Source organism: Ochotona curzoniae, unplaced genomic scaffold (assembly GCF_017591425.1).
Source record: "Ochotona curzoniae isolate NIBS_2020 unplaced genomic scaffold, NIBS_Ocur_1.0 contig_3819, whole genome shotgun sequence".
NCBI lineage: Eukaryota > Metazoa > Chordata > Mammalia > Lagomorpha > Ochotonidae > Ochotona > Ochotona curzoniae.
Window position 1 is genome coordinate 13,402,493 of NW_024466004.1, and position 72,089 is coordinate 13,474,581.

The 72,089-nt window shown below is 38.0% G+C and overlaps 1 protein-coding gene across 1 annotated transcript; it reads right to left on the reverse strand.

Moving 5' to 3' along the window:
- Positions 1-6,536: 6,536 nt before the first annotated feature.
- Positions 6,537-38,677, reverse strand: LOC121158419 (beta-defensin 110-like). Its single transcript, XM_040983123.1, has 2 exons — positions 38,581-38,677; positions 6,537-6,670 (listed from the first exon to the last, which is right to left on the reverse strand). The coding sequence occupies exons 1-2, from the start codon at positions 38,675-38,677 to the stop codon at positions 6,537-6,539; spliced, it is 231 nt and encodes a 76-aa protein (XP_040839057.1).
- Positions 38,678-72,089: the final 33,412 nt, after the last annotated feature.

Below are 72,089 nucleotides of genomic sequence, written 5' to 3' on the forward strand. Positions count from 1 at the left end.
GGGTAAATTATTATAATGACCATCATTTAAAATTTTAATTTTGTAAATAGTGTATAGTTGAAAATGGAGTACATTTTTATGACACGCATGTCCTTCTTAAATCTGGTTAAATAAAAGTTTTAGAAAATAATGATGTTGACAAGAAAATTTGCATGAAGAAGCAATAAGAAAGAAGACAGAGAAAAAAGGAGAGTGAGACAAGAGGTAGATTGCTTTGGAGAGGGAGCTCTGATGTCTCATTTTTAAAAGAAAAAAAAGAAAAAAAAACTTCCTGAAGTCTGTTGTGAATCAGTCTTTTTTGGAATGTGAATGTTAAAATGTTCAGGTTTTAATATAATATATATGGAATGCATTTGAGGTGATCCGCCTCCTTCAAGTTCCCTGATGATGCACCTGAGCGTGTAAACGTTCCTTGTTTGTGAAGCACACTGCATGCAGAGCCAGCGTTCATTGTCTAAGTAGGCTGTGCTGACAACGTCAAAGGGCATTGTGGCAGTGACTACTGTTGTTTCATCAGTCTTCCCTATCTGCGTTTGCTGTGGTTGAACTTGGGAAAAAATGCAGGGACACATGAAGGGCATTTTACAGAGGAGACAGACTTAGGAGGAGAAAGAGTTCTCTTCAGGTATGTTCCCAGCAAAATGGGAACAAAATGCTGAATAAGAGAATGTAATATAGAAATATTACTGCCTGTATTGATAAAGCTGAGTGACTTTCAGTAAACATTGCACTCGACGTTCATTGATAAAAGATAAAGGTTCAAGGATTAGCTTTGCCCTTAATCTTAAGCCATCAATTATTGTTTAAAATATTGCTTGCTCTTAATGTTCATAATTCCAAGTAAGGTAATATTCTTCTGACTTATTCTCATTTTTCATGATGCCAGTTTTCTGGCTCTTTATTTTCTCGAAAAAGATTTACTTTATTTTTATCAAACACTCAGGCATACGGAGAGGAGGAGAGACAGAGAGGAAGATCTTCCGCCCATTGATTCTATTCCTAAGTGACTACAACATTCAGGACTGCGTTGGTTTGAAGCTGGGAGCCAGGAGCTCGTTCAGGTCTGCCATAGGGGACAGGATCCCAAGGCTTTGGGCTGTCATTGACTGCTTTCCCAGGCCACAAGGAGAGAGCTGGATGGAAAGCAGGATCACTGGAATTAGAAATGGTGTCCATATGGGCTCCCAGCACATTCAAGATGAGGACTTTAGCCACTAGGCTACTACTCCAGATCAGTTCTTTATTTACTTACATCATGCACACTAACCCAAAAGGAACATTTATATTACTTTTTTGTCAGATATTTGTGTTTTTTAAATTTTACTTATTATTATCGTTATCATCATCATAATTTTATGACACAATTTCATAGGCCCTGAGATTTCCCTTATCCCCTTCCAAATTATCCCCCTTCCTTGTCCCCCCCCCCATATAATTACTATAGTATAGTTCTTCATAGACACTCATATGTCCATCATTGTGGGCACGGACAATGGAGAGAGTCTAGCACTGTATTGTCAAGATATAGTAAACAGTTTCATTGTGAGTCCATCTTTGATCTGGAAGTAGAAATGCATACTACATTGTATCTTCACACAGGGATATGCTAGGCTCCACTACACAGTTACTATATTTCCCCTTAAGTGAAAAGCCACAATATAAAATCAACAAGAAGAAGAAAAATAGAAAGTCACAATGCCATGAAGTTAAATAACTTGCTACTAGACATGATAGTCTCTACTACCCAGCTACTATATATCCCCTTATAAGAAAAGACAGAAAAAAAATCAACTACAAAAGAAAAAAGTAATTAACAATACCATTAGGTTAAATAACATTCTACTGAATAACTAATGTGTTGCTGAAGAAATGAAAAAGGAAATCAAAAAGCTTCTTGAAAGAAAATGAATCTACTGCATGATATATGAATCACTAAAGTATGTAATGAGAATGTGTTTAGAAAACATGAAACTAACAAAAAATAAAAATCCATGATATAGCTTCCACTGATTTTGTTAGTGAAATGTGTCTCCTGTAGGCAACATATAGATTGTTTGTTAATCCAGTCTACCAATCTATGACATTTAATTGATGAATTAAATCTGTTTACATTCAGAGTTAATATGAAAGTGTTGTAATGTTGGTACAGGGATTGGGTGATTGGGGGGTTTTTTGGTTGTTGGATGAGGGGGGGTTTGGTAGTGTTGGGGAGGATATGGGGAGGGGGGGGGTGGGTGGGTATGAAGGGATAGGGTTTTTTATGGGGGTTGGGTGTGTTGGGGTTGGTGGGGGTGGGGGGTTTGGATTTGAGGGGTTTGGAGGGTGGGGGGTTGGTTGGGTGGATTGGATTTTATTTTGTTTGGGGGAGGGGTTGGGTTGATGGGAATTTTGGTGGGGAGTTGTGTTGAGGTTGTGTGTGAGAATGGAGGGGAGGGAATGGGTGGGGGGAGGGGTTGAGAAGTGGGGGGTTGGGGGTTGTGTGGTATGTTGGGGGGATGTTGTATGGGTTGGTGATGGGAAGGTGGGGAGTTGTTGTTGTGGTGTTGGTGGTGGAGGGGGTTTGTGGTATGGGGGATTGAATGTGGGGTTGGAGGGAATTAAGTGGTGGTGAATTGTGTGGGATTTGTTGTGGGTTTTGTGGGTGAGGGTGGTGTGATGTTTGGATTAGGGGTGATTAGGGGGGATAAGGATGTTGAAGGGTTAGAGGGGTGGGGGAAGGGTTGTGGGGGGGAGGGATTGGGAGGGGTTGTAGGGGGGTGAGGTAAATAAGGAGGAAGAGGGGGGGGTTGGAAGAAGGGGGTATTTTTTGTGAGTAGTGGGGGTGGGGGTAGGGGTGGGTTAGGAGTGGGGGGTGGTTGTTAGAAGAAGGATTGAGTGGGTGGGGGTGAGAAATAGGGTAGTGGTAGGGGAAATAGGGGGAGGATGGGGGTGTTATAAGTGATGGGGTGGGGGGTCGGAGTTGTAAGGGGGTATTTGGAAGGGTTAGAAATGGGTGGGGAGGGGAGTTGTTGGGGGTGTTGGGGGGGTTGGAGGGTGAAAAATTGAGTGGTTGGAGGTGAGAATGGGTTTAAGGTTGGGGATTTGGGGTGGGGAAAGGGGATGGGGTTGAGGATGGTTATGGATGGGGGGAAGGGGGAAAGAGGGGGGGGGGAGGGGATGGGGGTGAGTATGGGAGGAGTTTATATGAGGGAGATGGTTTGTAGGAAGTGATTGGGAGGAGGATGGGGGGGATGTGGAGTTGAGATGTGGAAAAATAAATATGTGGTTGAGGGGTGTGTGGGGTGGGGGTTACATGGCTCTTTGTTTGCAGTCACTTGTTCTACTCCCGCCAGTGAGTTCCAGCTCTGGGGTCTTATGATAGATTTCCACATTGGTCTTTATTGTTCAACCTCCTGGCTCACCAGTCTCCACCTCCTGTGATACTGTGCTGAGGCTGCACCATTGTCTATACTACCTTTCTTCCACTTCTGGTTGAAGTAGGTCCCAGGATTAGGGAGACACCAGGTGTCCTATATAGCTATGTTGTTGGTGGTGCTGATCTTGCTGGAACCTTTTGGCCATTAGGTCTGAGGGCTACATGGACCTATTTTGACCCGAACAATGCCATAGTAGGTATTGTTTTCCTGTAGGACCAGTGCAATGCACTGAGCTCAGTGGTTTCCTGCTGAGTTCAGTGCATGTGCAGCTCACTGTTATCTGCAGCAGTCTAAAATTCTTTGCCACACTGTACAAAATGGCTCCTGATGTGCCACTGCTACAGTTCTAGATCTGCTGACCATGAGACCTGAGGACTACCAGGGTTGTCTTGGGTGGAACCTGTAAGATGCCACATTGTTTCAGTTCACTGAGCCAGAAATGAGTTTGCTCCCAGCTCAGTACATGCTCAGTAGTATCCATATCCTTTGTCTTCATATACAAAATGGTGCCCCATACGGTTCTAAGGGGGCAGACTGAACTATGAAATCCACCCTGTTCCTACACTGCCCATCTGGAATCTGCCATTCTGTTGCTCCTCCTGATCAAATCAAACAGACCAGTAGGACTGGCAGTTCTTTCTCTGGGTTCACCTCCTGAACCCCAAGAGAACATCCCTTCCCACCTTGGTGCTGAAAGAATTCTAGCTGTTTGCGCAATTCAGATTGCTGCTGCTAGGGAATGTTGCTAGGGTATCAGTCACTGCAATAAATACCATTGTTTTCTCTGCTTTCCTGTGTCTATCATCCTCTGGGTTCCCCCTTTGCTGTTGTTCTGTCTTCTATTTCCTGGAATGTGCCCTCTCTGATTCACACTGACTAATGATTCTTTGTCCATTTAAACGTGTCCATACCCTGTTCTGCCATCTTGATACTCCCCTAGGTAACAGCTAAAATTTTTTCCAATCCATGTATTATAATTACTTGAAGAAATATATATCAAAATAAGACATGTGAGAGAAATACAAATTTCAATGACAGGCGGAATTTCATATAATGAGAAATGATGGAATTGTAAGCATGAAACTGCAGAATTTAGGATATGACATATGTATACATTACCACAACCTAGTTTTCCAAATTTTCATTGGAACTACACTATGCTACTTTAAACAGCAAAGACATGTCGAATACTACTATGCAAGGCTGATTAGTTTTAAACATTAAGATTGTTAATAATTCTCTGGGAAGTACATTCTGAATCTTTAGGCTTCATTTAGCACATGTTAAGTGGTTTTAAAACTCTGTTCCCACAATCCAGATATGCCTGTGGCAATATAGCAAACACAATGTGGGTGAGTGATTGAATCATTTTTCCCTGATCATGGATTTCTACATTTGGACCATCAATCCATGCATCTCCCTTGGCCCATTCACAGTGAGGACTTTAGATACTAGGCCACCGCACGGGGCCCACAGGCCATAGTCATTTTAAAGAATCATTGGAATACCTCTCTTTCCTCTCCTTACTGAGTGTATTTTGTTAATATTGTCAAGATGTCTTTAAAATGTAATCCTAAATTAGAAAAAAAAATTAAGGCACTATGACTATAGTTCAAGCATTCAAACTGTTAAGAGCATTTCTAAGTAACTAATACCTAGCGATTTTGGCTCAATGCAACCAAACAGAAGGCAAGTTAAGTAAAGATTATAGGCCACAATTTTTTTCTTCAGTGATTCTGAGCCCTATCAATTAACATATTTAGCAAATTCTCAAGTAATGCTAAGATTGTTGCTTTAGGGATCTTTTTCTATATTCTTGAAGCCTTGAATGTTTATTTCTATGTTGAGTTTGACAAATGTTCTCTTTTACGGACAGTTTCTCAGGCCTTGCTGTTCAAGATGAAAAATTGAAGATATTCTGTAGATATTTAAGTAACAGAGGATGCGAAGCACACTACAGCACTGTGGGTGAGGTTGCTGCGTTGATTGTGTTTCCCATATCGTAGTATCGTAGTGCCTGGGTTTGAATCCCTCATCTGCTCCTAATTCAACTTCCTCTATGCCCACACTGAGGGGCAGCAGGTGATACGTTACTTACTAGGGTCACTACCATCTCTGTGGAAGCCTACAGTGAGTTTCTTGATCCGTGATCTCAGCCTAGCTCAGCCCCAGCTGTTGGGAGCTTTTGAGGAGTGAACCATGACCAGGGGGCAAAGATCTCTCTCTCGCTCTCTCACCCTCTCTAACTTTATCTTCCTCCCATTCTCTAAAGGCAAAAGTCTGATCTGTTCAGAAGCCAGTTCTCTTATGTTGGTAGGACTAGGATAGCTGCTATTGAGTTTCCTCTGTGGTTTCCTTTAAACCACATATTCCATGTGGCAAACTTCATTTAACCTTTGCTGTGTTGTGAATATGAATAGTTTCTAATTATTTTGCTGGGAAAACATCATTAAAATTATGTCATCTCAATAGGTTCCTGGACTTTTTACTGTTACCATACATTCGAGACCGTGATAAATTCCAGTAGCAGAATGTTGGGCGTGTAACTGTTGCTGAGGCAATATACCATCATAATAATATCAAGGAAAACTATGGGGAAACCATGAAAAATGGAAATTTCCTATATCTATGGAACCTCATCATGAACATTTATTTTAAAAATCTAAAAATTATGTCTTCTGAAAAAGTGTAATTATCTAAGTCTATGCCACAATTCAGCAGTTAAACCAGGTTTTAGAAGAAAAGACATGAGCATTTTCTGTAAAGGAAGGTGATTGGCAGGGAACAGAATAATATCTGTGAGCAATCAAAAGTATGTGAAGATGACTACGATCCTTAAAGTAAAGCTGGCAATAGAATCATATATAAATATTTAGAGAGGGAACAGAGTATCCTAAATAGCCACAGGAGACATTGGGTGACAAAGTGCTCATTCATCTGAAATGCAAAAATGCCCAGTGAACATAATAGACTAAATGTCTTGGTACATAAGTAGACATATTTATGATTTCACATCATATTACCATTAAAGCTTATAAGCACTTTGTTTTTATCTACTCTTGAGTAAGATGCATCTCTGCTCCAGGTTTGATGCTCAATGTGACATCCGTATTCCAGGGTTTATATGCAGCACTGGTTTCTCCATTTAATGCAGTATCCATAATCGTACTCAACATCGTCACAAAATGGTTTGCTTATTCCTTTCACTTTTTGGCATCTTTCAAATCTGTACTTTGGCGACAAATTACTTCCTGCTGTAATCAAGAGTGATACCTTAAGTTATCAGTCTATTATCCATTAGAATGCCATTTTCCTAAGAAGAGACAAAATCTACTCTGAATGTGAGATAACACGTGTGCAAACTGGAGAGTGTAGAACATCTGGTTACATTAAAGCACCGTTTACCGACTAAGAAAGCAACAAAGCTAAAAAGTCTTTTACAAGCACAAAATGTGTGTGAGTTTTTCCTGTAGTTCACACTAAAAGTGCGCCTCAGCACACTCCTGGGTGAGGGCTCTTAACTTGCTCTCCTTTATCAATGCATGCAGGTCAGTCTTATTTTCCCATATCTTATTAAGATAATTACTATATTTCCCTAATAACCTTCAATTTAATTTTTGTTAGTTTTTGATTTTAGACTTAATCTTGCTGCATATTCAAAATATTCTTCACCAAATGCTTTGTTCTCCATTTTAGACTTATTCTTAATTCTTTCTTTCATTCTGTTAGAACCAATAGGCATCTCTTTCACCCAATATGTAACTTTTGACAATTGGTTGGTTTAGTTAGGTTTTTGCATTCAAAATATAAATCTCTGTATATTTACTAGTATATCTTGTAATTCTTAGTGTGTCCTGACTATTGAAACATGGTGCCACAAAAATTGTTACTAATGAAGTTTTATATTCAGAAGGCTAATATGCTTTAGCTGTATACACACACACACACACACTTCTGTTGTATGTTACCTTTCTAGTTAAGTGAAACCCATTATAAATCTTCTAGCTTTTCATGAATAATCAAAGACATTGAAAAGATGTTCTGAGGTTCAAAATAACAATTCTGTATTCATTAATAAATCAAAAGTAACTGATAACAAAGTTTTTATTTTAGAATTTTATTGTGTAATGATTCAAGTGTACTTAAATATACGTTTAGAATAGGAAACAAACATTGAGGTTGCACATTTCTAGCTTCCAAATTGGATCAATACATGTAATCTATCTTGGGGTCATCATTCTACCTATCTGTCTGACATAACACACAAAAAAACCCCCATAATTATCAAAAGCATTTGGAATAGTTAATGCTGTAATTGGGTATGCAGAAAAGCTTCACTGAAATTTTCACAATAGATTACAACAAATATGGCTTAAAATCATAACAGGACTACTGTTACAATTGCACAGAATAGAATTAATTGATATTCATAAAGATTTTTTTCAGCTTACAGTGGCAGGCATTTGTGTACAGAATATTCTCTGAGAGTTAGATTCAAAATTACATAGAAACTAGAGAAATCTGGTGTTTCAAATTTATATTATTTAATGAAATGGATAGTAAAATAAAGTGTCTTTTAAATGCTTAACTATGGGACAGTCATTGTGGCATAGTGGGTAAAACTACTTCCATATTCCACAATTTCATAAGGGAGTCTTGATTCGGTGCAGCAGACTCCTATGAAAATATTGAAAACACATTTATGGAAGTTGAATAATTTTAACAAAGAACAAAATATGCTTACAGAAAAATGGTTTGATCAGTGAACAGTGTGTTCTTGTAGATTGTAGTCTTTGTGGTTATTGAAAGGAGATTGTGTACTCCTCATTTATCTGATTTCAGGAACTCTTACAAGTTGATCTTTCACTGCTCCAAGTGATTCTGTTATGATTTCCTAACACTATAATTACCATGTGTTGATGTTGGGCCCTTGGATTAATTTCAGCACTAACAATATGTAAGTCAGCAGAATTTTTTAAAGCACGTAAGAATAAGAAACAGGTGTCCCTGTCTATAGAGCCAGACCTGTTACTATGTACAATGGAAAAAATAAAACAAACAGAAATCATGTATTCATCTCTTTTTATTTAATTTTTTCCAGAAAAAAACTTGGATGGAATAACAATAAAACCTTTTTTGATCAAACTTCTTCTGACTTTATTGTAGTGGAAAATATTTAATTGATCGCATAGCAGAATTGCTGGGTGCCAGTCAGTTAGTCAATATGTGGTGTTGGCCAATGAGGCCCAGCATGGTAACTCAGTCGCAAAAGTCCTCTCTTTGCATGCACTGGGATCCCATATGGGTATAGGTTCATGTCCCAGACGCCCCGTTTCCCACCATGCTCCCTGTTTGAGACCTCAGAAAGCAGTCCAGGACCACCAAAAGCCTTGGGACCCTGCACCTGCTTAGGAGAACCAGAAGAGGCTCTGGGCTCCTGGCCTGGGATTGGTCAGCTCCAACCATCGTAGCCACTTGCAGAGTTAATGAATGAATGGAAAATATTTCTATTTTTTCCCTCCTTTTTGTAAATCTGACTTTCCAATAAAAATAAATGAATCTTAAAAAAATAAAATATTCATTATATAGTTCTAAAGTTTCAAGAGAATAGTACTGGGCTCCACCAGCTTCTGGAGAAGTCCCCTAGGATGGCATAGCACAGTGAAGTGTATGCAGGGAAGCGAGTGAGCATATGTCTGAGCTCAGAGGTAAAGCACTGAGGGGAGGTTCTGTGTTCATTCAACTCAGTTTACTCAATTCAGTCCTTTGAGAGCAAGTGGTACCTCCCTCAACAAATATTAATTCCTTTTAAGTTTGTATTTTTATTGTTTTATGATACAGTCATATAGACTATGGGATTTCCCTTCTCCCTCTCTAAACATCCACACACAACCACACATTGATTTCCCTATATTTTTATAATAGTCAAGTCCTTCATAAATAGTCATACATACATCACTCCTCTATGTAGGTGTATTCTGACATGGTAGGTTTGGATAATGGCAGAGTCCAGCTTCCTGTTGTCAAACTATATTTAACAGTCTCATTGAGAGTACATCTTTGATTTGAAAATAGGAGATTTATACTGCACTAAATCTTCACATCTAGATATAATAGTCTTTATTACAAAGTTACTATACACTTCCTCAAATGAGAAGCTATAAAACAAAATCTGCAACAGGAAGAAAATATTGAAAAGTAACAAAAACATGATATTAAATAACATGCTACTGAATGACAATGTCTCATTGAACAAATGATAAAATAAGAAACCTTGTTGAAGCAAAAAATGCTGCTTTGTGACCTTGAGTCAGTGAGGAAATTAATAACAGAAAAAATTCTGAATAAATAAAATTAAAAACGAAAATATCAAAATCCCTGAGATATAGCACAACAGTATTCTTGAAAATGCTATTGATCTTGAATTTTGCATGAAGTTGGCCTTATGTCAGAGAGAACATATAACATCTGAACTTATAGGATTGACTTATTTCATTGAGCATAATCATCTCTAGCTGGGAATATTTGGTTGTAAATGGTAGACTTTCACCCTATTTAATGGCACAGTTTTGATGTACCGCCATTTCTTTATCCATTCTCCTTTGATGGGCATCTGGGTTGTCTCCATAACTTTGCTAGTGTAGATTGTGCTGTAAATATAGGATTACAGACCCATTTCTCATATGCAAACTTCATTTCCTTTGAATATGTTCCCACTAGTGGGGTAACTGAATAATTTGGCAGGTCAGTTTTCAGAGCAAAAAAGGAAATATTCCGTAACATAACCAAAGCAATACATTAAAAAAGCCAACGCCAACATCATATTAACTGGGGAAAGACTGGAAGCTTTTCCACAAAGATCTGGGACTGGTCAAGGATGTACACTCTCACCACCGTTGTTCAACATATTAGAATTCCTTGCCGGAACTATTCAGCAAGAACAGTATTTTCAGGAAGTTCTTGGAACTCCAAAATGGGAGGGTAGAGCAGAATCACTTGAAATTGTGTGAGGAAGAGATGGAAAAGAATGTGTGACTCCTTAAACTGTTCACTTTCTATTGACTTTTATGCATACAATTCCAGAGTTGTAATCGTAATTCCCCACAAAACTGTAAGTGGTAAACTATTTTTCTCTCATTCTGTTTACTCAGAATTGCTCCCATTGCTTTGAACTTCATGGAAGAAGAAATGCTTTGTAGGATTCTGCAACCATGCTTATTTGACCTTTTAAATAGGCCAATGTTCAATGCCCCTGGATTCTTTCCTTTATTAACTGAAGCATTAACATCAAATACTAGCTTCATTTGTATTTGGAGTTTGCCAACTATGGCCTTTACCATAATATGAAACTCTTCTCACTTGAAAGATCATGTGGAGGCCCGTGTTTTCTGTTGCAGGAATACGGCCTTGCCCATGTGAGCCACTTAGCCTGAAGCTGTGTTGCCACCTATATCGCATGGGTTATTTCATTTCATCCTTGAAAATCTAGAATTTTTACAACCTTTGTCACTAGAAAACTTGATTTACTCAGTTCAATTTGTGCCACATCACAAATTTACCTATTTTTCTTATTCCAAATGCACACAGAAAATTATGTTTTTAATCTTGATTTGTTTTAAAGTTGATTCTTTACTATTATATCCTAGAAATTCAATAACAAAAAGATTAGTGATATCATTCTGCTACTACTTAATTATGAACTTTCTTTCAGGTCATCTTTAAATAGAGTAAACATAATGTATTAACAACTATGAACAAATAATGTAACTTCAGTAAATGAGTTTTTACACAGTTCGGTGCTTTTGAGAATTCAATTGTGTTGAAATCAACAAATAAGCCCTAACTATAGCTTACATTTAGTTTCAGCTTCAAATGACTTTTTAAGGAACACATGTCTTTCTAGTATTCTCATTTCTTTCTCAGGATGCTAGAGAATTTTCAATTTGTCTTGCTTCCAGGTTTTATCTCCACTTTGATGGCAATTGAACTGTATGACTAAATGTAATAATTTCAAATTGGATTTTATTAAAATAAGACAGATTTTTGAGGTAGTGAATGGAAAATTTTTCTGAAATTTTACTATAATTGTAAGGGAACTTGAAGCAAGAGCCAGTGGATATTTGTCAGAATTCCTTGTTTCTCACTTATCTCTGAATGGGATAATTTCTGTCTCAAGAAGCTAAGTTAATGTGCATGGCTTTTTGCTTTTTGGGAACATGGCTAATTCTTTGGATCTTAATCTTTTTTGCATTGCTGTGCTGTTTAAATTTCACTTTTTCTTCTTTGCTGTGGGTGCATCTCAAAAAATGGTAACTGAATATGCAGGTTGTATCCTATGTAATTCCCCTTGTTTTCTATTTCTCTTGTTTTTATTCTTGGTCACTCATGAGAGGAAGCTTATTTTTTTTTTCCCTGAAAGGGCCAAATTTCTAAAACATACAATCTTTTATATTGTAGTTTATTTTTTTTCCTAAAGCTAATATAAGTGAGTTTATGTACTGAATGCCTGCAGTCAAAAAGGTTCAGTCATGTAAAATTTTTTGAATACTTGTGGCTTACCACGATCTGTTTGGATCTATTAACTCCATGAAAATAATGGCACAGATTATTAGACCTAGGTTGTCAAAGAATTGCCGCTGAGATTGTATATGAAATAGTCCGTGAGATGTTCTATTGCAAATGTATCTACTGCAAATGTATTCCACACAGATGGCTAATTTTGATTTGCTTTGGCTCAACATTAAGTTTTCTTTGTTTTTAGTCATTACTCAAGATGCATGAACAGATGTTCTCACCTCTGTATGATTAATTCAACCCCTTGTTTCCATAAATTTCTTTGTTTCATTCTGTTACCATTGATTACAATAACACAAAGTCCCAACGTGAAAACATTTCTTGTTCATTACAGACACTATGTTTTTTGTGATTTATACTAATGACTGCATTTCTGTGGCAGCTTTTTTCCCCCTAATTTTATGAGATACAAGGAAAGATTATAAGATATTGATATTGCAGCAATGGCTTATGAAGGATGCCGTACATCTTGTGGGTTCAGACTAGGGACTAGGAAATAGATGTACAACAATATCTGATCCACTATGAGGCTTTACATAATGCCCACGGATGCTTCTTTTCATAGCAGAGCTGAGTAATTGCACCAGAAGTATAAGTTTCCTGCAAAACCTAAAATAGTTACCGATGCTTTTTGAAATGCAGCCTCTGGTTTAGGTTTTCACGTTAGATGTACTATAGAGCATTTTAGAGAGAGGAAATTACACCATACCCCAGGATACAGCATTTCTTCTATCCCTTCTGGATTCTTTCCTAAATTCCTCTTAAATACTCCTACACCGTTAATTTAGCAATACTAAGAACCCACAGAATCTAGGCTTCAGGTCAGATGGGAGACAGATGGATTGGAAGACTTGTTTTCACCAGCACTGTCCCCTGTGTGAAATTTCCTAGAATCTTCTCATAAACCTAGTTATCTTCCTTTTGCAACACTAGTTTACTTGTCTGGATTTGATACCATCTACTTGGATTGGAGTTGCAATAAAATAATCCCCCAAATCTTCATTGAAAATAATATTTTAATGTGAAAATTACTGCACCGTTCAATTATTTTGATTAAAAATGCATCTGGTTTTATGCTTACCCCACCCTCCCCGCACACACACACATATACACAGATCTAAATAAGTCATTCATCAACTGGTCTGCCTGCCCAAACTCTCAGGAGCAAGGACTAGTTTTAGGCCAAATCTGGTAACAACAACTTCCAAGTACCTGTCAACGATCCAACACCAGATTCCCCACAGGGTGCACCTTAACTAAAATGAAAATCAAACTTGAAGTAGTCGGACTGAAAGTAGTACTCTGAAACAGGATTTAGACACCTTAATGCTGCATTGAATAGCTGCCCCTAAAATCAATCATTTTTATGTACTGTCATTCGTATTTTGTCTTTCAGGTTTAATAATTATGTTGTCCTTACATGGATGAAAAAGTTCGCACAGTCTTCTCAATCTAATTACATGTTGTCATAATTCAGTTTACCAATGATACATGAAACTGTGATGCATACGTAAGTTCTGTAAAATGACAAGAATAATGAATAAAAGTTCACTTCTAAACAAATTACCTAATACAAATATTTCAATTTTGATCAGCATGTATTTATGAATTACATCTATAAAATATATTGTGCATTTTCCCTCTCGTTTGCTTAATGCCTTTCCAAATTTTCTGGGAGAAATACATAGGTTTACATATTATCTGTGCTGGCTAGCAAGGATTTGACTGAGACAAGAGGCGAGTACGAGCTCTTTGAAACCTTGGAAATGTATTGATAAAAAGGCTAATCTGCTCATTTTCACCAAAATTTAGAGTGCTAGAGGAATTAACTTCAGAAGGAGCAAGATTCTAGAACAACTGATTAAGCTGGTGCAATGTTCATGAGTGATTCAGGCTGAAAAATATTGTTTAATTTTTTTATTCATTATGGACATTCGTGCGCAGAAATATCAGGCTACGAGTGAAGTAATGTGATTATGGGAAGACTTAATTACAATATGTCTGCTTTTTCCATCTAGGTGTTGAATAATATTTTGCTTGGCAAACATTCTCTTAAACAGCAAGGAAATCCAGGTTGTTCACAGAATGAAAATCCAAATTCTTTATGACCACATCTACGTCTGCATTGGCCCCCAATGTATTCACAAGCTTTCCACCAATCAATTTTTGTCAGGGGCCATGGCACTTTGACTGAAAGAAAGCAAGAAAGGTTGAAATTAACACTCAATTTAGGAAATGTGGAGACTTAAAAAAAAAAAAAACACACACACACACACAAAGCAGCACAGAACCAAACAAAAAGCAATTTTCTACAATGGGAGTTTTGAGTCCCTGCACTCACAAGAGAGAATCGGAAGACGTTCCCAACCCCTGGCTCCTGGCTTCACATCGGTGCTTCCGGCCATTGCAGTCACTAGGGGAGTGAATCATCGGATGGAAGATCTTCCTCTCTGTCTCTCCTCCTCTCTGTATATCTGACTTTCCAATAAAAATGAATAAATCTTTTCACAGTGGGGTACCTTTTTCGCTACCTTACTACCTGCTTTACTTCCTCACTCCAGTTCTTGACTCTATTTCCTTGTTTCCGTAGAACTTGGAAAGCAGCAGTAGTATCCCAACTAACTGAATTCCTGACAGCCATAGAGGTTGTGTTCCTGACTTTGGTCCAATCTAGTCCCAGTTGTTGCATGCATTTGGGAAATAAAACAAGTAGTTTTTTTTTCCCCTTTTCGCTCAAATGCATAGAATATTTAAAAAAAAATTTTAAGAATAGTCAGAATATCCTGCTTCTAAACTGAATAAATATGTTTTTTTCTTGCTGTTATTCCATAGCAATTGTATTTACACTTTAAGTATTATAAGAGAATATTTAAAATATTCATTGAATTTAACAAGTTTTCTGCAAATATTACTTTATAGGGAAATTATGTATTTGGAATTCCAGCATTACCAATCCAATCACAGAATTGGTAAATATTGAGAGAATATTATAAATATCAAGAGATGATTGTACTATACCTCTGGTCATTGTTTTGTCATTTTTTTTCTGATTTTTGGTTTTCATTAGATGGTTTTTCTATGCTAACATTTTATAATTTGATTTCCTACTTTTTATCTCTAAAACTACTATTATTTTGTGCTCTGTGCTTGCCATGAATATTACATAAACATGATAGACAATTTCAATGTGATAACTTAACTTTGGTCAGAAAAAGACTAAGCTTTTACCTAACCTTGTACTTTATATTTTTGATGTGATGTTTTCCATCTTATTTTTTATAATATACCTCTTCACAGATTATTTTAGCTGCTATTATTTGTAATAGTTTTGTCATTTGTGTCAACCTCTGTATTAACGATAGAAGTGATTTAAACATCATTATTTTGTTACTATGACACTTTAGTAGTTTGAATAGAATATGTCCTTTCTATGCTGGTGAGCTCTAACCTTTTATGTGTTTCTTAATACTGATTAGCATCCTTGTTGTTTCAGCTTTAAGAACTCTAGCTGACTATATTAGCCAATTACCTTTCGTTTCACAAAATTTCTGCTGAGAATTCTACTGCCAAATCTATTAAAGTCCATTTATATGTGATTATGATTGTGATTTTGTTGTTTTCTCTTACTGCTTCCATAATCCAGTTTTCGGTTTTGTTTTGTTAAATTTATTTATTTACACTGGAAAGGTTGATTTATTGAGAGAAGAATTGATAGTAACATCTTCCATCCATTGATACATTTCTCAAATGGTAGCAATGGCCAGAGCTGAGCCAATCTGAAGCTGGGGGGCTCTGGCCAGAGCTTCTTCTGGGTCTCCTGTGTGGGTACAGGGTCCCAAGGCTTGGGGTCACTCTTCACTGCTTTCCTGGGGTACAGGCATGGAGCTGGATGGGAAATGGAGCCTGGACAAAAATTGGCACTCATATGGGATCTCTACACTTGGAGCTGGAGGATTAGCCAATTCAGCAGTGCCAGCAGCCCATGATCCTGTTTTGGGTAGTTTTATTCTGCTTAGTGTAACCTTGTTATGATTTAATCCGATTTGAAACTTCTGACTTTGGCACATCTGGACACATACATATTTGACAAGATTTAGAGAGTTTGACAAGAAAAGAACATATTTGTAAGAAAATTTTCTATCTTATCTCTCTGTCTCCTGTTAAACCCATATAATTCAGAAAAATGCATGTTGTTCTTTAAATTTAATATTGTTTTCTGGGCCTGGTGGCGTGGCCTAGCAGCTAAAGTCCTCACCTTGAACGCGCCAGGATCCCATATAGGCACCGGTTCTAATCCCGGCGGCCCTGCTTCCCATCCAGCTCCCCTCTTGTGGCCTGGGAAAGCAGTCGATGACGGCCCAAAGCTTTGGGACCCTGCACCCGTGTAGGAGACCCGGAAGAAGTTCCTGGCTCCTGGCTTCGGATCAGCATAGCATCGGCCGTTGAGCTCACTTGGGGAGTGAATCATCAGATGGAAGATCTTCCTCTCTTCCTCTCCTCCTCTCTGTATATCTGACTTTCCAATAAATAAATAAATCTTTTAAAAATAAATTTAATATTGTTTTCCCTAGTTCTTTTTATTCTTTCTCTTCTGATTGTGCATTTCAAAATAACCTACATCTGATGTCACAGATTCACCGTGTTGCAGAATTAATTCTGTTGTAAATGTATTCTACAGAGAGCGAGAGAGAGAGAGAGAGAGAAAGAGAGAAAGAGAGTTGTTTTTTGCTGTATTTCATTTTAATGTGTTTTCAACTCCAGGGATTTCATAAATTGTTTCTTTGTGTTTTGTTGAAATGACTGTGTTGAGAGTTCATTCAAGGGGAGTTTGCAGAGCTCTATTTCTTTAAAGTTATTCACTAGTGTTTCCTTTTGTTTGGTTGTGGGACACTTCTCTCATTGTTTTTGATCCAACTCTGTGTCATCATCTGTACAGTTGAAGATGTAGAGCGTAATTCTGGTCTCTGGAGGCTAGTGCTTTCTGGGAAATTCTTGCATCTGTTAGCCCCTGGAGAGGCTTGAGGCTGTCTTCTTGGCATGGAGTGCAGCTGATCATGTTTTGGAGTACTTAGACTAGTCTCATGCCTTTGTCAGTTGATGTGCATATCTGGTATTAAGTCAGCTGTGTCTGGAGACTGGCTCTGCCAAAGAAGAGCATGACAAGGTCTGCAGATGTTCATGTGAGGCTCGTATCCACCTCTAGCCTAAAGCCTGTATAAGCAGAAGTTTGGTAGAAGCCCCCATCCACAGGGTTGAATGTGTGGGTAGTGATCTTTGAGCCTTAACGTACAGGAGCCACTCAGCTGCTGGAATGGATCTAGTTAGCACGTGGGTTAACGGAAAGGAATCCTGCCCCTCGAGGCTAGCCTGCCACCAGATTACTGTTGTAATCCTGGATTCTGTGCCTGCAGAAACAAATCCAGAATTTAACTCCACTAATGCTTTGGGCCATCGTGGCTAGCTTGAGCCTTGGTGTTCTTTATGTCAACCTGATACAGAGTTCACAGGACCTGGCTTGTAGAGTTGACTATGAGCTCCAAGCTGTAATTTAAACTCACCGAGGTTGTCTGGAATTTAAATCACCAAAGCCCAGACAGGACTGATGTCTGCTGGAGTAAGCCTGGATCCTGGGTTTCCTGTGCAGGGTAGGGCCCTAGGAGCCTGTATGACGTTAGAAAAGCTGAGCCTTTGTCCTTTACTTGAGGTGATTCTGTCTCCATGATGTAACACCTGGGGCTGGAAGGAGCTAAAGCTAGTAACCTACAGACACCCTTCCTACCCATTGCAATGTCTTTTTAAAATTTCTGGGGCCAGTGTTATGGAGCACCCCATTAAACTACCACCTGCAAAGCTGGCACTTCATATAATTACTGGTTCAATTGGAATGTTCCACTTCCAATCCACTTCCCTGTTAAGATGCTTGGGAAAGCAGCTTAGGATGGCCCATTTCTGTGCCTCAGCACCCATGGGTGAAACTTTTTGTTCCTAGCTTCAGCCTGGCTCAGTTCTTTGAGGCTATCTGGGGAGTGAATAGTGAGATAAAACATTCCACACCACTACCCCTGCCCCACCATCTCTCTCCCTCTCTCTTACTTTTTCAAATAATTTTTTTTTAAAAATCTGAAAATAACAACAAAAATCACCTTTGGACTAAACAGAAGTCATAGAATTGCTTGGCTACCATAGCTATTGTGAGTATATTCTCACACTTGCTAGTCTTTCATACTAATACTTCTATAGCAAGGAGGAACATTTGAAAGTGTTGGCCTTTTGTCTTGCTGGTGACAAAAGCAGTTAAACAGATGAGGATTGTGATGTAGATCACACTTAGAAAACATAATTCATTTCATCTAACTCTATCAGACATCGAACTAATCAAGACAAAATTTGTATATTTTACCTGTGTTGAAAATTCCCCCCCTCAATTTCATGTCTTTATGTGTTGGAGGAGATTCTGTTGTCTTTAAGAATAATGCTTGAAGATTTGGTGTACATATTGTTGTCAATCCTGCGGGAGTGCTGCCAAGAAGCTTTAAAGGAATCCTAGAATCCACTGGAAGAGAAACAAGACCCATTTTCAAAATAGAAAAAAAAAAGTTGTCTTTAGAAGTGAGGACTAATATTAATAATTTGTTTTTATTTTATGGCCCTACATATTGTAAGACTTTTTTAAAATGACAAACATAATTATACTGCATGTGTTTAAAATGTAGTGGAATAAATAAATGAGTGGCATGATTATTATTACAAGGACTATGTGCAGTTCTTATGGCATAAAAGTTAATGCAGCTAAAATTCTGGACAATTGTTAGTTGTTGAATTTATTATTACGAAGAAACTACCTCACTGCTCAAATACTTTGAAAACTAGAGAAATTTAATGAGCACCGTCTAATAATTTTTATAAAGATGCAGGAAAAATCTTTCCCTACTTAAATTATCTTCTTATTTAATTTAGTTCTCCCTCTTTGGATTAGACTATTCATGTAAGTTTATCCATTTGTTCTATTGTGGTGCAGAATCATCAGTTTAAGAAATGATTTTCTAGTGAAAGAATGGAATGCTGGGTTCATTTTGAGGACTCCCGTGGCCAAACTGACAACAAATGCCTAGTTGACACAGAGAAAAATCGCAACATATGGAAGGAGACTTTAACTGAAATGAGTTAGCAACGAATTTTATTTGATTTAGCTGCTACTATTAATAATATCAATGTAGGGTCAAATTGTTTGTAGCCATATTTTCTCATTCTCGATATTTCATGTTTATCAATATATTCAATTCAGTTAAATTTGAAATTTATATAATATATATTTAATGGATTAACTGTATAAATAAATTGACTAAGTCAATACAATATTTTCACTCCGCAATGGTCACAAACACATACATGTAATTTATATGCATTCATGAAATCAAGGTGAACTCCAGTCTTTCATAGTATTTTATGCTTGAAAAGTTATTCAACAATTTCCTCCATCTGGGAACTGTAATTAATATAATGTGCCACAGTAAAAGTACTAATGTAGTAATTGTATATCTATGCTATTCACCTAAAAACTTCTGCCCCCTTCCCACCTTCAATTTGCCTCCCCGGGCAATAGTGTTCACATTACCTGATGAAATGAAGACACCAAAAAAGAGAAAAATGGAGGAAAAGAAAAACATCTTCATTGATTTCTGTTTGAGAAATCTCTACAGATCGGTATAAACCAAGGTGTGGACACAAAAAGGAACAGAGAAAGCTTTTTATTTATTAACTGCATGGTCTTGATTAATGAGGCTTATTTATTGAGAACATTTCTATTCTTGGTTGAATAATTTCTGAATCAGAGACATGGTAGCTAGAAGAAGTTGGCTCATTATCACACAGAAAAACCATTTAATGATTTTCCTTGTAGTCATTTTTTTAGGAACTAAACAATTGTTTAGAATACGAATATGAGAGCAAACTTATGAGTGATCAATATTTGCGATAATGTTGCAGTAATTTACTCAATATTCCAGAAAACATATATTTTTTAAAATATGTTATTTTAGAGACCCCAATATTAAAAATACATTTTAGTGTAGTGAGAAATTCAGCAGATAATGTTTACAGCAATGATTATTGAGAATATGTAATTTTGCAAAGATGGTTACTGAGGTCCAACTTGGTTGGATAATTTAAAACTTCACATCTTTGTTTAAAATGTGCATGGATAATGCTGTGATATATGTGGTTATAATACTTCCTAATTTTTTAAAGATTGATTTTTTTTTTTATTAGAAAGTCAGATATAGAGAGTAGGAGAGACAGAGAGAAAGATCTTCTGTCCCATGATTCACTCCCAAAGTGAGTGCAATGGCCAGAGTTGCACTAATCCGAAGCCAGGAGTCAGGAACTTCTTCCAGGTCTCAATATAGGTTCAGGATTCAAAGGCTTTGGAACGTCCTCAACTGTTTTCCCAGGGCTCAAGCCGGCAGCTGGATGGGACTGGGGTTGCCGGGATTAGAACCGGTGACCATATGGGATTCTGGCGTGTTCAAGGTGAGGACTTCAGCTGTTAGGCCACAGCGCCAGCTACTATACTTGCCAATTTAGTTGTATCTTGAAGTTGATCTTTTGGCCACAAGTAGGATTTATTCATGTTGATGCATACTCATTATACATCAGAATTCATTTTTGAAGGATTTATTTATTTTTATTGGAAAGGCAGATATACAGAGAAGAGGAGAGACAGAGAGCAAGATCTTCCATCTTCAATCCCCAAGTGACTGCAATGACCAGTGCTGTGCAGATCCAAAGCCAGGAACCAGGAACTTCTTCCAGGTCTCCCCAAATGGCTGCAATGGCTGAAGCTGAGCCAATTCAAAGCCAGGAACCAGGAACTTCTTTCCAGGTCTCCCACACAGGTGCAGGGTCCCAAGGCTTTGGGCCATCCTTGACTGCTTTCCCAGGTCACAAGCAGAGAGCTGGATGGGAAGCAGGGCTACTGGGATTAGAACTGGCGCCCATATGAGATTCCTGTGAGTACAAGGTGTGGACTTTAACCACTATGCTATCCAGCTGAACCCCAGAATTCATCTTCTTTTTGTTTTTCTATGTAGTCTGGATTTGTTTCTGAGTTGAATTTTAAGTTCCATAAAATATACTGTGATGGATTCTGAGGTGCAGAAATTGTTACCCAGTCCCCATAATTAGCGAAGAACCATTTGTTCTGTTGTTATGCACAAGGACAGCATTATGGGACCCTTGTGTGGCAATTATGTGCCAATTGAATAATTTAGGATTATCTCTTCTCATTCACTTTGACTACACAACTCTTAAAACAGTCTTCCTCAACATGGGGTAATACACCTGATGTCTTTGCAAAAAGACATCAATGGGGCAGGACATTTTTCAGTGTTAACATTCCGTGAGTTATAGAATGCTTCTGTCAAACTTGAGGGATCGGGTACTAAGCTTGTGTCAGTCCTGGCCCAGGTTTTCTTTTTTTTTCCTTTTAATTTTGAGTGTTTCTTGGCTAGATCCTATGTAAGTTTGTTCATTTGTTTTATTTTATTTTGACTGATCATCATTGATCAATCTACTGAGTCTTTGAAGATAAATATATGCAGATTTTCTGAATTTGTTCTGTGTAATTCTTTCTCTCAGGTACTGTCTTATGTACCCTGGCTACCATAATCACTGAAATCAATTCATTCTGTTCAATCGTGGGTGCGCATGAGGCTCTACTTAATCTGAAGTCAGAATGCTTCCCAAGATGTTATGTTGATTAATCATAGGTCTCAAGTGAATTCCTTACTCTGTCTCTATGAAACGCTCCTGTCCATTGACTGATGGTAGAAGTCTTACTATACGTATATATATATTCATTTCCATTTTACATTCATTTCTAGCAGTAATAAACAATTTAGGCTTGATCAGAAACATAATTATTTTCATTCAATATTGATAAAAACCAATTCAAATTTCTTCTCTACCAATTGCAACGTTTGAATAATTTGTGAGTCTTCTTCCATATCTTGATCATAATTAGTTTTGCTCTTTGTGTTGTAGTTGTAGTTTTTAAATAGTGTGATGAACACTATGTGCTAAATGCTTTAAATGATTTATTTGAAAAGCTGATTTAAAGAGAGGAGAGAGAGACAAGGAGAGAGAAAGAGTGAGAGAGAAATAGAGAAATGCCTTCCATCTTGCTAGTTCATTCTCTTAATGGTCCCAATACCCAAAGCTGACTTGGACTGAAGCTGAGAGCCAGGAGCCTTCTGCAGGTGTCCCACATGCCAGCTGAGACCCAAGGATTTGGGCCATTCTTCAGTGTTTTCCCAGGCCATAAACAGAACTTCACCATAAGTGGATCAGCTTGGCTATAATAAGCCAGGGCCCACATGGTATGCTGCCGCCACAGGACAAAAAATTAGCCCATCACACCACCCTGCCAGCCTGTATTAAAACTTTTATAAAGAAAAGCTTATTTCTGCTTCTTAACAGAGCACAACAGGGCAACAAACTGCACTCTTTTCAAAGATTAAATGAGTCAAATTCAGTTTGACAAAGTTGTGGAACTCAGTATTTCTATACTTTTAATTATCTGAGAACTTTTTTTGTTAATTTTTCACATCAAGGAAACACTGCTATGATTTCTAAAGTCATAGGTCAAGTTTTCTATTTCTCCATTATTCAGTAAGCATGCCTTGAAAAAATTAATGTTGTCTTGGGCTGTTCTAAAATTTGAATCATTTGTACTAGCATATCAAAATGCCCTAATTTATCTTTGCTTCTTTCTGTTCATGCCCTTTACGTGTGGTTCTCACCCCAAGTGAAAACCAGACAAATGCACCCAGGTTAGAAAATTGCTGAAAAGCTTAGCTCGCTTAGAAAAGTCACTAATGGAAGTTCGGTGATATAGTCTTTTTGTGTTAATGTCTCTCACCTTTCTTAAATATATCTTCCCCTATAACCAAAGACAGATGAGTGCCTGGGTAAAAAAGAAATGTGCTCTACTCAGAAAAAGCATTATTCTTGGAGCTGGCACAATGCCTTGATTAACTACAAATGCCAGCATCCCAGATAAGCTTCGATCCGTGTCCCAGATGCTCCTCTTTTGATTTTCCTCCCTGCTTTTGGTTTGGAAAAGCAGCGGAAGATGGCTCAAGTCCTTGAGTCTCTCTGCAAGAAACTCCACGCTGTTGGATTCAGACCAGCTCAGCTACAACTATTGTGGTCATTTGAAGAGTGAACCAACGGATAGAAGATCTCTGTGTCTCAACTTCTCTCTGGGAATCTACCTTTCTAATAAAAATAAAAATAAAACTAAGAGATTTCTAAGAAGGCGTAGTCTTTTCTTGCGATTTGTGAGAGCTGATCTGTAGATCTTTGGAGGTTTGTGTGAAAATGTGTTTGCTTCTCTGAGCAGTTCTGCAACAGACATTCCAGGCAGTGGATTATGATGGAGGTTTGGCGCCAATCGAGGCTTACCCTACATCCTAGTTAAGGTGGTTAGAGAGCAAATGGCTTTTTTTTTTTCTTTTTAAGATGCATTTACTTTTATTGGAAAGGCATATTTAAAGGGAGAAGTGACAGAAAGATCTGTCCACTGGTTCAAGTGATTTATTCCCCAAGTGACCTCAAAGATCAGAGCTGAGCAGATCAGAAGCCAGGAGCCAGGATCTTCTTCTGGCTATCTTATGTAGGTGCAGGATCCCAAGGTTTTGGGCCACACACAGGGAGCTGGAAGGGAAGTAGGGCAGCCGGGACACAAATCCACACACGTATGAGATTCTGGCACATGCAAGGCAAGGACATTGGAAAGTAGACTACTGCGTCTGCCCTAGACAGCTTGTTTGCAACACCAGCTACATCTAGTGGGACTAAGAGAGTGAAAAACAGTCATGTTGGCTATTAATCATTAGGCATCAATAAAAACTGAGGACTAGGAGATCTGTGTGAGGTTTCCTGTTTGGTAATATTTTGCATATTGTAATATACTAGCATCAGGAGTTCATAACACCCAATGGAGAGAAAAACTAGAAACTAGGTTTTGAGGTCTGCCCTCTGTAACTTTCCCTTTACTGATTTTAATTTGTATTCTTTTCTTGTAATAACCCATTAATTTCATTACAACATTATGTGAGTTTTTTTCCTGCTGAGGAGTATTTTTACTTTTTATTTTTATTTATTTACTCATTTTTTATTAATCACATTGCATTATGTGACACAGTTTCATAGGCTCTGGGATTCCCCCAGCCCCTCCCTGTGCCCTCCCCCATGGTGGATTCCTAACATTACGTGAGTTTTAGTGAGTTTTCTATCTGGAGAAAACTTTACAAACATAGAAACAAGAAAGAACTCATTTTATCTGACAATCTCTACAAAATTTGAATGTTACTTTAAAAATCATATATGATGATACTATGTTGAAAATTGTGACTCTTAGATTGGAAAAAGAATTCCAACCATTGTCACATTAATTTGTGTTTCATTAGAATTTCTCACAATGGAAATAAAATACGGAAAATTTTTATTATCTAAGAATATGAGATTCTGTCACATGAAGGCAAGTATTTTAGCTGCTGGATTGCCACTCTGGACCATCTTTTAATATTGTATTATACTCAAGCTAACACTTAATGAAAGTACTTTACAGATTCAATATCTAACATTTAAATAACTAATACCTTTTACTTGCAGGCTCTTACTAAAAAAATTAATAGTTACTTGAATATAAACACTAACATCATACAAATCTCTCTGATGATAGAGACAGCAATCAAGCAGCTGATATGCAAGTAACGTGTAGGTATTCATAATTCGAACTACGAGATGATTCATATTTCAGATTGTAAGGAACAAGATAATGTGAGATTTCATCACACTCCTGAAACTGTCATGAAATTAAAACTTGGGAACTGTTGGTTTCTGGGATCCTGCATGTAATGTTTTTAGGTTGTAGTTTACTGCTGTGACTGCAGATAGCAATGCTAGGGATAATGGCGTCTCTTACGGGTCAGCCACGTCTCGGCCAAAGTCAAGTCATTTGAAGTGAGAGCAGGCAGACACGCAGGAACAAACAATGCATGATCGTTCACACTTGTATGAGTTTAAAAAAGTTGATGTGAATATTAAAAATTCTAAAACCTAGGAGAGGCAAGAGGAGGATAGAGAAAGGTTTGGAAAGGGTTACCAAAGTGCAGAAAGAAATAAAAAGTTTTGATGTTTCACAGTGCTAGCTGACAACTGTAGTCCACGAAAATCTAATACAATATGCAAAAGTGTTGGATGCTGCTGGTAGGCTCATAATGAAGAGGGCAACTGGGCAAATGAGAGGCACATTGACTGATTTGATCAGTTATATTGTATGTTGAAATATTGTATTGTGCTCCATAAAATGCATAACTATGGAATAGTAACTAAATTTTTGGAAAATGAAATTGTGTACAAAGGGACCTCAGAATGTCTATGAAAATTAAGTTGAAATGTAATTGAATTTTGGTATCTGCTTTTGAAAATCCATGTATTTGAGGTATCTTCATAAAGTTCATTAAATTGTGCTATAAAAAATGAAGCTCAGGCTTCATATTCAGGCACCAAAATAAATTTTTTTTTTCTTATGTCATTCTCCATCAACTTTAGGAACTACCCTCTGACACTACCTTGGTTTACAAAAATCAGACTGAATGAGGAGAACTATGGCAGATATTCCAAATTTCTCTTTACTTTCCATATTCTGAAAATAGCTTTCCCACAAAATTATCTTCTTGCAAAACTAATTTTGAAACCTGCTGTACTTTATATGCTTTGGGGACTTACCCATATCTCTTATGTTCCCTCCACATCCCCACTTTTTCTCCTTTGAAATTTAGTTTTGCATCTACATACACATATACAGATACATATATGTGTGAAATAGTGAAATTTTTCATAATTAAATACAGTCAATTTCTGTTTGTTGGCCTTTGTCAAGCACAAATGACAAGAAAATAGTGATGACTTCTAACTTCACTGAAACTGAAACAGAGAGGGGAAAAACCGCTGGAATAGACTACTGATGCTTGCTATGACCTGACGAAAGTGGCAAGGGTGGCCCACGTGTTGGGCATCTGCCATCCACGTGAGAGACAGGATGAATCTCTTGGCTCCTGCCTTTGACCTGGCCATCTGCTGAGTGAGTCCATGTCCTTTTTCTGTAACTCTGACTTTCAAATAATGATTAAATCTTTTTAAAAAGGGATTTAGCAATAGTGAGATTAACACAGGGGAAAAAAATAACCTACGTTCAAGATAAAGGAAATTACTCTGAATTAATAACAGGGAAAGATTATAATTTAGATGGCATCGAGACGTAATTCTTTCTTGTTTTTTGCAAATAAGGCTGAGTTTGGTGTGATGGATCGATTGGTTGTTCCTCTCCACTGCAAGTGCTACTGAGATCCCATATGGTGTTAGTTCATGCCCCGATACTCTTATTTCTGACCCATCGCCCTGCTTATGTCCTGGGAAAGCAACAGAGGATGTCTCGAGTTCTTAGGCTACTGCTCTCATGTGGGAGACACAGAGGACACTCCGGGCTCCTGGCTTTGTTTCAGCTCAGCTACAGCCACTGTGGACATTTGGGAAGTGAAGAGTGAATGGAAGATATTTCTGTTTCTCCTCACTGTAAATCTGCTTTTCCAATAAAAATAAGTTAATTATTAAAACAGAGAGAGAGAGAGAGAGGACAAAGAGAAATTGTTAAGGTTGAAGGCCTAAGAACATTATGTAAGACCAAGGACAGAGAGCAAAAGTAATTCGAAGTGGAACATTGTGTCACTTTTCAAGCCAAACACCTGGCTATTTCAGAGTAAATTATTCATTGAAATGCTGCATGCCACTTGACTCAAATGTATGAATCATTGATAATCTAAATAATGTTAGTCATTAGACAAGTGTTAGTCATTAGACAATTTGGAAAAAGCACCATGTTTTTAGAAAAACTGATATGCACAGGGATTTTTTTTTTTGTTCTTTGATTCTTAATTTTAGCTCTCTCTCACACAGGAGAACATGCAGTATTTGTCTTTCTGTATCTGGGTTGTTATGCTCAGCATGCTACCTACCAGTTGCACCTAATTTATTATAAACAAGAAAATTTCAATATTTTATAACTGGAAAAGTATCTGTGGTGCTTTTGTGCAAGTGTGCATATATGTAATATATATATATATACATGATATATATCACATATATATATGTATACCAGCAGATGAGAGGAAAAATAAAATGTAACATACATATATAAAATTTTTGTGTACGTTACATTTTATTTTTCCACTCATCTGCTGGTAGACACCTTGGCTTATTTCATTTTACTGCTGCTAGTAGCTCTGCTACAAACATAGTAGGATAAAAAATTATGGTTTTTTGTTTTACTTTATTAATATATGCTCTGGGCATAGCAAATGCATGATAATCACTGGAATGAAATTCTCATGTCAGTGTTATATTCACACAAACAGAATAGATCCAGTGCAGTTTATATGTGCAATTCCAACAGCATAAAAATACTTCTGTTTCTCTCTTTCCCTCTCTCTCCCTTTCTCATTCTTCCTTCCTTCCTTCCTCATTCTCTTTCAGTAAATCTAAACAAACCCTTTAGAAGCAGTAAGATTGAGATGCTGACTGACAGTGCCCCATCAAGGAAAATTGCAGATCTATTGACTGTACCAATAACTTATAAAATAATAATAAAATAAATAAAAACCAAAAGAAGAGCTAACTCTAACAAAAACAAACAAAAAATAAAAACAAAAGGTAAACTAACTCCAATATTGTTTGAACTGTTCTAAAGTACTGAACTGGATGCAGCTCAGCCAGTCTCTTTTTATGAGGTCACATCGCCCTGGTGCTGCTAGCGAAATGGATGAAAACCAGTGATAGTAAAACCCCTATACTTTTCAACTAGATTTCTGTGAATCTATGTAACACTATAGCTTGTGGTTTCATGTTAATCTTTGATGTTTAAAAATAATTTATTTAATATTCCTTATTGATTATTTCATATTCAAAATTATTGTTAATTTAGATTTTCATCCTATGCTGTTTCTGCTTTTTTGGTTATCGGCATCAGACTGTTTGGGTCAATCTCTCTTACTTTTTTTTTTTAAAGATTTATTTTTATTATTTTTATTGGAAAGGCGGATATACAGAGAGGAGAGAGAGAGGAAGATCTTCCGTCCGATGATTCACTCCCCAAGTGAGCGCAATGACCGATGCTATGCCGATCCCAAGCCAGGAGACTCTTCTGGGTCTCCCACGCGGGTGCAGGGTCCCAAAGCTTTGGTCTGTCCTCGACTGCTTTCCCAGGCCACAGGCAGGGAGCTGGAAGGGAAGCAGGGCTGCCTGGATTAGAACCGGTGCCCATATGGGATCCCGGGTGTGCAAGGCAAGGACCTTAACCACTTGCGCCACCGCGCCAGGCCCAAAATTAATTTTTTAACTCAGAGAAATCTTTGTAATTTATTATTTTCCCTATTTTGATAGGGATATTTTAACAATGCTTTATGAATTCAAACAATTTGCTAAAAACACTTTTAAGTATCTAGAGACGCATAACAGTGACATGAAATCAGAGTAAAGCTATCTTTGCCCTTCCTTTGTCAGAAAGGGCAAGAGTCTCAGAGCATTTAATTTAAAAAGAAAAAAAATCCATAGAACACAACTCTATTTCACCAGTTGAAATGGCTCCAGAGTCTTCCATCAACTTCAAGAATTAGTTTCAAAGTGTTGCTTGCTTTTATTCAGTCTGCTACCAGCATGGAGCAGGCCACCTGCTGTGAAATAAGGGGGTAGTCACCAACAGTTATTATAGCAGTAGCCATAAGTTTATTGCTTATTGGTAGTAAACTTAAATCTTAGTAATTTTGAATTACTGAGTTAGCTTAGATTTATGGAGATGCACAATCGTTTAGAATGGCATTCATTCCAGAAGGGTATATTATCTAAACCAATTTTCTCATAGTGATGCAATTGCAACACTATAGTCACGGTTGTATCAGCATTTCCATTATGAAGTCCTATTTTCAGAGTTTTATAATCTGACCATAAAAATTCTCATGTTGTGTAAACTTGACAAACAAGGTCTGAGGCGTATAACTTATTATTTTTTTTTTTACTGAAATTAAACCCCCCACACACGTTTGATTCGTTCAGCTATCTTACGCTTTAGCTGTGCAAACATCAATAAAAAAATACACCAAAATACACTGATAGAAATGGAAAGAAGTGAGGGAAAGAACAATAATCCAAAACTTTTTATGCTGATAAAATAGTCAGTATGGATCACTTTCCTAATAAGTTTCTGTAAGGGGAAGAACACTGGAAGAAAAGAAGCAGATTGGAAGACGCGAGAAGAATGTTCGTGGAGAGGAAAGACAAGACGCGGCCGTTCACTTAACCTGGAAGTCTCAACTCGGTCATCTGAGAGGTGATAAGGATTGCATAGTCCAGTATGAAGGTGTAAGAATCCAGAGCCTGAATCAAGATGGAACATTTCAGATCACGTTATAAACACGCAATGTTATTTCATGACTTCACGACAGTTACTTATACATTTGCACATCTTGTAGCCAACAATACTTAGTAATATTTGTTATTTCATAGTTCTCTCTGTGTGGATGTACGTATAATATTTTTCTCTCTCTCTCTATCTATCATAAATTCCTGGGGCCCAGTGTCTCTTTTTCTCCAATGTGGCACATGAAAATGTTTGTGAAACCCAAAGCTTATTAAATTGAGCTTCCATTTTCCGTTCAAAGTTTAAAGTGTTTGCTTGATTTTGCGAGCCAGCAGCATGCCTGCTAGTAATTCATTCACCCTACGCATGTAACAGTCTCCCTCTTGTGGCCAAAAGAGGATATGCACATTGAATTCCAAGGAAGAAGCAGAATTCTGCCCTTTTGAGTCAGATTCAGAGAAACTTCAGAAAATACAAGGTACAAAAAAACAAATAAAAAAAAAAGATGACAAATTTCATACAAAAGAAGGAGGCAATTCCTTGGTGTTGTAGTAAGATGCACTATGAAAATTACAGGATTTGGCAACGGAGTATCTCTGATACTCAGTAGCTTCACAAATAAGAAACAATTCTAGTGACATTACCTCCTTCTGTGGACAAGTTGGCTCCCAGTAGCTATCAGAAGAATGTTAGCTATTATTATGGCATTCTTTCTGCTGTCCCATTCTGTACAAAGCATTCTTAACAGAAAATATCATTTGTGTTGAATACCACTTTACAAGTTTTTTTTTTTTAACACAGTGTTTTAACAAGATTAAAAAGTCTAGTGCTTTTGGAAGTTACAAAACACTGAGTATGTGGCAACATTTTAAAACATTTGCCTTCAATTAATTCACTTCATATATAAGAATATGATTAAGAATCACCAAACTTCGGACTAAGAACTTCATGGGGAAACAGAAATTTTTAAAAAAATGATATTTACTATTTGGAAATGCATCCTTCTCAGACAGAGAACACGTGTGAGTTTGTTATGATGGGCGACCTTAGAAGGCCTTTCCAGAATGCCATAGGCACAACTTACAGGAGGAGAGGAGAGATGGTGGATTCTAAAATACATTTACATGGGCTTCAATCCTACACCTGTCCCTGCCTTGCACTGTGCAAGTGGGAAAGTTCCTGGACTTTTCTATGCTTCAATTTCCTTTTCTTCGTGGCTGAGGACTGACTGCATTGGACTGAGGAATGTATGTGTTCTTGGCACATCCCAAATGCCTGTTAGATGTCAAAATTATTACTGTTGAATTATTCTTTTTCACACTGTTGTGAATTTTAGTGCTTTAAAGAAATATGCAGATGTTGTCTACGCACACTTGCCTATAATTCAGCTTAGATAAGTGAAATCCGAATAGTAAGTGTGTATGAGAATGTCATCAATCTAGGAAGGTGACTTTGAAGGGTGTGTATGACAGATCATTAGAAAGGAATTAGGCCCGGCGCGGTGGCCTACTGGCTAAAATCCTCACCTTGCACATGCCAGGATCCCATATGGGCACTGGGTCATGTCCTGGCGGCCCCGCTTCCCATCCAGCTGCCTGCTCGTAGCCTGGGATAGCAGTCAAGGATGGCGCAAAACTTAGGACCCTGCACCAGCATGGCAGACCTGGAAGAGACTTCAGCTCCTGGCTTCGGATCAGCTCAGCTCCGGCAGTTGCTGCTGCTTGGGGAGTAAATCAGCAAACAGAATTTTGTCCTCTCTTTCTCCTCCTCCTCTCTGACTTTCCAATAATGTTTTTTTAAGGAAGGGGATTTTCTTCTTAGACAATTACAGTGTCTTAAGGCAAAAACACTGGCCTTAGATTGGGGGAGGTTCTTACTGTGCCTGAGTGGCTGCGATGGATCATGTGTTCACATTGGACTTTTGTGATACACTAAGCATGAAATGTAGATCCTGATATTATGTTGAAGTCGATCTAGCAAGGATAGTTCTGTGTTCCAGATCCTTCATATATTAGCTCTTCTACTACAACTCAGTAATATTCTCCTATTAAATCTTTGTATTTGATCTTCTCAAGCTCTTTATGTAGAAGCTACTTTTGCCACTTATTTTACGGAAGAGAGAGAAATGGAAACGAAATTTGCTCAAAATCCCACAGGTAGTAGCAGGAATCTGTGGCTTGCTTTTGTAAAGTCAGATTGTCCGAAAAAAAAAAAATGCAATAGCTGCAAGACTAGGAAAGAACTTCAAAGGGCTCAAATATTACAGCTGTTTGGTTGTTAACCAGTGCATGGAGCATCAGTCTATCCCACTCTTTCTCTCTCTGATGTTCTGCCTTTCAAGTAAAACAAAGATTTTTTAAAGGTATAAATGCAGGTGGAGTAGAGTAAAACTAGCTGTTCAAGGGCCAGTGTTTTGGCACCGATTAAGCTGTCACCTGCAATGCCAGCATCATGTGTAAATATCATGAGCAGTCGGAGCTGTAATGTTTCTGATCCAGCTCCGTGTTGATGCACCAAGGAATCCGGTGGATGACAACCCAAGTGCTGGAGATCCGAAGAGAGCTCCAGGCTTCTGGCTTTGGCCAAATTCAGCTCTGGATGCTGGGACCATTTGGGAAGTAATACAAGACTGGCTTTGTCTCTCTCTCAATTTAATTGCACCCTTAAAATAAATAAATCTTCAGACACAAACAGAATACCAGGAATCTATCAAAGATAATTTTCTCATGCATTATGGTGCTAGCAACTGACTTTACCCCAGTTTTCCCATATACATTTTGAATCATTCCTCTATTTCTGTAGGAAAGCTTCCTGCAGGAAATGATACCAAACTCTCCACCAACGTAATGATAGCTGAGATAGATTTTCAGGGACAAAGAAATTATAATGCAGTGCAAATATTTTATAGCGCTTTATCCTCCCTGCCTCCACTTATTTTCATTTCGCTCATTTTCTCTTAATTCTGTTGTAACAGATGCCGATAGAGTTTTTGACACTGAGATTGCCAGATCTATCATTAACGTGTTGCCAAACTGGGAAGGATTTACTAACAATATGTTTTGCTTGCATCAATTCACTTCTTTTAATAGAGAGATTCATTTGAATCACATTTGAATAAAAGAGTTAATAATAGTACGCTACAAGTGAAAGCCAGATTGGATTAATGAGCAACTGACCCAAATCCTCACCTTGAATAAAAATTGAATGGCATTAGAATAATTATGTAGGCACAAAATGGTCTGTCAGGCTAAACCCTTTTTCTATGTTCCCCATTTTCTCTCCTGCTCATAATATTCTCATTTGCTCCTGTTGGATTTATCTAGGTTTTAAGAAAGACTACCTTGGACTAACCTAAAGCAAAGTCTTATTACAAAATCATAAATTTTGCTTCTTAAATTATGTGTTTAGTAGTTACACCACTATTTTCAAATGCACACAATGATCAAACATTTATAAAAGGCATTAAAAATCATTTTCTCCTTTACATCTCAATCACTAAGAACATTATCATGTTCTATTGTGTTTGTGCGCCTGAGATAAAGAGAATGAGAGACAATGGAAAGAGGGAAATAGAGACAAACTAGAAAGAGAGCTGGAACAAGAGGGACGAGTGAGAACAAACTGAATTATTGAGAGTAATACATTCAGACCCATCTATTTATAATACTATGAGCCTGAGGTTCCTGGAACAAAGAATTTTTATTTCATATGACAAGAGTAAAATGAGCATGTGCCCATTTACAAAATATAACAGGTGCAAGACTTAAAGAAGGGTGTGCTTGTGAAGGTGTATGGGAAAATTACTTTATAGCTAATGTATAGGTTTTGCCATCGCTTTTATGATATTGAGTATTAAAATGTTCATAAATTCTATGAGTGTACCTTAATGAATATACTGCATATGCTAATATGGAAAATAAAAATATTTGCATAGGCACCATCATATCTTGCTATATATAATTCATAACCAATACTTGTCTGAAACTGACATAGATTAGTTTCAATTTAATTTCAAAACAGAAGAATCACACAATATATAATATTTGGAATATTGCTTTTCATCTAACATGTTTATGAGACTCAAGCACATAATTGTGTGTAGCACTAAATTGCTAACACAAATTCTAGTATGTATGCATATACTATTTGCTTGCTTATTTTAATGTTGCCAGATATTTAGATTTTGAAGTTTGTAGCTATTATAAATAGAAGGCCCAACCGGGGTGGGTGAAGGATGGTCTGCAAAGGTGTCAAAAGAGGATGGCTGATGCAACCTGGCCCAGAGATCTCTACACTCAGAAAATCCCTGTCTGGCCCGACGGCCAGTGGTGACCTATGGACTTGCTGAGGCCAGAAGGAACTTCTCAGCACTCCAAAACATAGTATAAGGCAAATGTCTTTGCCTGCCAGACTGCACCCCATCTCTTGTTTTGACCTCCATATAAAAATGCCTCCACATGACCCTTGGGTGTGATTTCCCTGGCTTGCCCTCTGTGAACCTGGTCCAGTGAACCTTGCCCAAAAGCACTCCTGATAAAGCTTGCTTTGAGCTGAATCATGTATTTTGTGATATCCTGATTCTAAACCTGAATCCCAGCCTGACATTTGGACCTGAAAACCAGGAGGAATTATGTCATCTCATGGATCCCCATTGAGGCCACTTCCTTTCCTGGACCAAACCTCAGGCTCTAGGACAAGTCCTGTGGACCACCATCCAGCTGGCTTGGAAGATATGAAGTAAGCCCTCCCCTGGGGAACTCTGCTGGGGCTCTCCTGGTTCCGGGGGCCTCCCTGCCCAAAGTCTAAGCTGTGTCAGGGATCCACTCTCTAGTCTGAGACTCTTTCCTGTTTTGGTTGTGGAGACCTCTTGACTGGATGACTATTCTCTGTTTCCTAACTTTTCTGGATAGATGAGCAGTTAGGGACACCAGAAGTTTTGGCCTGTACATCACACAGCCTCTGAGGGGATTATAAGGAACTCTATGTCCTAACAAGATGCTTTGAACAGTCGTGTCAAGTTGAGACAACCAGTCACAATGGACAACCAGTCACAATGACCATGGGAGAGGACTTTCAAAACTAACATCTTCCACAAGCTAGATAGTTACTGCCACAGGATGAAAAGGTGCTCAGAGATCCCATATGTTCAGGTATTCCTAACTCTTTGCTCTTGTCCCTCCCTTTGTGTTTCCTGGTCTACCTCCCTAATTTTGCTCACTGTGGTCAGACACCACCAACCCTAGGCAGGACATCTCCAAACCCCTCTCTCTCAATGAACAACCCTCCCCCTTCACCGATCCTCCAGTGGATCTGTCCTTTCCTCCTGTTTGACCTCCTCCCTACCTGAAAACCGTGCCACTGTCTATGTCCTTGGCTCCGTCCCTCCCACGCCCCAGTCCTTAACCCCTTCGGCCACTCTGACCACCCCTTCCTCTCTCTGTCCCCTTTTACACTTCATGCAGTCCTCCCCTCCCTGTTCTCCTCTGTCAACCTGGCTCATGAGCCGTTAGCCTGGCCCTTCTCTCTCTCCCACAGAGCTCCCTTTTCCCATCAGCTCCCACACCTGGTCTCATCTTCCTACCCCTTATGAGAGATGGCAGGGCAGTTGGAGAAGTGAAGGTCCACATTCATGTATCACTTCAACATCACTCACAGGTAGGAAAGCATGTGGCATCCTTTTCGGCCAATCCTTCCTGTTATATTAAATAATTTACCTATTTAACTTGGGTATGTGACCTGATAAGGCATGACCTCTATTATACTGCCCTCAACCTTAACCAAAGATGAGAAGCAATGAATCCTCACAGTGGCATTCATGCTGACAATGTCCACTTTACAGATAACATCCTACCAGTGGGGGCCGAGATGGTCCCCACAACTGAACCCTCAAATTGGAATATCCAGGATGGCCAGTTCTGCTAACAGCAAAGAGAATACACAGTTCTCTGCCTTTTGGCAGGTATGAGGGTGGCCTCTAACAAAGTTGCAAATTTTGAAAAACTCAAAGAACCTTCAGGAGCCAGAAGAGAATCTGGCCCTTTTTCTTACATGTCTTACCAAGGCATTAACTCACTACACCCAGTTAGACCCCCCCACTAACCATAAGAGCCGCAGTTCTGGCAAATTATTTTATCACCAAATCAGCACCTGATATCTAGAAGAACTCAAAGAAAGCAGAAGATGACCCCAGACCCATATCCTAGACCTGGTTTAAACGGCATTCAAAGTATACAATGCCTGAGAGGATTAGGCAGATATTGTACAACAGGCGCAGGTTTAGCAGAAGGTGACCCTCCAAACTCAAGCCCTAATGGCCACTCTGCGGTTGGTGTTAGCCCCATGGAAGCCATGGTATGTGGCCACACATGGAACACCATTCAAGACTGCCCCACTTCACTGCTTTTAGTGCAGCAAGTAGGGTCACTGGGCATGACAGTGCCCATCCCCCAGGCCACCCTGGAGGCCTTGACCAAACTATGAACAGGCTGGATACTGGAAACTGGCCTGCCTGGGCACGACCCTACCCTCTGTGCCTCAATGTGGGAGAAGTCCCAAGGTCAGGGACATGTTCCTGGAAGTGCTTGGCATGGCTTAGGATTGACAGTGCCTGGACTCAGAGACCCACATCACTCTCACTGAGCCCAGGATAACACTACAGGTAGTGGGTAAGTTCATAGTTCCTTTTGTGGATATGGGGGCTACCTACTGCATCATACCCTTCCATGTGGGATCTACCACTCTTCCCAGATCTTGGCTATGGGCATAGACAGGACCCCTTGGGTCCCCAGGCAGACTGCGCCTCTCTTCTGCTCTTTTGACCATAATCCATCCATATACTCTCTATCCACTCTTGCCTAATTCAGCTCTTGGGATGAGATATTATTTCTCAACTGGGTGTCTCCACACAATTATCCGGCATAAAAAACAAAAAAAAAAACCTCAGCCTCTCACTTCCTGCTCCCTTTCCTCCCATCACTCATGCCCAATCATGCCATTTGCCCTCTGCCAATATTCCCATAGAAAGAGTAGATCCAATGATCTGGGCCTGTTATAACTAAATACCAACCCCCGGTAATAGTGTGCCTGCTTGTCCCTTCATGGCCCAGATTTCCTATCTCCCATACCCACCTTAAGGGAATATAGCTTATAATTTCCAAATTCCTTGATCAGGATCTCATTTTACCTGTTCAGAAGCCGTCAAGGACTTATCACCTAGTTCAGGATCTCTGCCTCATCAATGAGGCCTTAATTCTTCTCCATCAAGTAGTCCCCAACTCGTATAAACTACTATCACAGGTCCCAGCCACCACTTCACATTTCACCATACTTGACTTCAAAGATACTTTATTTATTTTTATTCTCCTTCACCCTGACTGCTGTTTCCTTTTTGCTTTTACTTGAACTGACCCAGTCACCCACCTCCAACCTGGACAGGGCTGACTCAGGGCTTCCAAGTAACCCCATCTCTTTGGTCAGGTATTGGTTAGGGACCTCTCTAACCTGCAACATTTCTCCCAGCACCTTACTCCAATATAGGGATGGCCTTCTCCTTTACAGCCAGTCCCTGCCCTTTTCACAGTGCCACATGGAATCCCTCCTAAACTTTTGGGCACACTGGGATGTAGTGTCTCCTGGAACAAGGCCACATTTTGTGTCTCTCAGATTACTTACCTAGGAATTTCCCTCAACACACCAAAGAGGCCCTTATGGCCAGTTGTACCCGGATTTTCTGTCTGTTGTTCCCCTCAGACAGTGTAGAAAAACGCGTTCCTTTCTGGGCCTGGCAGGCTTCTTCTGCTATTGGACACCCAACTTTTCTGTTCTAGCCAAGCCTCTCTATTCAGCAGTCAGAAAGACCATTGTGGGACTCCTCACCTCACCCTCTGCTGTATACCAGGCCTTTAATGCACTTGGAAATGCCCTTCATAAGCACTTCCAAGAAACTCTTAGGTAAGGACCTGTGATAGTAGCTTATATGAGTTGGGGACTGGTGGGTGGAGCAGCTATTCACCACAGACCCACAGGAAGATCCCTGGACCATTATTATCAAGGAACCTTGGCACCCCAGGTGGACTAAGGAGTGATGGGCAGTGCCTACTGGTCCACAGTCACCTCCACTCCCTCAATGTCTAGCAAAATCTTCTGCTCATGTGTTGATCCTAATGCCCATTATAATACCGATTCCGCAGCCCCCTCTGATGGTGCTCAGCAATTAATACAGCAGGTCAGCTAAATTCCACCCATACAGCACAACTTGTAGTCGCGACACAACCACAAACTGGTAATCCTTTCTCTTGATTCAACCTCTTCCAGCATGGGACACTCATGCTTAACCATACAGCGGTAGATAATGCTTCAGATGGCCTTTCTTGTGTGTGCCCTTTAATTGCTGTTCCCAGGACTGACCCTGTGAACACCTCTTCTCTCACAGTGTTCCTTTTCCCGTTCTTTCCCATTCTTTGCTGTACAATTCCAGCTCCCATACCATAGCTCATACCTATCTGCTATGGACCAATATCCATTTCCTTTCCATGTAATAATATTGTCAATGTTATCCAATCTTCTCCAGCTGTCTCTTTTTCTTAACAAAAATGTGTTATTGGACCCAGCACAGTAGCCTAGTGGCTAAAGTACTCACCTGACATGCTCTGGGATCCCATATGAAAATAGGATCATGTCCTGACAGCCCCATTTTCCATCCAGTTCCCTGCTTGAGTCTTGGGAGAGCAGTTGAGGATGGCCCAAAGCTTTGGGACACCACACCCTGTGTGGGGGACCCAGAAGAAGCTCATGGCCCCTGGCTTCAGGTCAGCTCAGCACCAGTCATTATAGCCACATGGGGAGTGAATCAATGGATAGAAGATCTTCCTTCCTGCTTCTCCTCTGCTGTGTATATGACTTCCCAATAAAAATAAATAAGTCTTTAAAAAGTAAAAGATTTTTTTTTCTGCCGCTGGTTGTGGGAATATCCCTTGCCTCATTCTTTGTAGTCGTGAGAGTAGGGAGCAGAACCCTATCCCACGGCATCATCACTTTGTAGGACCTGGAAGACGGGGTGCAGGTGACTCTTGAGGCCTCTGTTGCATCCATTGACACCCTCCAAAGGCCAATTACCTCCCAGGTACCAGTGCTCCTCCAAAACCATTTGGCCCTGGATCCTCTGATAGCAGACAACAGAGATAAATACTTGTTGCTCCAGGAGGAGTGTCATTGCTACATCAACAAAACCTGACTTGTAGAAGAAAATGTTAACACCCTCCCATGGCTCATGGAGGAATTGAAAAACAAATATATTTGGTCTTCCTCTGTTTTCCCAGATTGGTAGTCCTCTACTTTATTTATGAGGTCGGTCCCAGTGTGAGGGTCCATACTTGCTATATGCCTTCTTCTAATGTTTGCCACTTGTTTCTTCAAGTTTCTCAGACCGCAGATACAGGAAGTATCCCTAGCTGCTGCTACACCCTTACACTCAGCTCCCAATCACCCCTCCGGGAGGCAACCAATGACCCTCCAGTGGCCCAGCTCCTCCCTCCCCTCAATGCCTCTATTCAACAAGAAGTAATTAAGAGACCAATGCCATCCCTATTCCAAGAAAATGGAGGGAATGCAAGGCCCAGCTTTGGTGGGTGAAGGGTGGCCTGAAAGGGAAGGTGGCTGATGCAATTGGTCTCAGAGATCTCAACACCCAGAAAGTCCCTTTGGCTGAGTGGTGACCTATGGACTTGCTGAGTCCAGAAAGAACCTATCAGCACTCCACAACACCGTATAAGGAAAATGCATTTGCCTGCCAGACCTCAACCCGTTTCCTCTTTTGACCTCCATAAAAAATGACACCCTGACCTTTGCACTCAACCTCCCTGCCTGCCCTCTGAACCAGCAGTGAACCTTGCCCAAAAGCACTCCCAATAAAACTTGCTTTGAGCTGAATCATACTTTTTGTGATTTCCTGGTTTTGAACCTGAACTTGATCCTGACAATATATAGTGTTTCTCTTAATATTTTGTATGTAATTTGTGATCTGTATATGCAAATTCTGTTAGATATTTAAAATTTAGAAATTAAGTTGTGAAAGTCATAGGATAACAATTATGGTTTGTAGATATCAGTTTGGCCAGGAAAGTGAAATTTTTCTTTTTAAAATTTATTTTTAATGGAAAGGCATATGTGCAGAGAGAAGGAGAGACAGAGAAACATTTTTCCATCTGCACGTTTACTCTCCAAATCACTGCACTGACTGGAGCTAAGTCCATCTGAAGCCAGGGGCCAGAAACTTGTTTTAGATTCCGCAAAGGGCTGCAGGATCTGAAGGTTTAGACCATCCTCCATTGCTTTTCAGGCCATAAACAGGGCCTAAACTGGAAATGGAACAACCTGACTGAGGACCAACCAGTTGAGTTTTAGTACAGACCCTCAAATCTTTTCTCTTGAGCACACTTTGTTTATAAAAGCCTCTCTTTTTTTGTTTGTCCTGGATCTACCTGTGTCATGATCTCAACCTCAGAGTATGTGTAAGAACATAGCAGTAAAGGAAGAGTCTAAGGCTGTTGACTTGGGAGTACAGACTACACGCACTTCAGGCAAAATGGGTTCTTCAAAAAAAATGTTGAATGTACAGAGTTTGCTTTCTCGTACTCTATCTTGTAATTCCATAAAATAGTTAAATGATAACATATGAAAGGAAGAAAAATATCTTACAATATAAGGGAGAAATCAATAAAAGCACAGCTAAATTAGCATGGGAAATGCTTCAACAAATTTACAGTGGAGTCAGATTTACTCATTCCAATGACTGTCTTTGTTTCACAAAGAATTTTTCAGCAAATCACTTTTTTTATTTCCAAACTCCCTCTTTTGCAGAATGAAGAGTATATTCATTATAAAATAGAGTAGAAAGATCATGGAATTTGGGGCATGAACCAAAACACACAAGATCTTTCCTCTCTGTATAACTCCATCTTTCAAATAAATATAGAAAAATTTAAAAACAAGACAAAACAAAGAAAAAGGGTCTCTAGACTTCCCACCTGATATCCTGGATTTCAAAGGCTGCATTTAAACTACAGGAGAGGGTGATGATTCCAACTTAACCTCTTCTGTCGCTTTCACTGTCATCTGTGGCTGGCATGCTTTTCTTGGAAATAGAGCTAATGCAGCAAATGTTGGTTTTAGCAGTTAAGACACATTGCATATTAAAGCATGTGCATTCAAGGCCCAGTTGTTCCTCTGACTGTAGCTTGCTAAAACAGTGATGGTTCAAATTATTGATTTTTTTCCCCCAGCTTCAGCCTGGCTGAGCTCCAGAAATTAAGGACATTTGAGAAGTGAGCCAGAAGATGGGAGGTTCTTCTGTCTCTATATGTGCATTGCTGTCTCCCAAACAGAAAAGGGAAAGTGTACATAGCACCACCAGCTTCAAGGTAATATAGGCATGGTTGAATAAATCAGGTTTTGCCCAATTCTATGTGCCTTCTTCATTCTCAGCAATTACTTAAAAAGCAGGTTGCCATTAAGCACATTAACCCATTAAGCCATTAAGTGCCACATTCTAGAGTCATATCAGTACAACTCTTTCTGCTCCTTCCCTCACTCCTCATCATTATTTTAACCACAGGCTTAACTGAGCAGCTACTAAAGATGAACCATGAAAATGAGAGAGAGTAACAAAGTAAAATATGCCAAGAGTAATAAGTAGATTTTAACTTTTTTAAAAAAACACAATCACCTACCTCTTCAGTGTATGTTTTCTGATGAGTGGTTTGAGGAAATCATTCACCAAATTCAGCAACATAAACAAAAATGTAGCGCTCGGTACATGAACACATGTACTTGGCAAGAACTTTCATTCTGCCAGCTTAGAGCTGTGCTCTGAAATGCATCACCTGGACAGAGCAGTCCCCATGACCCTGGCTCTCTCACTGCCTTGTTTATGCTTCTGTACTTAGGCAAAAGCTCTATCCAAGATTTGTTTTTTTACTTTTAGATTCTGCATTTTAATTTTAGCACTTTTGTTCCATAATTACTATAAAATTCTTTTTAACAGTTTATATTTTCCATATTCAAGTATATTTATTACCTTATGCCGTGACAGCCTTATAAGGTAAGGGAGTTGTCCACAGTCCTGACTGCAAGCAAACTGACAAGTCCAAACTGGGAGAAAATAAATAAATATTGTTATATCATTAGCGAAAAGTGAAAGACTTTTGGGTCCTAAACATAATTCTGGCCAAGTCGTCGTCAGCCAGCAGTGGCTCCTGTGTGCATGTGGGGCTGCTACTGCTTTGTCTATTTCTCTGGACTTCAGCTCTTCGGTCACACACTCCTATCCCCCACCTGAATGCGCTGCTCCGCTCCGAAGTGTTTCAGGCGAAATCCGAGTTTTCCGGTTTAGTTTATTCCTTCCTCGGTGAAATTCTTAGCAATGTCTGTGCTAATCCTTTTTACTGAACATTTTCACTTCTCTCAAATTCTTCCTTCTGTTTTGATAAAATGTTTGGACAGTGTTTTACTTTAGGAATTTCTCGTTGACCTACCGTGTTCTCTTATGAATTCTGTATCCAACTATTAATAGAATTGCTGTCACTTTCTTGAGTTTATCTTGGAGTCAGGTTCAAACTAAATATCTGAGAATTTGCAAAGCTGTGAACTTGCTGAGACTTGCATTTAAAATGTTACGCAATGCAAATAACAACATCTCAGTATCAGCATCTGGCCCTATTATGCACTCAACACCACCTCAGAGACAACCAAGAGGTCCGTCACACCCATTGGAGACATCAGGATTGAACTCCAGCTTCCTGGCTTCTTCTTGGGTGAGCCCTGGGTGGTGGTGGGTCTTTGTGATACAGTGTATGGTGTATGTCTATGTCTATCTCTTCTTTTTCAAATAAATAATAATATTTTTAAAAAGAAAAAAAATAGGGGCCTGGCGCAGTGGCGCAGTGGTTAAGGTCCTTGCCTTGCACGCCCGGGATCCCAGATGGGCACCGGTTCTATCCCAGCAGCCCCGCTTCCCTTCCAGCTCCCTGCCTGTGGCCCTGGAAAGCAGTTTGAAGATGGCCCAAAGCTTTGGGACCCTGCACCCGTGTGGGAGACCCAGAAAAGTCTCCTGGCTTCAGATCAGCATAGCATTGGCCGTTGCGCTCACTTGGGGAGTGAATCATCAGACGGAAGATCCTCCTCTCTGTCTCTCCTCTCTGTATATCCGCCTTTCAATAAAAATAATAAAATATTAAAAAAAGAAACATCAGAATTAATATTCCCATAATTGAAGGAGCATTCATTAATTCACTTGTTCATACATTTTATTTTAAAGTAGTTATTATTTTACCTTAGGTTTCTCTAGCCCTGCTCATTGTTTTGATCTAACACAGCATGAACTACCCCTTCCGAACCAGAAGGAAATCATTTCACAAACGTCTTTATCCAAAGGGTATGTAAAAATTAAGTTCAGTGTCACATAATGCAATGTAATTGATATACTTGTTTACGGGAATTTGAAATGGTGTGGTGAAGCATTGTGTGGGGTACATGATGCCAGCTAAGGTAACAACTCATACACTTGTGTGTCATGTTTTCATACAATCCTAAGTAGGCTGGATAAAGGAAAGAACTTAGAAAAGACCAAAAATAAAGGAAAAAAAGCTACTCCATGCAAAACAAATGACACTGAAATATCTACATATAAACCAAATTCAATTGTAAGTGTACCCTTTAAAGAATCATAAAGTTATTATTATTTTATATAATACCTAACTACAACAAAGGCATATTATGTTGTACATTAAAATGTCCTTTAGAAGTGTAGGAAAGATGTGGTGCCTAGAGAAGACCAACTGGCTTCACATAAACTATAAAAGACAATGAAAGGAAAATCTGTGAATCACAGAATCAAAATTAAAACAGTATAAGAGGAGCCTGTGGCTTAATAGGCTGTGTCTACCCATGGCACTGATACTGCATATGGGTGCCAGTTATGATCTAACTGCTACACTTCCAATTGAGTTCTCTGATTATGGCCTAGAAAAGTAGTGGATGATGGTTAAAAATCGCAGGTCCCTGCGCACTCACCTGGGAGATTCAGAAGAGGCTGTGGCTCCTGTCTTAAGATTGGCCCACCTCTGGCTGCTGTGTCCGTTTGGGAAGGAAACTAGATGATTTAGGCCTTCTCTCTATAAATCTGCCTTTCTGATAAAAATAAATACTCTTTCAAAAGGATGTATCTTGACAACAGGATGCTGAATTTTCTACCATTGTCTATACTTACAGAGTCAGGATACACTAAAATAACACAACAATGGATTTGTGACTGTTCTAGACTATTCTGTAAGTAATAATTGAAATAATATAGGGGAAATCAGTTCTGGAGAAAGGAGGGGATGGCAGCGGGAAGGGGTGAGGGGAAATCCTTGAGCCTATGAAACTGTGTGATGAGAGCAAAACAAGACAAATCACAAAAAAAAACCCCAAAAAACACCAAATGGGACCAATGTTGTGGTACAATGAGTTAAGCTGTCTCCTGATGCTAAAGCAAAAAAAGCAGACAAAAGTATGGCGTCCACCTGCTTTTGAGAATGAGATGGATGGCTAAAATATCACAGTAGGCTTTTAAACTCTCATTTTGTTACAAAGTATCTGTTAGCTTTCACACACAACAAATCCCTCCAAAACATGGTGACTAGAAATTGGCCTGTGATATTGCTGGGCGGTGTTTCTGCTCTGATGGAACTTTCCTACCTTAAGTTGTCTAGTCTGTTAGTCTGTAAGTGGCTGGCATGTTTTCTAGATTTAGCAAATCTCATTCATATGCAGCCACTGAAAGGGAAAGTTACAACTATGACCATGCTGTGGGTCCCTTCCCATCTACTACGCTAATATTCACTTACTCATTTGATGGGCGTTTTCTCCCCCAAGAGAACAATACGGAAAGCAATGCACCATTCTTTCCAGACTTAGAACTGACACAATGTCATTATTGTGCTCTGTTGGTAATAAAAAAAAAAAAATGGCAATCACTCGGGTTCAAGAGATAAATGGATAAGGAAATAGATTCTAATTCTCTTGGAAAGAGTTGCAGAGTATTGTATAGGTCATGTTTCAAAATCTACTCCCATTGTGATAAAAAATGTTAAAAATAGTAATGTAGAAGTAATGAGATATTAAATCTCCATTTGGAGATATATTTCCCGAATACATGTAGCATAACTTTAGACTCAGAATAGTTTGATTACAATGATGGCTGCTATGATTCTGATTGCAATGTTGCTTTTGCAGATTATGTAGTATTTACTAGCAGTCAATTGTTAGCCAGCAGCGAATTGGGACTATTATGATCAAATGCATCAATGCAGCACAACTGTTTAAATAAATCAGGTAAATAATGTATGCATGGCTAGCTTACACCAAGCATATCTTTTTACAATAGTGAGTGTAAAATGGTGAAGAAAAATACAAAACAGAACACAACTTTTTCCTCTGTTCTCATACATCAAGGGATCGAGTAAGTGAGACACACAATAAAATCAGATGAATATTTCCTCAGTGAAGACTGACATTATGAAAGGAGAAGGTTCAAGAGCGGAAGGTCAAAGTGCGGGCACATTGTTACAAACTGCCCATGGTGGCATCTCTGAGGAAAACACATAAGGGCTAAATACTAAATATTTAAAAAATTACACTCAACTGTTTTCAAAGTTATGTTATTAGAATTATAGGTGATCTCTGCCGATCTATTCTTTCTACAGATAGAAATGATTAGATCTAAAACAAGGAAAGTGATTTTCTCATCTTCCCAAGCTATGGAAAAGACGTGGAGCCAAGTTTGGAATATGTCTTTACAGCGACATACTCTATTCCTATGTTGTCAAACAAATCATCTTTCTGTTTCAATTGAATGCTTTAAATTGATGTAAGGATGTCATTGATGACTGGGAAGCATTTGGACTGGCTCACTCTCTGAGGAAGGCTTCAGTAAGTGTCTGCAAATACTATCTCAACACTTGTGAAACTTACAGTTGGGCCTCCATTCCATGTTTTTAACAAGCTGATTGTAATCTGGGGGAAATGAAAGAGCTAATGGAAAATCAAAACTAAAAGCAATCTTTTTCTAAAAAGAGATTTATTTATTTTTATTGGAAAGTGAGATATACAGAGAGAGGGGAGAGACAGAGAGGAAGCTCTTCCATCCGCTGATTCACTCTCCAAGTGGCAGCAACTGCAAGAGCTGAGCCAATTCAAAACTAGGAGCCGAAGCCTTATCCAGGTATCCCACATAGGTGCAGGGTCCCACAGCCTTAGGCCGTGACCAGCTGCTTTCCCAGGCCATAAGCAGGATCTGGATGGGACGTGTGACTAGAACCATCACCTATGTGGGTTCCTGGTACATGCAAGGCGAGGACTTTAGCTGCTAGGCTACCATGCTGGGCCACAAAACTATCTTAATCTCAAAAGAATGGAAGTAACTTTCCAAAATTTTTATTCTTGATCATCAGCAAAATGAAATATACTTAAAAATAATGATAATAAAACCAAACATGTCTTTTGTCAAGACTTCTCAAAGTTTCAGAAATCAGAGACAAAAAATTATGCTAATGAGAATTCCTTGCTTATTTTCAGTTCCCTAGTATATCATCCTGTTTATTCTTCCTAAGGCTACAGGACATTCAGCGTGGGGAAAGTATTTATATAGACTAAACTATGAACAGACTATTATTTTAAGAGCTCTGTAAGAGGTAATTGATTGATGTCTGTCATTAATTTTCATCCAGATCACAATGAGGACATTTTGGCAGCCATATGGAAGCCGGGTGGCACTCAGTGAATCCTCCTCCCCGCAGCTCACACACTCAGAAGCTGCAAATGCCCTTCAAATCTGCGATTATTTGGGAGCTGTCACAGTGCATATTCAGATGTTATGTTGTTTTAGATTTATGTTAATATGCAACAGGGTTAGTATGAAAAGTCAGGAAGTGTCATTCATTTATGACTTTGGTAAAAACTTCCATCACCCTGCCACACATCTTGTCACGTTGCATTCTGTGCTGGAAGTGGTTCATGTTGCCACCTGATCGCAACTATTCAGATTATCATAGGATTCCCATTGCAGAGTCGGCAACATAACTTAATTTCTGAATTGTTCAGTCCATGTCTGGTTAATTGTAACATACCTTCAAAAGCCTTCAGTCAATTTTGAATACTATCTGCTGTGCATTTGAAATCCATTTCTCCAATGGAGTGACCATTTCTGTAACCTACTGATATGTGGTCTATTGAAAACCTTCATGGCCAAATGCAGGAAATAGTTTTGGTAAACTTAATTCAAAGACATCCTTTTCCACAGACATTATTTTCCACTACATGTAGGCATCCTTTTTAAATTAGTTTGTGTTTTGTTCTTTTAAATTTTTTTCTTCTATTTCAAATCAACTATTCTTTAGAAACCTTCTATAAAAAGATAAAAGGCCTGTGGTGGTAAAATAAAATCCTTGATTACCATCAATAAGTTGTTAAAAGATAAAATTATAAAAGGTTGAAAAATATGGAACTGGAGGTGCTCAAATATGATACCTTTTGGTTTTATGTATCCGCAATGTCACTTAATGATTAGATACAGCAGTAGGCAGGAGTAGGTGGGATTGATTTTTCTATTTGAATTATTCTAATTTTAAGTGCAGGGCCATGAAAAGTCCCTACATGTGTGGGATAGAAAGAATTGCCATAATCATCTGCACAGCTTGTCACAACTCTGGCTTTTTTCTTCAGATCAGCATTAACCTGACAACTACAAAGGACCCAAGTATTGTTCTCAGGATCTTCATTCTCTAAGGTTTATTTTATTATTATTTTTTAATTATTTATTTTATAACACAGTTTAATAGGCATTGGAGTTCTCTCTCCCTCCCTACCCCCCACTTACCCCCAGAATTTCTTTATATTGCAATTAAGGTGTCTGAGTTTTATTTAGATACTACAATACATCTAAACATTACTTTTATTAAAAGCTCAAAAAATCATGTAGCTATATATACAGTAATTGCTGTTCTGAGATTCCTGATACTAATTTGAAGGGGAAAAATCAATTCAAATATATCATTATCAGCAATAAAGTACAAATCGCTGTATGCATCAGGTGTTACTCATTCACAAAAAATAAGGAAACTCCTCTGTGATCCTGACAGCCTCTTAACAGGAAGTCGAGCGCATTGAGTGTGTGGGGGGGAACCCCAGAGTGGAGCAGGTGGACAGGATGAGGCTCGTATCCCAACCCTGAAGACTCCCAGATCCTCACCAAGGACCATCAACACGGACACCAAGGACTACATCCCAACTGCCAAGGAGACCACGGGGAGTAGAAGTACCCTCGGAGGCCGAGAACTCTGAGGTCACCCACCCCCATCTGGAGCTCCACAGGGGATGGAAGAAGTCCAAACTCTGCCGTACAGGAACCAGCGTCATCAGAACAACAACCAGGAGCCCTGGGCGGTCTGCAGAAACAGAAGAATAAACTTCCTTCATGACTAGAGAGGGGAACTTTCTCTGGTCCTTGCCTGGTTCTGGCTTTGGATTCCCACCCTCTCTCGCAATGACCATCTGGATCGCTCCAGAAACCACTCAAAACAAACAAACAAACAAACACACAAACAAAAAAACCTAGAATAGACAGACAGACAACAACAAGGAAAGCAGAGAATCAGAAAGGAAATAGTCAGTGTGGATTCACTCATACCTCACTAGGTGGGACACAAGGATTAGTTACGCCTCACTGGGGTATTGAGGATTTCTCTGCACACCCCTCCTAAAAATGTTCTGCACCTAAACTGTTGAAAAATGTCTTGTTAGAGTTATAAGCCAGTTCAGACCATCTGAAAAACAACCAGGTTCAGCAAAATCATGCTTCAACACTATAAACAGCTAAATATTAAAATGAAAATAGACATGAGACAGCTGAATAGTAATCTATAGCCATTTTAAGGTGTATAGAACCCAGTAGTATATAAACCAAAATTGGAATGTCTATGAAGAAGACACAGGATGTGGTTAAGAACTTGCATGTTTTTTCTTTTTAACATATTGGTTAATCAATACCATGTCAATTAATACCATAATGTTGTAAATTTTTGCTGATGTTATGTTATGTTAATTGATTGGGATGATACTCTGCTGGCTTTACCTTCAGACCAGAGATGGTCTCTCCTAGAAACCGTTGAACTTACCAGGATACTTCTAATGAAAGAATCTCAACTGAATTTGAACTGTGGTAATGCAACAAGGTGGAGAAATTCACCATGGGGGGAGGGTTTGGAGAGGGGTGGGGGGAATCCTAGTGCCTATAACACTGTGTCACACAATGCAATATAATTAATCAAATAAAGAAAATGAAAAAGTTTTTGCCATAATTTATATTCACTTTTTAAATATTGATAATATTCAAGATTCTGTGGTGGGTTCCAGCCCTTCTCAATTTCTAGGGGATACATTGATAGCATTTGTGTCACTGAGTCCAAACTTATAACACGTAAGAATTAATCCTGTAGTCTATACTGAAGAGGTGTTATATGTACGATGGTTGCAGTGGGTGGAGAGGTAGCCCGGAGAAACTCTCAAGGACTCTTTTTTCTATGAGCTCAAGAAAGCCAAAATAATTTATCACAAACAGAAACTTCCTTAATTAAAAATAGACTTTGATCACGTGTATTTTAGGATTTATGGATGTCAGAATAAAATATAACACTTTAAAATAAATGGTTCCAATTAATGTTATTTCAGTTTTCTTACTTGAGGTTTCTTCAGATAACAATCTGTGTCTTTAAAGTTGAAGCTGCATATCCAAGAAGGAAACAAGTACTTTAAACTTTTTCCAATATTAGATCGACAATGTAGACTTGAAGTCTCAGTGCTTATCTGTAAGTGAGTAGTGAAATAGATTATGGGCTTGTACCCATTACCTAAGGCCTAGTGCATGCTAATGAGTTTATGTCATGAAAACCTCTATCAGTCTTCTCTATTGGGATGGAAAGTTGAAATTCATTTCATTGGAAAGCTGAAATTCATTTCATTGGAATCTTTGGACCAGTTTCAGAGGTAAAAGACTAGTCAGGAAAGATCAAGTGATAAAATTAGTGCAATTAGTAATGGGATTAGTACATCATAAAAAATGCCTGATTCTTCTGTTTAGGGGAAGAGAAAGGAATAACTTTCACACATTGTTTAAATGTGTAACTGATGATAAGCAAACAGCATAACATTTATAACATTATTGTTCTTGGTTAGAAGGAGCAGTTACCAAAGCATTATATGGATTATAAATAAAAAAATGTTTTGTAGCAAAATCAGCTGTACATCAAAAAACAAACATCTGTATTGTCTCTTCAGTATACAATCACAAGGCAAAAAGGTGAATAGTACTTCCTCGGAAGTACAATGTTTGCCAAAGCTTGTCTAATCATAAACCAAAAATTGCTAGATTTAATTAAAATAAGTCTTAGCAAGCAAGGCATGGCATCAAAAGTGTCTTCTTTTGAATTTATTATAATTGACCCCATTTTGTCATTTGCATGACACATTTTCCCAAAGGACATCACAATATTTTACAAAACCTAGGGATAATGGCAAAATAACATGAAAACTGCTGCTAAAGGTAGCATTGTTTAAAGTATTCTACAGTAGCTCATAACTCTCCCACCTCACTCTCTCTCTACTCCCAAATGATGCCAATTATCTAAAATCCTGAATAATAATTTATCAAGCCTCACTTGTCAGCTTATTAATTCAATCTTTCTACTCTCTTTCCCAAACTGTTCATACAGCTGTCTTATAATCAGCAATACTTTTAATCATAACATCATTATAGTGTTATCAAGTTGTTTATCAATGTCCATTGTGGAAATCAAGTCGAAATCCCGATTTTCTCCTGTAGATCCTATAAATATAATTTTGTGCTCTCCTCTTTGTGGTCACTCAGAGGAAATATTGTTTTGTTGTGTTTTCTCTCTCTTCAGCTTTGAACTGTGTCACATACTTCAAAATCAGTGAGGCTTTCCTCTGAGGCCTGGGAGAAATTTTGTCTTAAAGCACATGGACTCTCCCTGACTTATTTGTGTTATTTCTCCCAACATTTGACTTTGTCCAAATATCTCAACTTATCATGTTTACAAATCAATTCTTCCTTTCAGGACTTTTATTTTTAGAAAGGTTTTTAACTCTCTGGCATTTATCTTTTATAAGCTTATTTTTCAAGTAGATGCATTTTAGGTGATTAAAAATCTAATTTTTATATCTGTTGTATTGTAGAGTTTATAAATATGGTAAAATTAATTGACCATCAATTATTCGAATGTTATAATTAAGTCTGTTCCTGCAACTGGCCTTTGGGAACATAATCTTGATTCAGCTCTGAGTAACAGACTCTACAGCCTGAAGACAGTAGTCTGTTGGGTTTCCCCATTATTTATAGTCTAGCTACATAAAGAAAGTTTTACTTAGCCCTACTGCATCTACTAGTTTCACTCATTTTCACAAACATGACCAATCGTTTGGCTTTGGAATGTAGTCAAAATGTAAAAATCTCCAAACTCCTAATGCTTGTAGTCAAAGTTCCTAAAGGAGGAAGATTCCATATCCCATTGTTTTGTAAAAAGAAAAAAAAGCAGAACAAGTTGAAAAAAATATTTTTTTCTGTTATTCTTTTCTATTTTTTTTTTATAATTATTTCTATTTTTTTTCAACTTGGACATGGAGATTTTTAGGACACACAATACTCAACAGTGTGTCCTAAAAGAAACTCGGTTTCTCTGAAACACAATAGCTTCAGATGCCCACCTGAGTTTAGTCAGGACTTGGAATATCTGGCAATAATACTCGCAATATTAGTTTAGTCAGTATGGGCTTCTTGTTGCCATTATCCTACCCTGAAAGTCTCAGGATGCTCTATATAGGAGGAATTCTCATAATGTAGGTGAGGAAATACACATCAGAAAATAATATGATGGAGTTAATGTTTTAATTCATACCCATTTCACTCTAAAACTACAGGTATTACTAAAATAATTTATTCTTTGGTAGTTTTCTAGGAATGTTGTATTATAGCATGTTCTTTTATGTAGCTCAAAATAACAAACCAAATTTAAAAAATTCCACATATTTTGGGGACTGGAAATCTGAAATCCAAGCGTTGAACAGGCCACACGTCTTCCAAACTCCTTTAGTTTAGGGAAAATCTTTGTCTCAATTTAGAAACAATCAGGCAGAGAAAGAACAAATGTTTTCTTCTTTGTTTGGTTATGTTCAGACCCTCAATCTATTGCAAGATACTGTCAATATGCATTTGGTTTCTGTCCTACTGTGCAATTCCTACACTCCCTGGAGTTTTCATGCATGCACCATTCTGGATATGAACAGAGTCACTCACAGTGTCAGCCTCTGTGGGATCTTCAAGATGGCAGCAGATCACTAGCAAGTCCAGAACAGGATTACAGAGTTGGCATTTCAGCCTCTCTATTAATTGCCTCTGTGGACAGAAAAGTGACTGAAGTTTCAAATGTTCACCAGTGGCCAATGGTTTAATCAATTATGCCTACATAAACAGCTTCCCTGGCACCAGAGGGGTGAAGGAGGAGACTGTTCAGAGAATCTCCAGCCACCTAACCACTTGGGAATTCCTGGAATCAACATTGTAGGGAAAAGCTACAGGAACTTCATTCCTCCTCTCTCACACCCAATGACAGTTAATCTTCCTCAGATGAACCTGTAATTAATACTGTCTCAACCCATGTGTTTTGAACAATTTTAAAATCTTTTATACTTTCAAAACCTTGTGCTAATCAGAAATGGGGCAGGAGAGCAAAGAAATCTTCCATCCCCTTAGAATGTGTGAGGAAGACTTGTAGTGTAACCTATCAGGAAAATGACAGGTAACTTATTGGTAATAGATTCAAAACAACATTATTAGACAATAGTGAAACTACAAAGGCATACTGGGGGAACCAAGAGTGATCCTGACAACCTACTAACAGGAGGTCATATGCACAGAGCAGGGGTGGACCCCAGAGTGGAGCAGGAGGACAGGAAGAGGCTTGTATCCCACACCTGGAGACTCCAGGATCCCCACCGAGGACTATGAGTACGGGCACCAAGGACTGCATCCCAACTGCCAAGGAGACCATGGGGAACTGGAATGCCTTTGGAGGCTGAGAACTCAGAGGGCATCCTCCCGCTTTGGATCTACTACACGGGATGAAAGAAGTCCGAAATCTTCCGTGTGGGATCCAAGGTCGTCAGAACAATAGCCAGGAACCATGAGCCGTCCTCGGAATCAGAAGAACAGTAAACTTCCTTCAGGACTAGGGAGAGAAGCTTTCTCTTGTCCTTGCTTAATTCCAACTTTGGGTCTCCACCCTCTCTGCAATGACCATCAGGGTCGCTCCAGAGCCCCCATCCCCCAAACACACACACACACACACACACACACACACACACACACACACACACACACACAGACAAATTAGAATAAACAGAGAACAACAAGGAAAGCTTTGTCAGCATGGACTCACACATACCTTACTAGGTAGGACACAGAGCAACTACTCCTCACCAAGGTACCGAAGATTTCTCTGCACACCCCTCCTATAACTGTTATGCATCTCAATTGTTGAAATGTTAATTGAGTGGTCACAGGATGTGGTTAAGAACTTGCATTATTTTTAATATATTGTTTACTCAATACTGTGTCAGTTAGTACCATGACATTGTATATTGTCGCTGATGTTATGTTGGGGCTTTTGATTGATCGGGATTTTAATCTGTTGGCTCTGCCTTCGGACCAGAGAGGGTCTCCTCAAGAGCCCATTGAACTTGTCTGGACGATGGGATGTTGGACTCTGTGCTTGGTATATGCTTGCAACGAAGGAATCTCAACTGAACTTGAACTGTGGTTATGCAGCGAGGTAGGGGAGCCCACCATGGGAGGAAGCTTCTAGGAGGGGTGGGAGGAATCCCAGTACCTATGAAACTGTGTCACATAATACAATGTTATTAATAAAAAAAAAGAAGTTAAAAAAAGAAAACAATAAAGTTTATTAAAAAGTTTAATTTTTCAGTAAGTTAAATAACACCAAATACTTATAGAGCTTAAATATTAAGTAAAAATCATATTCGGCAACAATTCAGGTAAATGGTGCAACTAGAAATATTTTATTTTCCATTAACTTTCTTTTCCTATAATATTTTAATATGTCTGATTGTGTAAGCATATACCATTTTCATATGTTTATGACATATCATATAATAGAACTAATACAAGTTAAATCATTATGAACAAGCTGCCACTGTTATGTGACAAGAATTGTACTGAAAGGGACAGACAGACATTTTAACTCTGCTGGATAATTGACCTTTTTATATTGTGTGTAAGATTTATAGTGTCCTATGATTTAGCCATCACCTACTAATATCAACATTGCTTCTAATTTAAAAAGATTATTTAAAACCCCACCTGTGTGTTTTTAGATGACGTTCCTCTCTGAAAGCTGTATATTTTAAACACATTTTAAGCTATCTGAATAAATATGTTAACAAATTGATCAGAATTAGGATATAACAGTTGTTCCTAGAGTAGTGCAGCTTTGACAAAATTCTGTGTAAAAAAAGCAGGAGAAAAGCTTCTTTGCTGAGTTCTTACAAAAATACTGTTTAACCTCTCAGATTGATTTTGTTGAATCAAAGTTCAAACTGACAAAATTGAAAAGTTCAAAGAATTAATGATATATCTACACTTTTGCAACTAATTTCACATAAGTAGAAAATTGTCAAAGTGTAATTGATTTTCCACACAGTATGCTGAGAAATAATATTTTGCTCCTCTTGAATAATTCATAAGTTTAAATCCTAAGGCATACACATATTTATATACATTATATATGTATAAATATGCATAGCTATTTTGGTAGCAAAGGTCAAAAGGACAAGGTAATAATGAATTGTAATGGGTTAGAGCATTTGCAGGAATATAGACCCAAATTACATTATTGAAATCTTATTGCTAAAATTTTGCACTGCTAGGCAGTAAACTAGAAAAAAAAAAGAAATTGAGAAAATGTTAATTTTTAAGCAAGTTTGACAAAGATTGAGTTTCATATGACAAATATTGTCAGCAAGACAGGATTCTGTCAGTGGAAGAAGTTTAAACATTAACAATTTCTGTCAGGCTGTTGACACAATCATGGCAGACATTTCCCAAGATGCTGAGATGACTGCTGGCATTTGTCAACAATCCTGTCATAGTGACAGCAATAAGACCATGTCTGGAAATGTGACAGTTTTGGCTTTGTGCTCCCCTGAGCAATAGCCCAGGTGTTCAGAGAAAGTGTGGGAAAACCCGCATTTCTGCATTGTCATTCGAACACAGAAAACACAGGAGGAAAATGAGCTGTCACTCCAATTCCCATGATGCCTTGCTGCTTAGCATAACTCTACTGTGCGGCCCTGGGTCCACTGGTCCATACTCTGACAGATAATTAAGAAAGCAGCAGCTTTTTCTAGACGGCTCTTCCTCATGATTTGCATTTTAGCCAGAGGCGACCAGTTATAAAAAAAACATGATGGAAAGATGGTAAGAAGCCAATTAGATGGATGGATGGCTGACTGACAGCTCTCTGGTATTACGACTCCAGATTTCAGACTACATAGCCTGGCAGTTTCCTACAGGAACCAACTTTTTTGCAGGTTGGTAAAGCTGTTAAATGTGGGACTATATATAGCACTATATAATTTTTGCAAAGTTGTACATTTTCCTTAAATAAGCATGTATTCTTTTCAATCAAGGTTTGCATTAAACAAGTTTTCACAATTTAATCACAACTCATATCACCAAATTTAGCAATATTAAAATTCTAGACAACTTGTAGGCACATTAGCAGTGCCAGTAAAGAAGTGATTAAAAAGCTGAGAACCACACTGAGCCAACACAGATAACGTGAACTAATAATTAGAATGTCTTTGCAAATATGCCTTTGGAACTTTGCGATGTACATTGCTTGATCTTAAACAACTGAAAGTGTAAAGCTTAGATTCCCTCCTCTCCCACTTCATATCGCAAAGACAAATATGTGTGTGTGCTATTCTTGCTCCATTTCTAATACGTACTTGTGTCTGTTGCTTCAGTTAATTTTGAAATATTTTTTTTAAAAGTAGACAAACTGTTAATCTCAAGCTTTCTGTTTGGCAGTGATATTCTAAAGCTTTTAGCCAATAGGAGTACACTTTTCATAATATTGTCCCATTTGAATCTTTAACCAATGCTTCCTGTGTTGCATGCTTCATGTGTTTACGTGTGCTGTTTAAATGTACACACACACTTTTTAAAAGAAAACTTTTTGCCATTAGAATGACAACTCTCCATCTGTGGTTTGAAACATTTGCCTTTTCTATCAAATTGCAGTGATGCGGTTGCTTCATATTTGTTTTGGCTCTTGAAATACTAAGGATAGGCAGCTATTTCTGTACCAATTGAGATTTCATTAATTCAAATCCAAATTGCAAGTGTATTTCTCTATAACTGGTAACAGACTTCTACAAGCTGACGATGAGCATTAAAACATTGTTGAGTCTGAAGGTTTTCATTGCTTAAAAATAATATATGTTGTCAATATATTGATGTAAAAATTCACACATAAAGCATGACGGAGAATGTCTCACTGTACATTACTCATCCATTCTTGTTTTTTCCACCTACACTGGCACGTTCCTTTTTTATTTTGCTTTCTGATATGCTTTTGACCTAATGCATTCTTAATATATTTTCTGCAATTCTAAAAATTATTGAACCTTCACATACGTGGAAGTTTAAACAGAATTGCACAGTGATTTATAGGTTCATCAACTTCATTCCACATTATAAAAGTGTGAATGCATGTTGATTTTCACTAGATACATTTAGCTTTTTTTCTATGGATGTAATTTAAGAACAGCAGAGATATCTTCATGAATTTCATAATTGCAAGACATTTCTTTTCAGTAATTGAAGTTCCATTATAATGAAAATATTTTGAATTTTTCAACACTTAGTTTCTAATGTGCCATTTGAAATCAAGAAATGTGGGATATTACTCACCACCAAAACTAATACTCTAAATAAAGAAAGTAAAAAATTCTCAAACAGTTGCATATTTGGTTGGATACTCATATTGAGTTTGGCTGGATCTGTTCCTTTAATACACTTTGCTTTAAAAGCTTCTTGTGAGTTCTTTCAATTTGAGTACAATGTAATTGAATCGTGTTCTCACACGCATGAGGAAAAACTAAGCATAATTTTTAAATTATTAGAATTGAAGTAATACATTCTTAACATCTTCAAATAATTCCTCATGTTTGAATAGTTTTACTAGACTACATAATAAGACACAGTATTATTGAGTTCTAAAAATCTTGAATTTAAAAATAGATGTTATATTTCTGTAAGATAAAAAATTTTGTTTCAATAAGCAATGAAGTGTGTCATAATCAAAACTAGGAATACTTCCTAACACCAGCATGGTTGTGCCAAAAAATGTAGCAAAATTCACAAAACTATTTGTATTATCATATTAAATTTGCTTGCAAAGCAAGTGGTTAGAATCTGAAATTAAACAATGAGGAATATAAAACACTCCTCAAAATTGCCTTTCTTTTACATATCTATATTTCAGTTGACTATTTGGCTGTAGATTTACTTTTCCAGATTTAAAATAGAGTATTTCAAATGCATAGAACTAATATAATTCTGTCAGGTAGATACAAACAAATATTAGTATGAGATTCATTTTAGAAACAGCCAGTTTTTTCTTCTATGCATTTTCAAATTAGCTGAAAAGTAGAGAAAGCAAAAATTTAGAGAAAAATAACCAGTGATTTTTTTTATTTCTATTTTCCTATTTTCTATTTTTGGAAAAGTGTTTATAAAATGTGAATTCATTGACCACACTAGGGTGCATGCTTATATTCCCAAACAAAGCTGCACTCTCTGTTCAATGATTGTAAGCAACTTCTATAAGTTAAAAAATTGATTTAAAATGCTTTTTAAATAACTTTAGACTATGAAACCAAAGAATAATGTTGTTCAAGGAGATTTAAAAAGCCATTAACTCTCTTTCTACTGAAATGTTCTTCATAATCCCGTGTACTTTTCTAATTTCTTAAGCATACAAATAACCTGCAAACAACCAACAATAAAACACTGGTGGATTATTTTTCTCTTTATTGAGCTTAGTGCATCTTTCAGAATCTAAAGCATTATGTAAGTTCTGTTCATTTTCCTGATGTGCAATGGAATCCGCCATTTTACCTAGCTCTTGTACTTTCATAAGGTTATGACAATTGGGTATAAATGCATTTCAGTGGAGAAAATTTCAAAAATCATACATCCCCCCCCGACATACTCGCATACCTTTTGAAAAGCTTATTTTTATATTATTTTCAGAGGGAGGAAGGGGAAAAAAGACTGCTGAAGGAGTAGAAATCTAGAGAGGAAAAGAAATCAAGAAAAAACTTTGTTATACTATGTTGGTAAATTTTTGTAATTCCATTAAAATGAATAAATTAAGCATATCCAGCAATATGAAGGCATTATTACAACAATCATAATCTTCCTTCAGACTAGAATAGTATGGTATGAAGACAAATATTGCACAGGAAAGTAAAACTTTCCTCTCTCTCCCTCCCTACTGTACATAAGTTTCTGGCCTATAGACCAGCTACATACAGGCTCTTGAAAGACAAAGGTTACAGCTCACCCATTTCAGTATCCCCGTATCTCACGTGTCACTTTTTGGAAGTTCAATAAACAGTGATTGAATTTAATTTAGATTTTTTTTTCAGCTCCCTTTGCAGTCAAAAGTTTGTCTATTTTTAGCAAGTAACCACTCAATTGCTTAGTTACAATCTTATTCCAAATTATTGTTGGGTCAACTGGTGTCCCTGTATTTCTTAATCACAAACTGACCAAAGTTAATATATATGCCTTTCTTACAGCATTGGATGAGCAATGAATACTAAATTGTCATCTTCACATTGTTGCTTTCACATCATCCTGTCATCATAATCAATCACTGAGTGTGCTTAATAAGCATCTACTTTGTCAGGAACAAAAACTTATCAGCACTGCCTTCCACAAGCAAAACTATTCTCTGTAGATACACATGGTGGAGTTTGGCAATGTTGCCATTTCACTCCAGTTTATTGTTTCTATCGTTCAAAACATACTTAAAAGACAGTAAAGAAGTCAGGTACTTTCCTTACATCTGTAAATTACATTTGAACTGAAATCGTTCTGATTTAAGATTGCATTTTTTTCAAAAACATCTGACCTACTGAAAAACAGCACAGTTATTAAAATAACACTGTATTCTAGTTTCTGTGCAAAAACTTTTGGAGAAAAAAAGCTTATGAAAAAAATTGGTTATTAGTATATATCTTTGTGAGCAGGTACCAACATTATTTAACTATGATAATTCTCATAGTAAATTAAAAATTCTTATTAAAAAAGAATTGAAAAATTCTTATAATCTACAGTTTCAATATGCTAGATAGGGAAGCAAAATGAACATTAAACCCAATCATAAACTAAATTTGGAGATTTAAAATAAATATAAGAGACTAACAAAGTTTTTGCCTTCTTGGATCTGATTCTATTGAAAAAAAAAGAAAAAGAAAAAAAGTTCTACTATCGTAACTGATGTAAAACATAATGTTATAACAGATATTAGTTCAATAATTGCATAGGACAAGTAAACATAAAAGAAATCATGTTAAGTGGCTAGATACTTACACTCACTGAACTAAGAAACAAAACACTTAAAGTAAGGGCATAGGCCTGGATATGTAAAAATGGGCACCAAAGGAACACACCCTTCTGTGGCATAGAGTGAATACCATTAGGGAACACTTGTGGACAAGTTAAGATGTGGGAAAATAATACTGGATAATTGGGCTACAACACTTCCTTATTTAAAGCAGGAAATTTACACTTCACTCTGTAGCCAACGCCAATTCTGAAACTCACAAGGGTGTGATTGAATTTGTAAAATAGGGTGATAACTTTAACACAAATGGAACACAAGTGTTGAAAAGTCAAAACTTGTTGACTGACCAGTGTGGGGACTGCTTCAATGACAGGAATAAAGAATAACTGAACCAAGACTATAATAAGGGACAGTAGAAATAAAGATTTCATTTTAGCCAGCCTCAGTGATACTGTATCAACACCACATGGTTCTGCCATTTTGTCTAGTGTTCTAACAGTGATAGCAACATTGCTTGTATTCCATTTAGATTTTAAATAGGCCAATTGGATACCAAGCGGAGTTCTCTTCTCAGTAAGGAAGACTAAAGCAGAAGACCAAATTGCCTTCACTACAGTTTTTTCTCCTTGGAATAAAATTCATTAAATCAATAAATATTATTTTTTTTCTGTTTTTATTTGTTTAACAGAAGGTCATACATATGCTATTGCAGAGTTCACAGCTAGACCTCGGTACTAAAATTGTGAGTGTTATTGCCAGACTGCAGAAATGCTCACGAATTGACTTGAGAATCAGGGAGAATATTCATGCTCCCACACACACACTGTTATCTCTGGGAACTCTTAATCAATGCAGGGTGAGAGCCAGTTAGCACGAATGAGGTTAGGGTATGCGGGCTGTTCAGTGGAAAGATGAGAAATTAAAACGTGATTATTATTCAAATTGGAATATAAAGTGAAACACACACTCCAGAAAAGGAGCATAATGCAAATAAAGGTTTATATATTGAACCATTTCTTGTGTTGCCTCTAGTCCTCAACATGTCCAAGATTTATAATACGCCTTGACTACAGAAAATGATTTTGAGCTTTATAATCTCTGTTTGATCCTGTGGACAGGTTGAAATGTAAATTCCCAATGATAAGAGTATTTATAAAGTATACATGGAAATGCAAATTAAATCCTCTTATATATAATTGGATTAAAACCAAGAGCAAGTGTGGGAAAAAAAAACCCTCTAAGTCACACTTAATGGTCAATTGGATAGAAAGAAAACATTTAATAGATCAAAAATTTACTTATGAGCCTGACATCTTATAATAAGGACATGTACCCAAATAATGTTTAGAATACTTCCTTAATTTAAAAACATAGCATTTTGTTAAATAATAGCTTGTTTTATGGTTGTTTAGAAAGTGTTTTGTTTGTAAACGTGTAACTCCTTTCATTTGTGCCTACCAGTTCATATATTTTGATTTACTTTCTGGTTTTTTTTAGAAAACAATAGTTATCATAGGTTTTTATTCCATATTTTTATCATATGTTGTGAATTTTTCTTGCTTTCTAGGTATTATTCTTATTGAGATTTCAACTGGAACATAGCCTTAATATTCACTCCCTCACCACCAACAGCTAATACTAGAAAAACTCATACCGATGCTAACCAAAATCAACGTTGGAAAACTCATTTCAAATTACTGTAACATCCCCTGTCTATATACACACACTCAAATGCTGCTTCAGCTCCTTTTCACTTTTGCATTTCTGGTTCATGGCAGTGAAATTTAAACCACCATGCATTCATTGTGCTTTTTTGTGCTTCAGAGAAAATCTCTAAATCAGCTCTATTCAGAATAACACTATTGCATTGCTTACATTCGGTACTGACTGATTGCTTTTCTGCTCTTTTCATAAGAGACTAAAGCTTTTCAGAGATAGCAGCGAAGGGTAGCCAACACATGACTGCTTCAACTTCAGCAAAATTGAAAGCTGAGGAGCTACTGTCAGGGCTACAAGTCCTTTACCCTCCCTTGTTGTCATCTGCTGTCAATTTAGAATCTTAAATATAGGAATATAAAAAGGCTGCCAAATACCATTTTTATGACTAAGAGACATGATACAATATTCTACCTTTAAATCAACATGAAATGACCTGCTGATATTTAATTTTGCAAAATGAATTTTTCCTACACAGACAACATGGTCTATACAAAGTAGCATGGGTATTTCATTCATTGTCTGCAAGGTGTATTTTGAAAATATGAACATGACCCCTAAATATATGATCTTCTGAAGCAATTAACTCACTGCACATTTTTGATATGGTTTGAAATCTCTCCCAGGTGACTCTACAATGGTAATTCATATTCTTCACTGTGAGACATAAGAAAGCTTGGAATTATTTTCCTGATACCTCCACAGAGACCTTTTTCTGCTGAATGGTGAATCTATCTCTTTTCCATGGATCCCTTCATTTTGGATCTCATAAGCAAACTGTAATTTCACAGTGTTTGTCAAATCTGAATAAAAATTATACACTTACAAAAGTAAATCATTAAAAGATCTTTAATTTTAATGCAAAGCCTTTTTATTTTAATTATGTGAAATTCTAAAGGGTTGAAGAAATTCTACAACTCAAAGCCAAAAAATATGCTAAATGCAATTGACTTTAAAGAAGAAAAGTGAAAATAAGATACTTTATTGTCTATGGCGGAAATTGACATTTCCCTGTAGATACACACTTATCAGCAACATAAATGCAACATAGCCATTTCATTAGATTATGAACCTAACCCTGTGTGAAGACGAGATTCTCCCAGCAGTTTATCTCCTGATTTATTAGAAACAATGAAAAAGTTTCTAGTTCTTACTATGTGCGCTGACCTCAATTCACCTTCCCTTATTATAAATATAACACTTACGCCTTCTATCCTGCCCTTTTCTCATTAGTCCAAGGTCATTGAAAAAGTACTTTTCTCTGTGATCACAAGTACAAATGCAAATGCAGATGCTAGAATTCCATGCCTGTTATGAATTATAAAGGAACTATAGAAAGGATTTTGAAAATTATAAACATTTAAATTAAATATGGCTTCGAAGACACATCTACTAAGGTTCATAATATTTACTCTTGTTAGAGAAACACTAAAGATGTTCAGTTGGTAAGAGGAGGACTGCTTGAAATTATATGTCTCTAGTTCTCATCTTTTTCAAATGGAAGACAACAATTTAATTAATAATAAAGTAATAAAATTGTAAATCACAAATATCAGAATTGTTAATGCTGGAAATTTTAAATGATCAAACCATGATTTTCATTAGTCTGTTATTGGCTGAGCGGATTCTTTGTAAATCAATCTTAATGAAAAATCAAAGATTTCCAAATAAATTATTACATATAGCCAATAAATGCATTCCACAACAAAAATTACACTGAATATCAAAAGAGGTATTAATTGATAAACACAAACTTTTAGGAGACCTAGAGGAAATACAAGTTATGCTATGTCTCCTGAACTTGCTTCATCAATGTTTCAGGGCATATTAATAAGAATTAACTACTGGGCCTGGCGGTGTGGACTAGTGGCTAAAGTCCTCGCCTTGAACCCGCCAGGATCCCATATGGGTGCCAGTTCTAATCCCGGCAGCTCCACTTCCCATCCAGCTCCCTGCCTGTGGCCTGGGAAAGCAGTCCAGAACGGCCCAATGCTGTGGGACCCTGCACCCGCGTGGGAGACCCGGGTAAGTTTCCTGGATCCTGGCTTCAGATTGGCACTGCACCGGCCAATGCAATCACTTGGGGAGTGAATCATCAGACAGACGATATTCCTCTCTATCTCTCCTCCTCTCTGTATATCTGACTTCGTAATATAAATGAGTAAATCTTTATAAAAAAATAATTAACTACCTAAATCAATACTGGAGTACATTTAAATCTACAAGTTGACTTTTCTTTGAGTTGAATCTGTGAAGCAGTTAGTAAAACGTCTTAATGCTAGCCCACTGAGCTTTGGTAGAAATAGCATCCTCTTGTTCAGCTACACAGGACTCCTCTCTCCTCCAGCTTTGAAATGATTGTACCAAGTTTTTATTTTGCTTAGAATATACTCCATCCTGGTGGTTGCCCAAACCTTATTCTTTGCAAGGAGGAAATTCATCTTGAGTCAATTTTTATTTGACACACATTCTTAATCTCGGAATTGGCTAGAAACAACCGATTGATTCAAAGGAGGAATGACCCAGGAAAACCATACCAATGCATAACCATTGCTCAGTTTCTCATTCTTAGAAAATCAAATTTCAAGAACTAGACAGAGGTGGAAGCCAATTTCTTAGCAATTTGACTAAAGGTGTTGTTAAACCAAGCCAAGTGCAATCAGGGATCACAGAGAATAGAAATTGTGACAAAAACGGAAATGGGAGCAGGCATTTGGCTTGTCAGTTGAACTGCAAGTTGGGACACCTACATCTATTTTGGAGTGCTTAAGTTTGAGTTTTGGCTTCAATTCTGTTAATGTGTACCAAGGGACACAGCAGATGAGAGTTCAAATAACTGGTTTTCTGCTAACCATGTGGGAAACTTGGCTTGAGTTCCTTGCTTCTGGTTTCAATGTGACCCAGCCCAGGCCAGTGTGGACATTTAAAGAATGAATAGGCAATTGAAGATCGCTACCAGTCTATTTCTCCCTCACTCCCTACCTCACCATTTCCTTCTTCCCTCCTTTTCCTTCCTTTCTTTCCTGAAAGGAAAAAGATGATAGGCATGGCTGAGCATACTGTTAACTCATGTTGGTGAATTAAGAGGACTGAAATGATCAGTAGATATTCCCCCACCCAATGTTAGTCTAGTATGTATGTCTGCATGGGTCTGCCATGGAAACTGCTAAGGCCTCAGTAGGAGGTAGGTATATAATAACATATATGAGATTCTGCTCAAGAGGTCTAACATTATGAGATTCTGCTCAAGAGGTCTACTTGAGATTGTGTTGTGTCCCAACAGAAAGTGGCTGAATCAAGAAGGACTGGAGGAGAAATGAAAAGCAGGTGGCTGTGAAAGTGTCTACCAACTGTCAAAGATTCCTGTGGATAAATCTCTTTATAGACAAAGGTATTCCAGAGATAAATGATCATATCTATGTCACTGTACTAGTCAAAGAGGAACAGTAAGAAATGAGATCTAAGTCAGCTGAGTCATGGTTGTGTTTTGCTGCTCTTGACACTCAATCTCTTCCCTCCTTCAAAGGTAGAGGGATCAGGGAACTCATCAGGGACAATAGTCACTACGTAAAGACTGAAAAGCCAGTGTAAGCAACGTCAGAAAAGAGGACAAACAACTTCTATCTTAATACTCTCTTGGAGACACATTAAAGGAGAAGTTACAGGGCTTGATGTCTGAAGACTGGACTTTTCAGTTTTGAGGTGCATCTGTTCTCAGAAAAAAGAGTCCACAAATGATAATTTTTGTTTTTTCTAAAATTCAGCAAAGGTCCTATGGAGCCTCGCCAACATTTTATCTTTGATGGCTTTGGTGCCTAGCTACATAACCTAAAATGAGGTTCTTCTCATATCAACTATTATTATTCAACTTTTACCTGAACATTTTCCCCAAAACATTAGATAAGAAAACGACAACAAAAAACAGAGATACTAACAGGAAGGGAGGATGTAAAATCCACCCTGTTTGCCAATTACATTAAAAAAAAAAAAACTCCATTAGTGGTCCGGCGCAGAAGTGTAGTGGTCGAAGTCCTCACATTGAATACTCCAGTATCCCATATGGACACCAGTTCATATTCTGGCAGCCCCACTTGCCATCCAGCTCCCTGCTTGTGGCTTGGGAAAGCAGTCAAGGATGGCCCAAAGTCTTTGGAACTCTGCACCTGCATGGGAGACCCAGAAGAGGCTCAGGCTCTTGGCTTCAGATTGGCTCAGCTCCAGCCATTGCAGTCACTTGGGGAGTGAATCATCAGAGAGAAGATCTTCCTCTCTGTCTCTTCTCTCTGTATATCTAACTTTCCAATAAAAACAAAATAAATCTTGAAAGAAAATTCCATTAAGATACAGACTATTAGTACTCTTAATATAATTTTACAAAGCTGCAGGATATAAAATTCATACACAAAAATTTGTATGCACAAATTCAACCTTCTTAACTGATATAATGTTGTCACTTTCTATTATTTTAAAGTTAAATAATACTGCTTATAGCAAGATTAGGAAATTACACATGGATCTTTTCATGCCAATATTTAAAACTGGAGAAGGACCAAAATAGTTTCCTGTGCTTCTTGGAGCAACACATGAATATATATATATACACATATATATATATATTATATCCATATATATATATATATATATATATATATATATATATATAATCACATAGCCTCATGTTGATCAGGTAAATATTTCTGAGGACAGCATAATAATTTTGCACTCTGTGTTACAGGACCAACTCAGCGTTAGTAGTAGGCAGGTAAGGAGAGCAGGAAAACAGTAATTTTCAAATACTAAATATTAAATTTTAAAATCTTTTCAATTAGGGGAAGGACAAACCTGTGACTCATGTATTTTCCTTTATGAATTTCAAATTGTAATAAAAGGCTTTTAAATAATGAAGAAAACAAAATATTTTGGAAAATATGATGCTATAGAGCTGTATACCAAATTAAGATTTTATCAATTTCAAAACTTCATGAACTTTTTTACAGCATTCATGTAAGCCACCGTTTTGGGTAATATCTCTGTATTTTAAAATTCAGGCATAAATTTAACAATAAGTGGCATTTTCAAATATATTTTTCCAGCTTATCTGTATTGTTGCATCTGCTTAAACTTGGTGCTGGGAACCCTTTATAGAGATTGTCATAGAGTTGAGTGCTCCCACAGAAGTCTGATTTTCTTTCATTTCAGCAGGCTACTGACAAGTCACAACAGTAAGCTGTGAGAAAAGGAATGAAAGTGGAAAAAAGTCTGTATTTCTTCCTGGTTGTTAACACTATTGCAGATACTCTGCTGAAACGATGCCTCAAAGACACAGCTACGGCACCAGTAGCACACAACAGTGTGGCACAAATCACAGAAACCCTGATTTGTGGGAGGCCAGAGTGACACTTTGAAGCAGAAGTGTTCTTTTCACAATTTTAGATAAACATAGGTGAGGGTACCAGAGCTTAGACAGGCAGTTGGGTTTGAGATAAAAGTCATCCTGTTAAGAGTATTTGGGCTCTATCCTGGATCACAGACATTCCTCAGAGTGGCAAAAGAGAATCATATACAAATCCTAATTGGATGACCTGACTGAATAAGGAGAAATTCAGAGTTCTAAGAGCTCAGAGAAATAAGAAGGAAAAAGACCAAGGAGGCATTGAAATATGAAGATAAAATCGATACAGAATTGCCTAGGAAATCAATGAAGGATAAAGGACGTGCAGGGGATGTGTAATATGTGTTCTGCTTCCTGTACAAGTGAGAAATCTGGCAGCATGCTTTGGGCATGCCGCACTCCTGTAATTAAAGCTCCAGGGAGAACAGTGAGCGGGAATCTTAATAATCAAGTGAAAGATGCCACAGCAGTGAGTGACTCCTTGTCAGGAAAACAGTTTCATAGGCAAATCGTAAGTTAAATATGAACTTATGTGCCTAGCCAGAAAATAGACTGATAATTGCAATTGTGTATTTGTTGTAGAGAGCTGCAGTTTGATGTTAGTGCCATAGCTCAGCGACGGCATCAAGAAGCCAAAGTAACTTGCTCATACAATTACCACAACAGTGATCATCTGAATTTTGTCTCAGAATACACTTTGAAGTGAGAGATGATCTCCCCTCAAATGCCCAGGGTATCTGCGAAGGCAGACATACAGTCACCCCAACAGTCCATCTCTTCTGGGAGGACATATTTATAGAAGGCTAGCAGGTATAAGCAAACTGAGAGAGAACCTAGACACATCCATAAAAACAAATAAATATTTTATATATGAAATGAAAGGAAAATACACATAGCAACTCTAGACAGTGATACTCAGAATCATGTTTCAGCATTTAAAAAAAATATTAGGTACAAATCTTCTTGAAATTATGTTACATGAATGGGTGGCTAGGCTGGTTACAGGTCCGTGTCTTCAGCACTTGCTGATTCTAGCCTTCCGCTGGGGCAGAACCTAGGAGGCAGTAGCAATGGCCCAGTGATCAGGTTTCTGTTATCCAGATAAAATTTTATGTTTTTTTATTGTTCCTCCATTATCTAAACATCAATGAAGTGCTTTACCAGTTCAATGAAACTATAGATACGATCCTTGTGAAGTCATTGCTTCTCAAATTGTGCTCAGGTATTCGTTCACAAAGAATACAATATAAGTAAAGATTCCATCACAGAATTTTTTAAATCTCTACTTTTAATTACATTTGAGTTGGTCACAGTGAAGGACTCTGAGGAATCAAACATGTCTCTTCATTCTAAGGGAAGCCTAATGGAATTTATAGATTGAATGCTATTTCTCACATCTAAATGTGTTTCAAAGTTAATTTATAATTAAAATGCTGCAATGGTACCAGTAATTTTTTAGATCCCTAAATCTTAAGTAGTTTCCTATGAGTTACAAATTAAGCTTGACAGGCAAAACTACTTACTCAGAACAAAATTTTAAGAGTGAGAGATTCCAGAAAATGGCAGTGGATACTATACTTATCCATAGATTTTTTTTTTTTTTTTAGTAATAAAGTAATATCCTATCAACCACTGTGTCCTTGAATTCCAGGATTTCTTATATAAAATATTAGATATTGACTCTTAATTTGAATTGAAAGTGTCACTGTGACATATTTTTCTGCAAACATGTCACAGTTCTTTCCATTTGAAAGGTCTAGAAATAATGGTTGATCCAATTATGCATACAGCATCGAGCATTAGTAGTGGCTAGATAATGGAATATATTTTCCAACTAAGAAGTTGGAACTTCACAGATAAATTATACTTCCAAATTTTGGATGAAATCTACATCTTTCAAATCAAATAATCAGACTTTAAGAGATTATTAGATCATGCAAAAGGACTTGAGAGCCAACTGTAAGTGGATTCCAATGGCCAAACATGAAGCAATTTGAGCTTCAAAAAGAGTGATCATTCCACTGAACTGACATTACCTGTCTAGTTTTCTCAGCAAAGAACTACCTGCAAATTGTTACAAAGCTATATGTAACTCTTTTTCTTTTCTTTCTAATTTCTTCCTTCCTCACCTCTTTTCCTTAGACTTTTTCTCTACTTCCTTTATTATAAGACATGAAATTTAGACTACGGAAGCCCCAATTGTCACAAGTCCTTCCGTGGATCTTGTAAGGTCCAGTGTGGTATATTTACATCAACCTATTTTCGTAAAGTTTGAAGAAGTAGGAAGTTGTTTATCACTATCAAGCAACTCTTTCTCCTTAGTGCAATATCTTCTTAATATCCGGTGGCATGGAATGGTACAGCCATTTTGGGGATTCAGTTACAAGAAAGCAAAATTGAAATTACTGTAGGCTGTCAATGGGGCATCTTTAAGGTCTGCATTCTCTTCCATATCTAGTAAGTTATTGCTCTACACTAAAATGGCTTCTGGTGATGACTCTGCTCTGTTGATATGTTACAGGACTGAGAAGAAGCAGCACCTGGGTTCACATGAATGTGTGAAGACATCTTATATTCAGGATGCTGGCACTACAGAGTTAATGAAAGAACAAGACTAAGGAAGCAGAGACTTGTTATTGTTCTCATTGATGAATCAATAACTCATGACATAGATTGTCATGTACAATTTATTATAAACAATTTTTTCCTTTTTCGTGAGAATGATAAACTTTACTTGATCAGAGTTATTATATTTATGCAGATGATGTTAGTTTTCTAGAAAAATATTTTCTGTTGTAATTTTTCTCATTCTAAAAAGTTGCTTTTTTATCCAATATCTTATGACAGAGTCAATATTTTTTTTCAAAACCAAGTTGCTTGAAAACTTCTAAAGTGTCAGGCCTGACAAAGCCAGGGTCAGCCCTTTGTCTCACTGCAGGCTAGCTGGTAAAAAGAAGGCATATTATTTCCTGTGCTTACTTTATTCTCCATTGTTAAGAAGCAGGTATTTAAAGGATATATGAATCCTCTTCTGTTGGCTCACTATGCTAATGTGTTTATTATCAGCTACTGACATTCTGTTTTGTGAAATATATTTATTCATTTGAAAGGCAGAATTACACAGAGAAAAAGAGAGATGGGGAGAGAGACAGAAAAAGGGAAATCTTCATATGCTGGTTCACTCCCCAGTTGGCTGCGAAGACTGTAGCTGGGCCAGTCCAAAACCAGGAGCCAGAAGTTTCTCCCAGGTTCCCCACAATGGTGCAGTGGTCCGAGCATTTGGATTATGCTCCATTGCTTTCCCAGGAACATTAACTGGGTGCTGAATGGGTATTGTAACAGCCAGAACTCAAACCTATGTTCAGATGGCAGTATGTGCAAGCATTGGCTTTCATGACTTTGAAATCCATCTACAACTCCATACTTATATAAGTAATTCTCAAGCCATATGCATTTTCTGCCCTCAGTTCTCCCTTTAAGATAAATGTGACACTTAAATACAGGATCTTGTACCCCAAAAGTGTATAAATGAGTCTATAAAACTAAGTCAAGGAAACTTGATCATCTCTAGTGTTAGCTGATTCTTGTGTCACATATCAAGAAATTCATCCCAATTTCCTTTTACCTAAACTAAATATGGTAATGATTAAAATTCACCTTCTCACATTCTGTACAGAAAGGATAGTTTGTCCCAGTCTTGCATACTAACTTTGTGTTATGATGAGGGAAGCACAAGCAGCCAGGAGGGATGAGGAAATCTCTGGAAGGCAGTGCCTAGGAAGAAACCAGGACATGGCAAAGCTTCATCTTGTCTGAGTTATTTAAATACAAAACTTGACCTTTGCAGGCACTAGAAAAATATAATGATTTATGTTCCTTATCTCTCAGGTAGAACAAAATGACATGCAGAGGCACAGAAGTAATATATACTAATAACTTCCCAACTAGTACACTTAAAAGGCATGTTGAAAGACTGTGAGTTTCCCTCGCTGACCCTCTGTGGAAAATCGTTCAATATTTTGCCTAGTTAGCTACAAGGATCTAGATGAGAGAGCAGCTAGGGACGGGCAAGGCGGGTCAGGGCATTTTCACCAGAGAGAGCTCTGAGTCTGCGGCATAAGATGCCACGGAGGCGTTTTAGGCTGCAGCTTCTGCCCAGCTCTTGTCATTATCCCATCTATTTCTGACTGTCTTTTCTGCCATGTGGTGGGGTCTGCAATTGCTAGCTCTCTGCAGTTCCTTTGTTGCAGATTTGCCCTCCTGCCACATCCAAATGAAGAAGTTGCAGTACGCAAAGAAGACTAGTGACAGAGCCTGCAATTCCGTTCCCTGTAGTAGCTTCTGAATCCTTATCTACATGTCATCTGGTTAATCAGAGGTCCGTGGTGAGATCTGTCAGGGATTTCTCTTTTAAAAAGGAAATTCAGACACAGCTGACAGGAGAATCGGAGTGCTTTTGCTGGTCCTGTACCAGCGCTGTCTATTACTATGCCAGTGCAAGCCTGAGGCTGTGGTGACAAAGAAACCTCAGGATGGCCTTCTCAGGACAACAGCGCAGGTGTGCGGAGGCCCTCCCTTCTTGCCATGACAACAGCAGCAAAACAAAGAGGAATCAATCACCACTAGAGAAAGTAGAAACAAGGCAAAAATAGAACATCAGTCTAAAAAATGTTTGTAAGAGAAATATAATGAAAACCACGAATTACATAGCAAGTGAGACACTGTCAAATGGGGTAACTCCATCATCCTAAAGGGATAGAGAACCATTCAGGTAACCAACCAATCAAATTAGCAAGCAGGAAATGTTCCTTACTGCTAGTCAAATTTACAAGACCAGGACAATTGAAAGTTTTACATAAATCTCTGACCTTACCAAAATGACTCATTTCTTTGTAACTTTTGGTTATTTTCCTCATGATTAAAGCACACAGTATTCACCAATCTTAGAGCCAAATCTTACCACAGACAAGAAGACATAGAAATTTACTAAATTCTTTGCCAAGCCACTCCATCACTACATCTTGCTATGGAACACAAGAGAAACTAACGCATTGGCTCCCGACTTGAACTACCTACAACATTTTCTCATTGTGGACAAGCTTCTTTGCTTCTCTTCATTTCCTCATCAATGAAAGGCGTATAAGGAAAACAATCTGTCAACATCACAGTGCTCTCGAGGGGATCAAAAGCAAACTGGCTGACATATACTGAAGATTCCATAAACGTTGCTGCTCCAGCTGTTTGTGTTGTTGTAATATCAGTCAGAAAAGAGTTATGAAGCTGCATGAACTACCATCTTCAATGACTCAAGTATTTAAAAAAATAGGTGTTGCAGCAGATTGGATTAAGTTGTCACTTGTAGTACTCACGTACCCTGTCAGAGTGCTTGAGACTCGGCCACGTCCTTGCTGCTGGTTCTTCCTTTCTTCCTCTGTTTGTTTGTTTGTTTGTCTCTTTCTCTCTCTCTCTCTCTCTCTCTCTTTCTTTCTTTCTAGATTTATTTATTTTTATTGGAAAGGCAGACATAGAAAGAAGAGGAGAGACAGAGAGGAAGATCTTCCATCCCATGATTCACTCCCCAAGTGAGCGCAACGACCAGTGCTGTGCTGATCCAAAGCCAGGAGCCAGGAACTTCTTCCAGGTCTCCCATGTGGGTGCAGGGTCCCAAGGCTTTGGGCCATCATCAACCGCTTTCCCAGGCCACAAGCAGGGAGCTGGATGGGAAGTGGAGCTGCCGGGACTAGAACCGG

Coding starts and splice junctions, on each gene's coding strand:
- LOC121158419 (XM_040983123.1), bottom strand. CDS start 38,677: ATGACACTCCTCCTGGAGCAACAAGTATTTATCTCTGTTGTCTGCTAT. Junction 6,671..38,580: donor GGAGCACTGGTACCTGGGAG/GTAATTGGCCTT, acceptor TCTTGATTACAG/CAGGAAGTAATTTGTCGCCA.